The sequence below is a fragment of the Vicia villosa genome, linkage group LG2 (genome assembly GCF_029867415.1).
Source record: "Vicia villosa cultivar HV-30 ecotype Madison, WI linkage group LG2, Vvil1.0, whole genome shotgun sequence".
Classification (NCBI taxonomy): domain Eukaryota; kingdom Viridiplantae; phylum Streptophyta; class Magnoliopsida; order Fabales; family Fabaceae; genus Vicia; species Vicia villosa.
Window position 1 is genome coordinate 75,475,851 of NC_081181.1, and position 72,089 is coordinate 75,547,939.

At 30.6% G+C, this 72,089-nt stretch overlaps 9 long non-coding RNA genes across 9 annotated transcripts; all 9 read left to right on the plus strand.

Annotated features, from left to right (window-relative positions):
• Positions 1–19,388: 19,388 nt before the first annotated feature.
• Positions 19,389–19,787, plus strand: LOC131646296 (uncharacterized). The gene is made up of 2 exons (XR_009297399.1): positions 19,389–19,422; positions 19,514–19,787. It is a non-coding gene; the product is annotated as an uncharacterized LOC131646296 (long non-coding RNA).
• A 2,219-nt stretch (positions 19,788–22,006) lies between these two features.
• LOC131646297 (uncharacterized) lies at positions 22,007–22,405 on the plus strand. The gene is made up of 2 exons (XR_009297400.1): positions 22,007–22,040; positions 22,132–22,405. It is a non-coding gene; the product is annotated as an uncharacterized LOC131646297 (long non-coding RNA).
• A 2,225-nt stretch (positions 22,406–24,630) lies between these two features.
• On the plus strand, positions 24,631–25,029 carry LOC131646299 (uncharacterized). The gene is made up of 2 exons (XR_009297401.1): positions 24,631–24,664; positions 24,756–25,029. It is a non-coding gene; the product is annotated as an uncharacterized LOC131646299 (long non-coding RNA).
• Positions 25,030–27,149: 2,120 nt separating this feature from the next.
• On the plus strand, positions 27,150–27,653 carry LOC131646300 (uncharacterized). Its single transcript, XR_009297402.1, has 2 exons — positions 27,150–27,288; positions 27,380–27,653. It is a non-coding gene; the product is annotated as an uncharacterized LOC131646300 (long non-coding RNA).
• A 2,109-nt stretch (positions 27,654–29,762) lies between these two features.
• On the plus strand, positions 29,763–30,267 carry LOC131646301 (uncharacterized). The gene is made up of 2 exons (XR_009297403.1): positions 29,763–29,902; positions 29,994–30,267. It is a non-coding gene; the product is annotated as an uncharacterized LOC131646301 (long non-coding RNA).
• Positions 30,268–32,375: 2,108 nt separating this feature from the next.
• On the plus strand, positions 32,376–32,880 carry LOC131646302 (uncharacterized). Its single transcript, XR_009297404.1, has 2 exons — positions 32,376–32,515; positions 32,607–32,880. It is a non-coding gene; the product is annotated as an uncharacterized LOC131646302 (long non-coding RNA).
• A 2,260-nt stretch (positions 32,881–35,140) lies between these two features.
• Positions 35,141–35,539, plus strand: LOC131646303 (uncharacterized). Its single transcript, XR_009297405.1, has 2 exons — positions 35,141–35,174; positions 35,266–35,539. It is a non-coding gene; the product is annotated as an uncharacterized LOC131646303 (long non-coding RNA).
• Positions 35,540–50,556: 15,017 nt separating this feature from the next.
• LOC131646304 (uncharacterized) lies at positions 50,557–50,951 on the plus strand. The gene is made up of 2 exons (XR_009297406.1): positions 50,557–50,590; positions 50,682–50,951. It is a non-coding gene; the product is annotated as an uncharacterized LOC131646304 (long non-coding RNA).
• Positions 50,952–64,422: 13,471 nt separating this feature from the next.
• Positions 64,423–64,851, plus strand: LOC131646305 (uncharacterized). Its single transcript, XR_009297407.1, has 2 exons — positions 64,423–64,456; positions 64,547–64,851. It is a non-coding gene; the product is annotated as an uncharacterized LOC131646305 (long non-coding RNA).
• Positions 64,852–72,089: the final 7,238 nt, after the last annotated feature.

The following is a 72,089-nucleotide window of genomic DNA, read 5'->3' on the forward strand; positions in this document are numbered from 1 at the left end:
CCTTGTTGCCAAGTGCCTACGTATCTCCTTAGGGAAAATCAGAGTCAACGTAGTTCGGGCACAGGATTGTACGCCTTTAGAATTGATTATGAATGTATTTGAAATGGTTTGAAGGCTTTTTGAATAGCCTATCGTAGTTTTAGAAGTTGTGATTTGAAAATCGCAATTGAATGGATGAAAATCCGTAGTATCGTGGTTTAGTGTGTTTTAGATGTTTTGGGCGTACAACCCTGGTTTGATATGGCACTATTAACCGCAATGATCAATAGATTCGATCACCATAGTTAACAGATTAATAAAGGATTGCTGACAATTCTAATCGATTGATTCGATTATCACTTTTAGCAAATTGATGTATTTTAATTATTAATTTATTAATTTATCGTTACCCCTCATAATCGATAGATTCGATTACAAATAATAACGAATTGATAAGGTATGCTAATCATCATAACCAATAAGATGGTTAAAACCATTTAGCAAAATAATTATTATTTGAATTTTAATTTATAGGATTTGATTAATTAAATTAATCGATTATTAACCATCGCGACCAATAGATTTAGTCGGAACGAATAATAAATTAAATCCTAATATCTTTGATACTTTGGGCAAATGGGATGTAGCAAACCCTAATATCTTAATGTATTTATAAGGGTTTTTTTATTATAATTAAAATTAATTAAATCAACTAAGTCGAATAATCGACATAATCGGGGATAATCCTAAATAATTATAAACCCTAATCCTAAGTTAATTATATTAATCCTAATTTTACAAATCAATTAAATTAATTAAGTTAAACCATATATAATTATTATTTAAACTTAACTAATTAAATAAATAAATAAACATTAGAAGGAACCTGGCTTGGATCACATGTGAGTGAGTTGAGTGCCCATGATATGGGCCTCCATCTATGATGCGTTGGATTTTCGCTGGTGGAGATCTGAGGCTATGATGTGACGATGTATGATGCACCCTCGTAGCCCATGCGCGTGGGATCTCGCAGAAGAAACTTTTGCAAAAATATATTGCCTAGCCTGGGTATCGAACCCAGGACTTTGGCTTTGTAACCAAACGCTCCAGCCACCTCTGCCAGTTCTCCATGATGAACAATACACGCGCTGAAAGCTATACATAACAAAGAATTGTTAAAGATTCAAAATTGAACGCGCGCGTCCCTCTCTTCTTCTTCCTCGCTGCGTTTCAGAAAATGGGCAGACCTTTGGCCACGCTTTTTATGCGTGGCTGTATGCTTTCATCCCCAAAACCTGCAACTTAACATCAATAAACATACCAAAACATTCCAGAATAATTGTACACAATCCCACGAACACACTATGCCTATTTATTTGACCTAAAATCGCCCCCAATTGAAATCCCCATTTGAAGAACATGACAAACCTAACAATGGCATCTTGCCATGCCTTTGTTGAAACTCAAATCAAATAGCCCAGGAACGATCTAGACCTCAATATTAACGCATATGTGTAATCAAATTGCATTAAAAACGTGAGAATCATGTAAACCGAACTTGCAAAGAAATTAACAAACCATGAACGAAACTCCACTTTTACGAAGGCTTTGAATGATGGCGACGATTGGAGTCGTTTCAGAACACTCCCAGGGACATGTTAGAATCCTTTAAACTCCTTGAATTGCTTCAAATCTTCAACTCGAATTTCAACTTTCCTTGGTATTTTGCACTCGGTTTTCTTGGTTCTTGGCGGCCGAAAAATCCCCCTCTCCCTTCTTACCCTTCTGCATATATAGTATACCAGATTAGGTCAACAATTTTGATAGGAAATTTCATTCTTTAATGCCAAGATCTTTGATTTTGAATCAATCCTCCTTTGCCATTTTTGATCCTCTTTCTATTTCTCAACCTTCCTTTCACGTTTCTTTTTGTCAATTTTGGGCCTGGGGATGTTCACTAACAAAGCCATTTTTTTATTTTTATTTGTTTCATACTTTTTTTGCATTGTACTTAGTATTCAAAAGATGAACAAAAACTAATAATAAGAGAGTAAACCTATTAAAATTAACAATAATAGTTAGTACTAATAATATTCAAAAATAAAGATAATCCTAATAATAACTAACACGAATTAGCAATAACAATAATTAACAATAATAGAAAATAATCACACCAAATATTAAAATTAATAACCAGTCAAAGCTAATTAATAATAATAATTAAAAATGATCAAATCAAATATTGAAATAGTCCGACAAAAATCATAAGCTATATGATCAATTGTGAAACAGACTAAAAGTCTTGAAAATGGCACAGATGGGTCAGATGACTAGGCTCCAGCACTTTCTCATTTTAACCCCCATTTTGACTCAGGATATCTTATAAGAACGCAGGTTTGACAATAGGAATGTCAAACCCCATGATTCTTAATTTTGATCCTTGATGAATTAAAAGACATGAGTTGACCGGGCAAATTTTGGGGTATGACACACCTTTCCCTTCTCTTCTTCTTCTTCTTCTTCTTCTTCTTCTTCTAAATTTTGATTCTTTAAGCCAAACAAGTCCTTATTAAAGATATATTCTTTCTTGGCCCAAAATGCCCTTTAACTAGTTCATATTTACAACAATGCCATGTAGTTCTATTCCAACTATACCATTAGATTCTAACCATTCCATATGAAACTTTTCTTAATAAGTCTTCTTAGACCAATGTAGAATAATTCTATTTGTGCATTCCAATTACAAATTAACCAATTAAATTATCATGACCAGTGTCAGAGGATCGGGGTATTACATTCTCCCCCCCTTAAATAGAATTCGTCCTCGAATTCTTTCCGATCACCATGACAACAACATCCAGGCATCTCCATTCAACGAGGGAATGAAATTCCTTTACATTCCTCCTTAATATAACTTTATGACTCTGCCTCAGTTTTGTTCCATCCAAGAAACACAATCTGCTAATAATCTTGTGCTTTACCGGCCCCGATTGAAAACCTTAGATCTCACATAACATATCTCTTTCGAGGTCCTCAACCCCTACTCATCACACTGAGCATGTAGCCTTGAAACTGATGACAATCCATACCTAGTTGGATATTCATCGTACCTCATATCTACCGGACTCATCCATACTTAACATAATCCACAGACTCTCCACTCTTGCCCTTGGTTTCTGGAAACACTGCCATTCCAAGAAATCTTACCAAAACTTTCCTTCAATGATGACATCCTAGATTCACTTCCAAACAGATCCTTGATTCAGTCTTAGACTAGATTACTGCCACTGCAATCCACAAGGGAGTAGAATCCCATAACCACAACCCTAATATCCAACAATTTCCCTTAAAGCTCTACCGACAAAAGGGTGAATTCTAACAACGGTCCTACAACCATCATCCAAGTGCTCACACACGCTCATAAGTGCACCAGACATACCCACGATGAATCTTCGTCAAGTAAAATCCTTCACTTAACTTCATCATTCCAATGGTCATTATACTCATAAGTCTGATCGTCGACCAGGGAAATATCTGATCGCACATCAATCATGAAGCCTCCTCTAAGCCGATCCATCAACATTACCTCTCAAGATTGTGGCAGAACATTGACAGATAGGAACAAATAAAAACATCACTCTGGTGATTTCTCTTAGGAAGATATCTCAATTCCAACACGAAATCTTACAAGTAGTCCATCCATACCCATTACATACGTATCTGATTCTGCTTATCCGTTGCGCTACTCTGATCTCAACCAGTCACACACTTCTTGGAATCCTTGAAATTACACTTCTTTCATAGTCCACTTAGTCCCATTACTACACCACACTTAGTCATTTATTAGCAACAATTCCTTCTCAACATTCGTCCAAATACAACACGTGCCAGAACCTTAAACACACTCATCATCCACTACTCCTCGAGGTTGAATAATTCCCAAAATTAAGTCACTAACTTTTCCATTATTATGGATTACTTCCACTTGGACACAACTTGGTACACATGCTTCGGTTTAAGAACTCCTAAAGCCAAATACGTTCTCTGAGTATGAGTTTGCCTTATCTTATCGACTTTCACAATTTACAGTTGCTACGATAATTCTTCCCAACCATACGACTTCACACCGTTGGTGTGACAATACTTCTAATAACTCATGCGACTTGACTGATGTAATAATCCTTTCTCAGAAACGCTTCAATCACACAGTCACCTAATGTCTTTCGTATCTGAAGCTGACACAAAGCTGACTTCTTCGGTCGCATTATCCCAATGCAACGTTCCTAACTACAAAGGTTTAGTTACAAACAAAAGATGATATTGTGTACCTTAGACATCCCCCTTTGAAATTCCACGACACTACCAAAACCAATGTGCCTCTACTTTTCTAAGTCCGACATTGTCTACGTCACTGAGGATCTTCCAATACTCCTCTAGGTATATCCCACATCGGTCTAATCCAAGATACACTTCATCCATTCCAACACTGTTCACCAAGGTTAGAGATTACTCACACATTGTCCTGTCCAGGACATAATGCTCACACATATCTCAAATCTCAGACACTCACGCGCAACGGTTCACCAATCTAACAGATTAAGAAACATCCACGATGTATAAACCTAAAATTTCTCACGTGACCACGACCACCCAAGGTCTCCTCATAAGCGTAGCAATATAATCTAATCCATATCATGGTCATCCGCTCGCATGATCCTCAATCAACACAGGCGACATATGGATCCTTATCCCTCCTACCTTATGAGAGTTTCGGGTCCGTGTCTCATGAGTACCAAATCAGGATCCTACCTCGAGTTCCGGATCAACAAGGTCTCATATCTGTCGAAAAAGATGACTCACGCATCTCACACAGAACAACAATACTGTGGCGTCATACCTATCTGATAGTACTAATATGGTGGTCCAACTCCGAGGCCATGCATTCAAGTAACTTACCCAGCAGCGTATAACGATATCCACTCGTATCCAATTGCCACGACTGACAATAACTGGATAGGTCTCCCACTAGGGTCATTGCTCCTCAAGTCCTTTCAGTCACACTCCTTAGGATGCTGAAACCTAAGAGTGTTACACATTCAGTGTTAAATTCCTCTAAATGTAATAAGCTAGATTTGACTTGATGAGAATCCAGTTCGAGTTTTTATGCTAGGTGTGCACTCAGTCACACAGGACATACACGAGAGAGTCCCCAAGGATAAGTTCCACCATATAAGAATACCATGGCTACAACGACAATCACAAAATGCGTTCAACCTTCCAATGTTGCAGATAACCACTAGTTCAATCCACCTGAGTTCCCAACACCTAGCATAGTTCTACGACTTCACTCGGGATTAGATGAATCACAACTAGTACAGAACATGGATTACTGCACTCTGCATATCCATCCAATCAACCGCCGCCTAGCGTATTTCTAGGACTCACACATTTCAGAATGAGCATGAAGATGCGGTAGGTCCTTCCACCAGAACAGACGTCTGGGAAATTTCCCAAAGGAGGTCACCATTTCCACTTGTTCGATTAGTCCTTCACTGTGTAACTACCTACTACTTGGGGTACACCAGAACGAGTCAGAGTGTAGCTCCTTATTCATCCAAGAACTTCCCAAACCAGAGTAACTAAAACATCCCGTATCTTTGTCCAACCGTTCCTTTATCCATGTATGCTACTGACACCATGTTCGAGCAACAAATTCCCTAACTGCTTCAAGTTGAACTATATTGAAGAATTATCTTGCTTCATTCCTACCCAGGTGTGTCAGGAATTTCCTCCACTACTACGAGGATCCAGAGAAGGTTCACTCCGTCCAATCGAAATCTTAGAAATCCCAATCGTTTCAAACCTTACTACGACAGTTGGGTTGTCCACGATACCTCAACCAACACTCCTCTTATGGCGGACAATCTCAAAATCCCTTCTACTCAACTGGCTTCTACTACTTCAGCTCGAGTCGTAATGGCTCTACCACGATCTTATCTATCACATATACAGTCAGTGAGCTGGCCAGGCTCAACAAATGAATACTATGATAGTAGAAATCGGGCGAGCAACACACACATGTGAGGGAGAAGAGAATTGATATTGATGTCTCATGGCAGGGACAAGAATCGACCTGCTCTGATACCAACTGTAACACCCCATACATATATGTCTAGAATAATATGTAGTGATGCTATAAATGGTACACGAAACATACATAAGCGTTAAAGACAAGAAATTAAAATCATATATATTCAAGTTTCCAACTAAGATATATATGATCGGCTTGTCTTCAACAATACACAGCGGAAAGATAACGTCTGACGAGGTCTTCCTGCCATTTACTTGTCCACAGTCTTCAAAGCAATCCTTCAAGCAATCTGTCTACCTCTAACCTGTTCCTGAAAAAAATATTAAGAGGATTGGGGTGAGATTACTAAATCTCAGTGAGTTCCCCTATCTTATGGGTTCGCTCAGTTCTACAAGGTGCATGCAATCAAACAGATTCACCGAGAATCCAGGTTTTCCTCACGGCTAGGTACAAGTACAAACAAGGATACACCACCATTGGAAGTCCCATAACTATCCAATGAGGCAACAACAACAAGCATAAGCCAAGTACAAAAAGATATGCAGACCCGTACCCATGTACGAGGAATCCAGGAGTAAGTTTACGTCCCACTCATTAGGCTACGCAATTCACACCCTCGGTGAGTAACCAAGTACATAGCATCAAGAGACTTGCACAAGCACATCGCAAGACTAATCGGATACTATTCCTAAATGGAATCCATCCGAGATGAGTTATCACCGTGACATTGCCTAAATGGCGTCCGGCCCCATCATTGTCCTCACGCAGATGAGTTACGCCGAGTGCAAACACGCCTTCTTGACAGTACAAGCCCACCGGGAGAAAGCCTAGTGATCTTGCCTACGTGGCATCACTAGAGGTGAATCGAAAGTAATGTCGCCTACATGGCACTACTTCTCCACCATACCAAGCACGCTGATGTGTAACGCAAGTGTGGAAGTGCCCCCTACGGCCCTCACAAGCACATCGCAATGGTAGCTCAGGTGTGTAGAACATACCAAGAACGCTGATGTGTAACGCAAGTGTGGAAGTGCCCCCTACGACCCTCACAAGCACATCGCAACGGTAGAAAGTGTTCTATGCGATTTACCCCCTAATAGTATAGGCTCACTCTGATTCAAGCATATATATACACATCACCGAGATCACACAGCACGGTATAAGCCATCACACAGGAAATCACATCCGAATGTTCAACCAGAACAAACGGGAAACAAATGCATAACTATACATAACATTACATGTGATTTATAACTCATCCAACATGCATATCAACGTCATAACCATAGTGTAATCATGCATTTAATCATCATAGAAACACATATTTACTCTAACAATTCCATGATAATTCTCAATCCACACAAGAGGCTTTCGGTTCCCAATTCGGAACGAAACTCCACTCAATAGGGAAAAATATAGATTCTACATCAGACCAGTTCGCTACGCAAACTGCCAGCGAAGCCCCGATTCGCTACAGCGAGCAGTAGCGAACTCTAGTGAGTAAATCAACTCAACTCCTAGACTTATTCGCTATGTGTTCGCTACAGCGAGCCAAAGTTCACTAAGCGAAAGTTCTTAACAAAGGAAAAACCAGAACTTTCCATAGCACATCTAAACTCCTAAAATATGGTCAAGGGTTCAATAATCATTTTAGTATAACATCAAACATCCTAATAGTTAGGGTAATATTCTGGTCTAAGTTCAACACAAGGATCACATCTTATTGACATAAACTCAAGGCTAGAATTATGCTTATTCTAAAACCAAGCAACTCCTAATCATATGCCATAATTTATATCTGCATCAAAAGCATGTTATCTAAGCAATATCACATAAATAATTGAAATACCTTTCCAACGCTTCTGACGGCGCTCCATTTCGAGTTGTAGAACTCAAGTTATGGCCATTCTAGTGAAACACAATTATGCAGTCTGCAGGCATTCGCTGCAGCGAACACAGAGTTCGCTGTAGCGAACCTGACAGTGCAGAACACGGATTTTAGGGTTCTAACCTCCATTTTTGCATCTTAATCAATCCTAATTCAATCTCAAACATGTAATGACGATACAATCCATTTATTATCATAATGAGAACATATTTTCATCAATTGATCAAGCATGCAAAGCATCAAACTCAACCCAAAACCCAACATGCATACATTCCCAAACTACCTACCCAAGTTCTATCTAATGGAACTCACCTTGGTTTGAGAAGAGATTCAGAGTTTGTTGTTGAGATAAGAAGATGAAGATAGCTGCTCCTGTCCTTAATCATTGCCTCTTCATCCAAATCCTCCAAGGTTGTGTACATGCATGATGATGAAGAAGCTTGAGTCCATACTCCATCTCCTCTCCTCCTTTCACGTTTCCACCTTTCCCTTCTCTTCTTCTTCTTCTTCTTCTTCTTCTAAATTCTGATTCTTTAAGCCAAACAAGTCCTTATTAAAGATATATTCTTTCTTGGCCCAAAATGCCCTTTAACTAGTTCATATTTACAACAATGCCATGTAGTTCTATTCCAACTATACCATTAGATTCTAACCATTCCAATTACAAATTAACCAATTAAATTATCATGACAAGTGTAAGAGGATAGGGGTATTACATATGGAAAACACTTCTGGTTAGTTCTAACCTCATGCCTTTCATAAATTTTACTAATGTTAATACATCAAAATATTATAGTGCTACGTACTTTACATCATCACGTGAAAGAGGATTGCTTGTCATATCATGACTATAATACTGCAAATGGGTTGTGAGATAAAATGGTGAAAAATATTTGTAAAAATAAATTCAAATTTTATCATTAATTTAAATTAAAATTTTATGAATCATATTTGATGTGTAATAAGATTATTCATAATTGTAGTTAATGTATTATATCTTTTAAAATGATTTAAAAAAAATCAATAACATGGTCAATTTATAAGATTTAATCAAATTCAAATATATAAAACAAATATCATAAATTAAATATCTTACTTTTTATGAAATAATAAAATATTGATTAAAATAATAAAAATAAGATAATTGAAAATATAAGGTGAAAATGATAAAGCATAACATGATAAATAAAAAATTAAGTCATTATTGTTTATAATATAAAATAATAAAGTAAAAAATGATGAAAAAAACATAAGATTAAAAATTAATGAGATTGGATAATAATATTATATTTTGCAAACAAAAATGGAAGAGTTGATTAGGATTTAGGTTCGAGAAGAATTAATAAAAGAATGAAAGTAAAAAGAATGCATAAAATTGAGAAAATAAAGAGAGAGAAGTGAGAATAAGAGAGAGATAAGAGGGTTGAGAAAGATAATGAAAAAGATAAGAAGTAGTATATAGATTGAGTATATGGTTAGATAATCTTTTATTGAGAAGGTAATAAAAATAATTAATATTATATTATGACTTTGATATATCAGTTTCAAAAAATAGTGTAGAAAGCAAATAAAAAATAACGAATAAGCTTATACATTAGGTAACAAATGAAAGAAGTACAATAAGAGCATCCATGTGACAACCTAAATGAGATGTAGAGCATAATTGAAATTTTTAAAACTATCAATTTTCTTATATGATAGATATAATTTAAATTTATTTTATATATTTTTATTAATAATATAAAATATATAAATTAATTTTAGAAAATGAAAATAATAAATACATATTTTTGAAAATTCAAAGAGTAGTCTGCAGCATTAAAAAAGTAATGAATGCTGATTCAATAGTCAAAAACTTATTATTTTTTGTGACAATTTCATTTACAAAAAGTATATAAAATATATCATTAATTGTATTTTAATATATAAAATGTATCATTATGTCTATTTTAATATATAAAATGTATCATTAATTCTATTTTAATATATAAAATATATTATTTTATATATAATATATTGAATTTCTTTTTGTGTCTATTTAATTATATTTTGTTATCATTTTCCTCTATATAACTCTGCCCCCAACAAGAGGCTATGCATAAGAACAAGAGTGAAACACAAAACAAACCATAATGACTAAATTCATTTGTTCATTTCTTCTCATGATTGTTTTCATTTCTGTGATCCAAGATGCCTATGTAAGCATTTCTATCTCTCCATCTATTATGAATCTTTGAGTTTTTTGATATGAATGGCAATGGCTTCAAATAATCTCAAGAATTGTTAATTGAGTTATTTGTTTTCCCCTTAATATACTAACCCATATTTACTTTTCTATTTTTTTGTAGGCAGGTGGAGAAGGATCACTTCATTCTGAAGGTAGTAATTTAAATTAATTTTTGTTTTATTATTTTTGTAAAACTATGTTAATTTATTAATCTTATTCAAATTCAAACATTAATTTTTTCAGGATGTGAGAAGGAATGTGAGAATCGTTGCTCAACAGCTAAGGACAAGGAAGCATGTCTAACCTATTGTAACATTTCTTGTGGTGGAAAATGTTTTTGTGTTCCATCTGGAACATCTGGTCATAAGAAAGAATGTCCATGCTACAACAACTAGAAAACTAAGAGAGGAACACCCAAATGTCCCTAGTTTCTGTATTGTTCCTGCATGCATAAATCTCATTCAAAGCAATTTATGTTTCTTGATTAATAATAAAAAAACAGTACTTATATGTTGAAGTCAATTATTGATATTATACAATTTGTGTTGGCCATGAATGATATGCAATCATGAAGTTGTCGCATTAAACCTAATTTCTCTAAATCAATAGGATTCTCAATTAAAAGCCTTTTTTAATCTTGTAGGCATCAACTACTAATATAACTCACATAAGTAAAAGAAACCGAAAATGTTGCGATATAATTTCTGTTCTATTGCTTGTGTTCATATTCTTTATGAGATTTAGTTGTGATATTCTCCAAAGGTAGAGTCATCCTTTGTTTTTCTCTAATGGTTTATGTTATTTAGGGTAGTGTTGTTGTCTTGGGTGTTTTTTTTTTCTTCTTGGAAACTTTATTTTTTGCTTTGGATGTAGTTGTTGTTTGCACTTTGTCGGGCAATTTTTTTTTCTGTCGGAAAAATTTTTTTATTAAAATATTCATGAGACAATTAATATTTCTCTTTTGATTAATTCAATTATTGATATTTGTTCCTCTCACCTCTTATTATAAATTCCTCCTACTTAATATATATATATATATATATATATATATATATATATATATATATATATATATATATATATATGGAAAACACTTCTGGTTAGTTCTAACCTCATGTCTTTCATAAATTTTACTAATGATAATACATCAAAATATTATAGTGCTACGTACTTTACATCATCACGTGAAAGAGGATTGCTTGTCATATCATGACTATAATAATGCAAATGGGTTGTGAGATAAAATGGTGAAAAATATTTGTAAAACAACTTCAAATTTTATCATTAATTTAAATTAAAATTTTATGAATCATATTTGATGTGTAATAAGATTATTCATAATTGTAGTTAATGTATTATATCTTTTAAAATCATTTAAAAAAAATCAATAACATGGTCAATTTATAAGATTTAATCAGATTCAAATATATAAAACAAATATCATAAATTAAATATCTTACTTTTTTATGAAATAATAAAATATTGATTAAAATAGTAAAAATAAGATAATTGAAAATATAAGGTGAAAAATGATAAAGCATAACATGATAAATAAAAAATTTAGTCATTATTGTTTATAATATAAAATAATAAAGTAAAAAATGATGAAAAAAACATAAGATTAAAAATTAATGAGATTGGATAATAATATTATATTTTGCAAACAAAAATGGAAGAGTTGATTAGGATTTAGGTTCGAGAAGAATTAATAAAAGAATGAAAGTAAAAGAAATGCATAAAATTGAGAAAATAAAGAGAGAGAAGTGAGAATAAGAGAGAGATAAGAGGGTTGAGAAAGATAATGAAAAAGATAAGAAGTAGTATATAGATTGAGTATATGGTTAGATAATCTTTTATTGAGAAGGTAATAAAAATAATTAATATTATATTATGACTTTGATATATCAGTTTCAAAAAATAGTGTAGAAAGCAAATAAAAAATAACAAATAAGCTTATACATTAGGTAACAAATGAAAGAAGTACAATAAGAGCATCCATGTGACAACCTAAATGAGATGTAGAGCATAATTGAAATTTTTAAAACTATCAATTTTCTTATATGATAGATATAATTTAAATTTATTTTATATATTTTTATTAATAATATAAAATATATAAATTAATTTTAGAAAATGAAAATAATAAATACATATTTTTGAAAATTCAAAGAGTAGTCTGCAGCATTAAAAAAGTAATGAATGCTGATTCAATAGTCAAAAACTTATTATTTTTTGTGACAATTTCATTTACAAAAAGTATATAAAATATATCATTAATTGTATTTTAATATATAAAATGTATCATTATGTCTATTTTAATATATAAAATGTATCATTAATTCTATTTTAATATATAAAATATATTATTTTATATATAATATATTGAATTTCTTTTTGTGTCTATTTAATTATATTTTGTTATCATTTTCCTCTATATAACTCTGCCCCCAACAAGAGGCTATGCATAAGAACAAGAGTGAAACACAAAACAAACCATAATGACTAAATTCATTTGTTCATTTCTTCTCATGATTGTTTTCATTTCTGTGATCCAAGATGCCTATGTAAGCAATTCTATCTCTCCATCTATTATGAATCTTTGAGTTTTTTGATATGAATGTCAATGGCTTCAAATAATCTCAAGAATTGTTTATTGAGTTATTTGTTTTCCCCTTAATATACTAACCCATATTTACTTTTCTATTTTTTTATAGGCAAGTGGAGAAGGATCACTTCATTCAGAAGGTAGTAATTTAAATTAATTTTTGTTTTATTATTTTTTTAAAACTATGTTAATTTATTAATCTTATTCAAATTCAAACATTAATTTTTTCAGGATGTGAGAAGGAATGTGAGAATCGTTGCTCAACAGCTAAGGACAAGGAAGCATGTCTAACCTATTGTAACATTTCTTGTGGTGGAAAATGTTTTTGTGTTCCATCTGGAACATCTGGTCATAAGAAAGAATGTCCATGCTACAACAACTAGAAAACTAAGAGAGGAACACCCAAATGTCCCTAGTTTCTGTATTGTTCCTGCATGCATAAATCTCAATCAAAGAAATTTATGTTTCTTGATTAATAATAAAAAAACAGTACTTATATGTTGAAGTCAATTATTGATATTATACAATTTGTGTTGGCCATTAATGATATGCAATCATGAAGTTGTCGCATTAAACCTAATTTCTCTAAATCAATAGGATTCTCAATTAAAAGCCTTTTTTAAACTTGTAGGCATCACCTACTAATATAACTCACATAAGTAAAAGAAACCGAAAATGTTGCGATATAATTTCTGTTCTAATTGCTTGTGTTCATATTCTTTATGAGATTTAGTTGTGATATTCTCCAAAGGTAGAGTCATCCTTTGTTTTTCTCTAATGGTTTATGTTATTTAGGGTAGTGTTGTTGTCTTGGGTGTTTTTTTTTCTTCTTGGAAACTTTATTTTTTGCTTTGGATGTAGTTGTTGTTTGCACTTTGTCGGGCAATTTTTTTTCTGTCGGAAAAAATTATTTATTAAAATATTCATGAGACAATTAATATTTCTCTTTTGATTAATTCAATTATTGATATTTGTTCCTCTCACCTCTTATTATAAATTCCTCCTACTTAATATATATATATATATATATATATATATATATATATATATATATATATATATATATATATATATATATATATATATATATATATATATATATATATATATATATATATATATATGGAAAACACTTCTGGTTAGTTCTAACCTCATGCCTTTCATAAATTTTACTAATGTTAATACATCAAAATATTATAGTGCTACGTACTTTACATCATCACGTGAAAGAGGATTGCTTGTCATATTATGACTATAATAATGCCAATGGGTTGTGAGATAAAATGGTGAAAAATATTTGTAAAAATAAATTCAAATTTTATCATTAATTTAAATTAAAATATTATGAATCATATTTGATGTGTAATAAGATTATTCATAATTGTAGTTAATGTATTATATCTTTTAAAATCATTTAAAAAAAATCAATAACATGGTCAATTTATAAGATTTAATTAGATTCAAATATATAAAACAAATATCATAAATTAAATATCTTACTTTTTTATGAAATAATAAAATATTGATTAAAATAGTAAAAATAAGATAATTGAAAATATAAGGTGAAAAATGATAAAGCATAACATGATAAATAAAAAATTTAGTCATTATTGTTTATAATATAAAATAATAAAGTAAAAAATGATGAAAAAAACATAAGATTAAAAATTAATGAGATTGGATAATAATATTATATTTTGCAAACAAAAATGGAAGAGTTGATTAGGATTTAGGTTCGAGAAGAATTAATAAAAGAATGAAAGTAAAAGAAATGCATAAAATTGAGAAAATAAAGAGAGAGAAGTGAGAATAAGAGAGAGATAAGAGGGTTGAGAAAGATAATGAAAAAGATAAGAAGTAGTATATAGATTGAGTATATGGTTAGATAATCTTTTATTGAGAAGGTAATAAAAATAATTAATATTATATTATGACTTTGATATATCAGTTTCAAAAAATAGTGTAGAAAGCAAATAAAAAATAACGAATAAGCTTATACATTAGGTAACAAATGAAAGAAGTACAATAAGAGCATCCATGTGACAACCTAAATGAGATGTAGAGCATAATTGAAATTTTTAAAACTATCAATTTTCTTATATGATAGATATAATTTAAATTTATTTTATATATTTTTATTAATAATATAAAATATATAAATTAATTTTAGAAAATGAAAATAATAAATACATATTTTTAAAAATTCAAAGAGTAGTCTGCAGCATTAAAAAAGTAATGAATGCTGATTCAATAGTCAAAAACTTATTATTTTTTGTGACAATTTCATTTACAAAAAGTATATAAAATATATCATTAATTGTATTTTAATATATAAAATGTATCATTAAGTCTATTTTAATATATAAAATGTATCATTAATTCTATTTTAATATATAAAATATATTATTTTATATATAATATATTTAATTTCTTTTTGTGTCTATTTAATTATATTTTGTTATCATTTTCCACTATATAACTCTGCCCCCAACAAGAGGCTATGCATAAGAACAAGAGTGAAACACAAAACAAACCATAATGACTAAATTCATTTGTTCATTTCTTCTCATGATTGTTTTCATTTCTGTGATCCAAGATGCCTATGTAAGCAATTCTATCTCTCCATCTATTATGAATCTTTGAGTTTTTTGATATGAATGGCAATGGCTTCAAATAATCTCAAGAATTGTTTATTGAGTTATTTGTTTTCCCCTTAATATACTAACCCATATTTACTTTTCTATTTTTTTATAGGCAGGTGGAGAAGGATCACTTCATTCTGAAGGTAGTAATTTAAATTAATTTTTGTTTTATTATTTTTTTAAAAATATGTTAATTTATTAATCTTATTCAAATTCAAACATTAATTTTTTCAGGATGTGAGAAGGAATGTGAGAATCGTTGCTCAACAGCTAAGGACAAGGAAGCATGTCTAAACTATTGGAACATTTCTTGTGGTGGAAAATGTTTTTGTGTTCCATCTGGCATTAAAATGGTACTCGAAAATCATAAACATAAGCAGCGGAATAGATAATGTATAAGTACAAGTACAAAAGCCCAAACTGTCATGGCCAAAATACATAAGTTCCAACCGGTACAAATACATATCCATAGTACAAAAGATAGAGATACAAAAGATCATGAACTACAAAAGAACGTAACGCCAAGAAACATCCATCCGAAGCTAAGCCATCTTACCCTTTCCACGATCCTGCCTCGAACCACCTGTAAAAATAATAATTGGAATGGGGTGAGATTACTAAATCTCAGTGAGTCTCCCTATCTTACGGGTTCGCTCAGTTCAACAGGGAACATGCAAACAGCAGATTCACCGAGAATCCGGGTTACCTCACGGCTAGGTACAAGTACAAACAAGGTGCACCATCATTGGAAGTCCCATAACTATCCAATGAGGTTAGAACAACAAACAGCTCAACGCCATCACAACCAAGTATGCAGACCCGTACCCATGTACGAGGAATCCAGGAGTAAGTTCACGTCCCACTCATTAGGCCACGCCATCCACACCCTCGGTGAGTAACCAAGTACATAGCATCAAGAGACTTGCACAAGCACATCGCAAGACCAATCGGATACTCTTCCTAAATGGAATCCATCCGAGATGAGTTGTCACCATGACATTGCCTAAATGGCGTCCGGCCCCATCAATGTCCACACGCAGATGAGTTACGCCGAGTGCAAACACGCCTTCTTGACAATACAAGCCCACCGCGCGAAAGCCTAGTGATCTTGCCTACGTGGCATCACTAGAGGTGAATCGGAAGTAATGTCGCCTACATGGCATTACTTCTCCACCATACCAAGCACACTGATGTGTAACGCAAGTGTGGAAGTGCCCCCTACGGCCCTCACAAGCACATCGCAATGGTAGCTCAGGTGTGTAGAACATACCGAGAACGCTGATGTGTAACGCAAGTGTGGAAGTGCCCCCTACGGCCCTCACAAGCACATCGCAACGGTAATAAATGTTCTATGCGATTTACCCCCTAATAGTATAGGCCTACTCCGATTCAAGCATAATCACACATCACCAAGATCACACAGCACGGTATAAGCCATCACACAGGCAATCACATTCGAATGTTCAACCGGAACAGACGAAATCAAAATAATAATGCCATAATATAATCCACACAATTTGTATTTCGAAACATACAAGCATATCCAATGGATTTCAGTCATATCATGGTCTTATACAATTAAAACATATATTAGTATGCCATACAAGTCATAAGAGGCTCTCGATTCCGATACGAAACGAAAGTGCACTCGAATAGGGGAAATATCAATTCTGCATCAGACTAGTTCGCTACAGCGAACTTCTGTTCGCTACAGCGAACTCAAACAGAAGCAAACTTATTCAATTCCAGGTTAGTTCGCTACAGCGAACTCCCAGCGAAGCCCCGATTCGCTACAGCGAAGCCCCGATTCGCTACAGCGAAGGAAAGTTCGCTACAGCGAATAAATCATTTTAACTCCCAGGTTTATTTGCTACACAGTTCGCTACAGCGAACCATTCGCTACAGCGAATGAAAGTTCGCTGCAGCGAACTCTGCAAAATCAGCAAAAATGCATAACGCGTTTGGGGTCCCCAAACCCCAAAATTTCACATGCAGCCATTGTTAACCAAGTAATAAGCTATAGTAAACATGTATATACTCATTATTACCAGAAAGGAGGGTTAAACATGCAATTTGTAAGATCATTGATCATTTACTCACAAAACCCCTTTTTCCCCAAACATGGCATAAACCCCATAGAATACCCCAAGGTCTCTATCTATGAGACTCACCTGAAATTGAAGAAGAGGACTGCGAAAATCAGAAGCAAGAGTGATGAGAATGGTTGGATCAAGGTGCATGCAAGCTGTATGTTGAATGGTCTTCTTCTTCCTCCCTCTCCTTTCACGTTTCTTTCTCCCTTCCTCTCTACAAATACTGTTTTTGTTCCAAGGACAAGAAAGTGAACTCAACCAAACAACTCCTTAAGTCTTAGTGTTAGGTGAAATGACCACAATACCCCCTAACTAGACTTTATTTCCCGTGATGCCATTTAGTTACATTCTAACTAAATAGAAAATAAATAGGATATTACATGGGTTGTGAGATAAAATGGTGAAAAATATTGGTAAAAATAAATTCAAATTTTATCATTAATTTAAATTAAAATTTTATGAATCATATTTGATGTGTAATTAGATTATTCATAATTGTAGTTAATGTATTATATCTTTTAAAATCATTTAAAAAAATCAATAACATGGTCAATTTATAAGATTTAATTAGATTCAAATATATAAAACAAATATCATAAATTAAATATCTTACTTTTTTGTGAAATAATAAAATATTGATTAAAATAGTAAAAATAAGATAATTGAAAATATAAGGTGAAAAATGATAAAGCATAACATGATAAATAAAAAATTTAGTCATTATTGTTTATAATATAAAATAATAAAGTAAAAAATGATGAAAAAAACATAAGATTAAAAATTAATGAGATTGGATAATAATATTATATTTTTCAAACAAAAATAGAAGAGTTGATTAGGATTTAGGTTCGAGAAGAATTAATAAAAGAATGAAAGTAAAAGAAATGCATAAAATTGAGAAAATAAAGAGAGAGAAGTGAGAATAAGAGAGAGATAAGAGGGTTGAGAAAGATAATGAAAAAGATAAGAAGTAGTATATAGATTGAGTATATGGTTAGGTAATCTTTTATTGAGAAGGTAATAAAAATAATTAATATTATATTATGACTTTGATATATCAGTTTCAAAAAATAGTGTAGAAAGCAAATAAAAAATAACGAATAAGCTTATACATTAGGTAACAAATGAAAGAAGTACAATAAGAGCATCCATGTGACAACCTAAATGAGATGTAGAGCATAATTGAAATTTTTAAAACTATCAATTTTCTTATATGATAGATATAATTTAAATTTATTTTATATATTTTTTTTAATAATATAAAATATATAAATTAATTTTAGAAAATGAAAATAATAAATACATATTTTTGAAAATTCAAAGAGTAGTCTGCAGCATTAAAAAAGTAATGAATGCTGATTCAATAGTCAAAAACTTATTATTTTTTGTGACAATTTCATTTACAAAAAGTATATAAAATATATCATTAATTGTATTTTAATATATAAAATGTATCATTAAGTCTATTTTAATATATAAAATGTATCATTAATTTTATTTTAATATATAAAATATATTATTTTATATATAATATATTGAATTTCTTTTTGTGTCTATTTAATTATATTTTGTTATCATTTTCCTCTATATAGCTCTGCCCCCAACAAGAGGCTATGCATAAGAACAATAGTGAAACACAAAACAAACCATAATGACTAAATTCATTTGTTCATTTCTTCTCATGATTGTTTTCATTTCTGTGATCCAAGATGCCTATGTAAGCAATTCTATCTCTCCATCTATTATGAATCTTTGAGTTTTTTGATATGAATGGCAATGGCTTCAAATAATCTCAAGAATTGTTTATTGAGTTATTTGTTTTCCCCTTAATATACTAACCCATATTTACTTCTTTTTTTTTTATAGGCAGGTGGAGAAGGATCACTTCATTCTGAAGGTAGTAATTTAAATTAATTTTTGTTTTATTATTTTTTTAAAACTATGTTAATTTATTAATCTTATTCAAATTCAAACATTAATTTTTTCAGGATGTGAGAAGGAATGTGAGAATCGTTGCTCAACAGCTAAGGACAAGGAAGCATGTCTAAACTATTGTAAAATTTCTTGTGGTGGAAAATGTTTTTGTGTTCCATCTGGAACATCTGGTCATAAGGAAGAATGTCCATGCTACAACAACTAGAAAACTAAGAGAGGAACACCCAAATGTCCCTAGTTTCTGTATTGTTCCTGCATGCATAAATCTCAATCAAAGCAATTTATGTTTCTTGATTAATAATAAAAAAACAGTACTTATATGTTGAAGTCAATTATTGATATTATACAATTTGTGTTGGCCATGAATGATATGCAATCATGAAGTTGTCGCATTAAACCTAATTTCTCTAAATCAATAGGATTCTCAATTAAAAGCCTTTTTTAAACTTGTAGGCGTGACCTACTAATATAACTCACATAAGTAAAAGAAACCGAAAATGTTGCGATATAATTTCTGTTCTAATTGCTTGTGTTCATATTCTTTATGAGATTTAGTTGTGATATTCTCCAAAGGTAGAGTCATCCTTTGTTTTTCTCTAATGGTTTATGTTATTTAGGGTAGTGTTGTTGTCTTGGGTGTTTTTTTTTTCTTCTTGGAAACTTTATTTTTTGCTTTTGATGTAGTTGTTGTTTGCACTTTGTCGGGCAATTTTTTTTTCTGTTGGAAAAAATTATTTATTAAAATATTCATGAGACAATTAATATTTCTCTTTTGATTAATTCAATTATTGATATTTGTTCCTCTCACCTCTTATTGTAAATTCCTCCTACTTAATATATATATATATATATATATATATATATATATATATATATATATATATATATATATATATATATATATATATATATATATATATGGAAAACACTTCTGGTTAGTTCTAACCTCATGCCTTTCATAAATTTTACTAATGTTAATACATCAAAATATTATAGTGCTACGTACTTTACATCATCACGTGAAAGAGGATTGCTTGTCATATCATGACTATAATAATGCAAATGGGTTGTGAGATAAAATGGTGAAAAATATTTGTAAAAATAAATTCAAATTTTATCATTAATTTAAATTAAAAGTTTATGAATCATATTTGATGTGTAATAAGATTATTCATAATTGTAGTTAATGTATTATATCTTTTAAAATCATTTAAAAAAAATCAATAACATGGTCAATTTATAAGATTTAATCAGATTCAAATATATAAAACAAATATCATAAATTAAATATCTTACTTTTTTATGAAATAATAAAATATTGATTAAAATAGTAAAAATAAGATAATTGAAAATATAAGGTGAAAAATGATAAAGCATAACATGATAAATAAAAATTTAGTCATTATTGTTTATAATATAAAATAATAAAGTAAAAAATGATGAAAAAAACATAAGATTAAAAATTAATGAGATTGGATAATAATATTATATTTTGCAAACAAAAATGGAAGAGTTGATTAGGATTTAGGTTCGAGAAGAATTAATAAAAGAATGAAAGTAAAAGAAATGCATAAAATTGAGAAAATAAAGAGAGAGAAGTGAGAATAAGAGAGAGATAAGAGGGTTGAGAAAGATAATGAAAAAGATAAGAAGTAGTATATAGATTGAGTATATGGTTAGATAATCTTTTATTGAGAAGGTAATAAAAATAATTAATATTATATTATGACTTTGATATATCAGTTTCAAAAAATAGTGTAGAAAGCAAATAAAAAATAACGAATAAGCTTATACATTAGGTAACAAATGAAAGAAGTACAATAAGAGCATCCATGTGACAACCTAAATGAGATGTAGAGCATAATTGAAATTTTTAAAACTATCAATTTTCTTATATGATAGATATAATTTAAATTTATTTTATATATTTTTTTCAATAATATAAAATATATAAATTAATTTTAGAAAATGAAAATAATAAATACATATTTTTGAAAATTCAAAGAGTAGTCTGCAGCATTAAAAAAGTAATGAATGTTGATTCAATAGTCAAAAACTTATTATTTTTTGTGACAATTTCATTTACAAAAAGTATATAAAATATATCATTAATTGTATTTTAATATATAAAATGTATCATTAAGTCTATTTTAATCTATAAAATGTATCATTAATTTTATTTTAATATATAAAATATATTATTTTATATATAATATATTGAATTTCTTTTTGTGTCTATTTAATTATATTTTGTTATCATTTTCCTCTATATAACTCTGCCCCCAACAAGAGGCTATGCATAAGAACAATAGTGAAACACAAAACAAACCATAATGACTAAATTCATTTGTTCATTTCTTCTCATGATTGTTTTCATTTCTGTGATCCAAGATGCCTATGTAAGCAATTCTATCTCTCCATCTATTATGAATCTTTGAGTTTTTTGATATGAATGGCAATGGCTTCAAATAATCTCAAGAATTGTTTATTGAGTTATTTGTTTTCCCCTTAATATACTAACCCATATTTACTTTTCTATTTTTTTATAGGCAGGTGGAGAAGGATCACTTCATTCTGAAGGTAGTAATTTAAATTAATTTTTGTTTTATTATTTTTTTAAAACTATGTTAATTTATTAATCTTATTCAAATTCAAACATTAATTTTTTCAGGATGTGAGAAGGAATGTGAGAATCGTTGCTCAACAGCTAAGGACAAGGAAGCATGTCTAAACTATTGTAAAATTTCTTGTGGTGGAAAATGTTTTTGTGTTCCATCTGGAACATCTGGTCATAAGGAAGAATGTCCATGCTACAACAACTAGAAAACTAAGAGAGGAACACCCAAATGTCCCTAGTTTCTGTATTGTTCCTGCATGCATAAATCTCAATCAAAGCAATTTATGTTTCTTGATTAATAATAAAAAAACAGTACTTATATGTTGAAGTCAATTATTGATATTATACAATTTGTGTTGGCCATGAATGATATGCAATCATGAAGTTGTCGCATTAAACCTAATTTCTCTAAATCAATAGGATTCTCAATTAAAAGCCTTTTTTAAACTTGTAGGCGTGACCTACTAATATAACTCACATAAGTAAAAGAAACCGAAAATGTTGCGATATAATTTCTGTTCTAATTGCTTGTGTTCATATTCTTTATGAGATTTAGTTGTGATATTCTCCAAAGGTAGAGTCATCCTTTGTTTTTCTCTAATGGTTTATGTTATTTAGGGTAGTGTTGTTGTCTTGGGTGTTTTTTTTTTCTTCTTGGAAACTTTATTTTTTGCTTTTGATGTAGTTGTTGTTTGCACTTTGTCGGGCAATTTTTTTTTCTGTTGGAAAAAATTATTTATTAAAATATTCATGAGACAATTAATATTTCTCTTTTGATTAATTCAATTATTGATATTTGTTCCTCTCACCTCTTATTGTAAATTCCTCCTACTTAATATATATATATATATATATATATATATATATATATATATATATATATATATATATATATATATATATATATATATATATATATATATATATGGAAAACACTTCTGGTTAGTTCTAACCTCATGCCTTTCATAAATTTTACTAATGTTAATACATCAAAATATTATAGTGCTACGTACTTTACATCATCACGTGAAAGAGGATTGCTTGTCATATCATGACTATAATAATGCAAATGGGTTGTGAGATAAAATGCTGAAAAATATTTGTAAAAATAAATTCAAATTTTATCATTAATTTAAATTAAAATTTTATGAATCATATTTGATGTGTAATAAGATTATTCATAATTGTAGTTAATGTATTATATCTTTTAAAATCATTTAAAAAAAATCAATAACATGGTCAATTTATAAGATTTAATCAGATTCAAATATATAAAACAAATATCATAAATTAAATATCTTACTTTTTTATGAAATAATAAAATATTGATTAAAATAGTAAAAATAAGATAATTGAAAATATAAGGTGAAAAATGATAAAGCATAACATGATAAATAAAAATTTAGTCATTATTGTTTATAATATAAAATAATAAAGTAAAAAATGATGAAAAAAACATAAGATTAAAAATTAATGAGATTGGATAATAATATTATATTTTGCAAACAAAAATGGAAGAGTTGATTAGGATTTAGGTTCGAGAAGAATTAATAAAAGAATGAAAGTAAAAGAAATGCATAAAATTGAGAAAATAAAGAGAGAGAAGTGAGAATAAGAGAGAGATAAGAGGGTTGAGAAAGATAATGAAAAAGATAAGAAGTAGTATATAGATTGAGTATATGGTTAGGTAATCTTTTATTGAGAAGGTAATAAAAATAATTAATATTATATTATGACTTTGATATATCAGTTTCAAAAAATAGTGTAGAAAGCAAATAAAAAATAACGAATAAGCTTATACATTAGGTAACAAATGAAAGAAGTACAATAAGAGCATCCATGTGACAACCTAAATGAGATGTAGAGCATAATTGAAATTTTTAAAACTATCAATTTTCTTATATGATAGATATAATTTAAATTTATTTTATATATTTTTTTTAATAATATAAAATATATAAATTAATTTTAGAAAATGAAAATAATAAATACATATTTTTGAAAATTCAAAGAGTAGTCTGCAGCATTAAAAAAGTAATGAATGCTGATTCAATAGTCAAAAACTTATTATTTTTTGTGACAATTTCATTTACAAAAAGTATATAAAATATATCATTAATTGTATTTTAATATATAAAATGTATCATTAAGTCTATTTTAATATATAAAATGTATCATTAATTTTATTTTAATATATAAAATATATTATTTTATATATAATATATTGAATTTCTTTTTGTGTCTATTTAATTATATTTTGTTATCATTTTCCTCTATATACCTCTGCCCCCAACAAGAGGCTATGCATAAGAACAATAGTGAAACACAAAACAAACCATAATGACTAAATTCATTTGTTCATTTCTTCTCATGATTGTTTTCATTTCTGTGATCCAAGATGCCTATGTAAGCAATTCTATCTCTCCATCTATTATGAATCTTTGAGTTTTTTTATATGAATGGCAATGGCTTCAAATAATCTCAAGAATTGTTTATTGAGTTATTTGTTTTCCCCTTAATATACTAACCCATATTTACTTTTCTATTTTTTTATAGGCAGGTGGAGAAGGATCACTTCATTCTGAAGGTAGTAATTTAAATTAATTTTTGTTTTATTATTTTTTTAAAACTATGTTAATTTATTAATCTTATTCAAATTCAAACATTAATTTTTTCAGGATGTGAGAAGGAATGTGAGAATCGTTGCTCAACAGCTAAGGACAAGGAAGCATGTCTAAACTATTGTAAAATTTCTTGTGGTGGAAAATGTTTTTGTGTTCCATCTGGAACATCTGGTCATAAGGAAGAATGTCCATGCTACAACAACTAGAAAACTAAGAGAGGAACACCCAAATGTCCCTAGTTTCTGTATTGTTCCTGCATGCATAAATCTCAATCAAAGCAATTTATGTTTCTTGATTAATAATAAAAAAACAGTACTTATATGTTGAAGTCAATTATTGATATTATACAATTTGTGTTGGCCATGAATGATATGCAATCATGAAGTTGTCGCATTAAACCTAATTTCTCTAAATCAATAGGATTCTCAATTAAAAGCCTTTTTTAAACTTGTAGGCGTGACCTACTAATATAACTCACATAAGTAAAAGAAACCGAAAATGTTGCGATATAATTTCTGTTCTAATTGCTTGTGTTCATATTCTTTATGAGATTTAGTTGTGATATTCTCCAAAGGTAGAGTCATCCTTTGTTTTTCTCTAATGGTTTATGTTATTTAGGGTAGTGTTGTTGTCTTGGGTGTTTTTTTTTTCTTCTTGGAAACTTTATTTTTTGCTTTTGATGTAGTTGTTGTTTGCACTTTGTCGGGCAATTTTTTTTTCTGTTGGAAAGAATTATTTATTAAAATATTCATGAGACAATTAATATTTCTCTTTTGATTAATTCAATTATTGATATTTGTTCCTCTCACCTCTTATTGTAAATTCCTCCTACTTAATATATATATATATATATATATATATATATATATATATATATATATATATATATATATATATATATATATATATATATATATATATATATATGGAAAACACTTCTGGTTAGTTCTAACCTCATGCCTTTCATAAATTTTACTAATGTTAATACATCAAAATATTATAGTGCTACGTACTTTACATCATCACGTGAAAGAGGATTGCTTGTCATATCATGACTATAATAATGCAAATGGGTTGTGAGATAAAATGCTGAAAAATATTTGTAAAAATAAATTCAAATTTTATCATTAATTTAAATTAAAATTTTATGAATCATATTTGATGTGTAATAAGATTATTCATAATTGTAGTTAATGTATTATATCTTTTAAAATCATTTAAAAAAAATCAATAACATGGTCAATTTATAAGATTTAATCAGATTCAAATATATAAAACAAATATCATAAATTAAATATCTTACTTTTTTATGAAATAATAAAATATTGATTAAAATAGTAAAAATAAGATAATTGAAAATATAAGGTGAAAAATGATAAAGCATAACATGATAAATAAAAATTTAGTCATTATTGTTTATAATATAAAATAATAAAGTAAAAAATGATGAAAAAAACATAAGATTAAAAATTAATGAGATTGGATAATAATATTATATTTTGCAAACAAAAATGGAAGAGTTGATTAGGATTTAGGTTCGAGAAGAATTAATAAAAGAATGAAAGTAAAAGAAATGCATAAAATTGAGAAAATAAAGAGAGAGAAGTGAGAATAAGAGAGAGATAAGAGGGTTGAGAAAGATAATGAAAAAGATAAGAAGTAGTATATAGATTGAGTATATGGTTAGATAATCTTTTATTGAGAAGGTAATAAAAATAATTAATATTATATTATGACTTTGATATATCAGTTTCAAAAAATAGTGTAGAAAGCAAATAAAAAATAACGAATAAGCTTATACATTAGGTAACAAATGAAAGAAGTACAATAAGAGCATCCATGTGACAACCTAAATGAGATGTAGAGCATAATTGAAATTTTTAAAACTATCAATTTTCTTATATGATAGATATAATTTAAATTTATTTTATATATTTTTTTTAATAATATAAAATATATAAATTAATTTTAGAAAATGAAAATAATAAATACATATTTTTGAAAATTCAAAGAGTAGTCTGCAGCATTAAAAAAGTAATGAATGCTGATTCAATAGTCAAAAACTTATTATTTTTTGTGACAATTTCATTTACAAAAAGTATATAAAATATATCATTAATTGTATTTTAATATATAAAATGTATCATTAAGTCTATTTTAATATATAAAATGTATCATTAATTTTATTTTAATATATAAAATATATTATTTTATATATAATATATTGAATTTCTTTTTGTGTCTATTTAATTATATTTTGTTATCATTTTCCTCTATATACCTCTGCCCCCAACAAGAGGCTATGCATAAGAACAATAGTGAAACACAAAACAAACCATAATGACTAAATTCATTTGTTCATTTCTTCTCATGATTGTTTTCATTTCTGTGATCCAAGATGCCTATGTAAGCAATTCTATCTCTCCATCTATTATGAATCTTTGAGTTTTTTGATATGAATGGCAATGGCTTCAAATAATCTCAAGAATTGTTTATTGAGTTATTTGTTTTCCCCTTAATATACTAACCCATATTTACTTTTCTATTTTTTTATAGGCAGGTGGAGAAGGATCACTTCATTCTGAAGGTAGTAATTTAAATTAATTTTTGTTTTATTATTTTTTTAAAACTATGTTAATTTATTAATCTTATTCAAATTCAAACATTAATTTTTTCAGGATGTGAGAAGGAATGTGAGAATCGTTGCTCAACAGCTAAGGACAAGGAAGCATGTCTAAACTATTGTAAAATTTCTTGTGGTGGAAAATGTTTTTGTGTTCCATCTGGAACATCTGGTCATAAGGAAGAATGTCCATGCTACAACAACTAGAAAACTAAGAGAGGAACACCCAAATGTCCCTAGTTTCTGTATTGTTCCTGCATGCATAAATCTCAATCAAAGCAATTTATGTTTCTTGATTAATAATAAAAAAACAGTACTTATATGTTGAAGTCAATTATTGATATTATACAATTTGTGTTGGCCATGAATGATATGCAATCATGAAGTTGTCGCATTAAACCTAATTTCTCTAAATCAATAGGATTCTCAATTAAAAGCCTTTTTTAAACTTGTAGGCGTGACCTACTAATATAACTCACATAAGTAAAAGAAACCGAAAATGTTGCGATATAATTTCTGTTCTAATTGCTTGTGTTCATATTCTTTATGAGATTTAGTTGTGATATTCTCCAAAGGTAGAGTCATCCTTTGTTTTTCTCTAATGGTTTATGTTATTTAGGGTAGTGTTGTTGTCTTGGGTGTTTTTTTTTTCTTCTTGGAAACTTTATTTTTTGCTTTTGATGTAGTTGTTGTTTGCACTTTGTCGGGCAATTTTTTTTTCTGTTGGAAAAAATTATTTATTAAAATATTCATGAGACAATTAATATTTCTCTTTTGATTAATTCAATTATTGATATTTGTTCCTCTCACCTCTTATTGTAAATTCCTCCTACTTAATATATATATATATATATATATATATATATATATATATATATATATATATATATATATATATATATATATATATATATATATGGAAAACACTTCTGGTTAGTTCTAACCTCATGCCTTTCATAAATTTTACTAATGTTAATACATCAAAATATTATAGTGCTACGTACTTTACATCATCACGTGAAAGAGGATTGCTTGTCATATCATGACTATAATAATGCAAATGGGTTGTGAGATAAAATGCTGAAAAATATTTGTAAAAATAAATTCAAATTTTATCATTAATTTAAATTAAAATTTTATGAATCATATTTGATGTGTAATAAGATTATTCATAATTGTAGTTAATGTATTATATCTTTTAAAATCATTTAAAAAAAATCAATAACATGGTCAATTTATAAGATTTAATCAGATTCAAATATATAAAACAAATATCATAAATTAAATATCTTACTTTTTTATGAAATAATAAAATATTGATTAAAATAGTAAAAATAAGATAATTGAAAATATAAGGTGAAAAATGATAAAGCATAACATGATAAATAAAAATTTAGTCATTATTGTTTATAATATAAAATAATAAAGTAAAAAATGATGAAAAAAACATAAGATTAAAAATTAATGAGATTGGATAATAATATTATATTTTGCAAACAAAAATGGAAGAGTTGATTAGGATTTAGGTTCGAGAAGAATTAATAAAAGAATGAAAGTAAAAGAAATGCATAAAATTGAGAAAATAAAGAGAGAGAAGTGAGAATAAGAGAGAGATAAGAGGGTTGAGAAAGATAATGAAAAAGATAAGAAGTAGTATATAGATTGAGTATATGGTTAGATAATCTTTTATTGAGAAGGTAATAAAAATAATTAATATTATATTATGACTTTGATATATCAGTTTCAAAAAATAGTGTAGAAAGCAAATAAAAAATAACGAATAAGCTTATACATTAGGTAACAAATGAAAGAAGTACAATAAGAGCATCCATGTGACAACCTAAATGAGATGTAGAGCATAATTGAAATTTTTAAAACTATCAATTTTCTTATATGATAGATATAATTTAAATTTATTTTATATATTTTTTTTAATAATATAAAATATATAAATTAATTTTAGAAAATGAAAATAATAAATACATATTTTTGAAAATTCAAAGAGTAGTCTGCAGCATTAAAAAAGTAATGAATGCTGATTCAATAGTCAAAAACTTATTATTTTTTGTGACAATTTCATTTACAAAAAGTATATAAAATATATCATTAATTGTATTTTAATATATAAAATGTATCATTAAGTCTATTTTAATATATAAAATGTATCATTAATTTTATTTTAATATATAAAATATATTATTTTATATATAATATATTGAATTTCTTTTTGTGTCTATTTAATTATATTTTGTTATCATTTTCCTCTATATAACTCTGCCCCCAACAAGAGGCTATGCATAAGAACAATAGTGAAACACAAAACAAACCATAATGACTAAATTCATTTGTTCATTTCTTCTCATGATTGTTTTCATTTCTGTGATCCAAGATGCCTATGTAAGCAATTCTATCTCTCCATCTATTATGAATCTTTGAGTTTTTTGATATGAATGGCAATGGCTTCAAATAATCTCAAGAATTGTTTATTGAGTTATTTGTTTTCCCCTTAATATACTAACCCATATTTACTTTTCTATTTTTTTATAGGCAGGTGGAGAAGGATCACTTCATTCTGAAGGTAGTAATTTAAATTAATTTTTGTTTTATTATTTTTTTAAAACTATGTTAATTTATTAATCTTATTCAAATTCAAACATTAATTTTTTCAGGATGTGAGAAGGAATGTGAGAATCGTTGCTCAACAGCTAAGGACAAGGAAGCATGTCTAAACTATTGTAAAATTTCTTGTGGTGGAAAATGTTTTTGTGTTCCATCTGGAACATCTGGTCATAAGGAAGAATGTCCATGCTACAACAACTAGAAAACTAAGAGAGGAACACCCAAATGTCCCTAGTTTCTGTATTGTTCCTGCATGCATAAATCTCAATCAAAGCAATTTATGTTTCTTGATTAATAATAAAAAAACAGTACTTATATGTTGAAGTCAATTATTGATATTATACAATTTGTGTTGGCCATGAATGATATGCAATCATGAAGTTGTCGCATTAAACCTAATTTCTCTAAATCAATAGGATTCTCAATTAAAAGCCTTTTTTAAACTTGTAGGCGTGACCTACTAATATAACTCACATAAGTAAAAGAAACCGAAAATGTTGCGATATAATTTCTGTTCTAATTGCTTGTGTTCATATTCTTTATGAGATTTAGTTGTGATATTCTCCAAAGGTAGAGTCATCCTTTGTTTTTCTCTAATGGTTTATGTTATTTAGGGTAGTGTTGTTGTCTTGGGTGTTTTTTTTTTTCTTCTTGGAAACTTTATTTTTTGCTTTTGATGTAGTTGTTGTTTGCACTTTGTCGGGCAATTTTTTTTTCTGTTGGAAAAAATTATTTATTAAAATATTCATGAGACAATTAATATTTCTCTTTTGATTAATTCAATTATTGATATTTGTTCCTCTCACCTCTTATTGTAAATTCCTCCTACTTAATATATATATATATATATATATATATATATATATATATATATATATATATATATATATATATATATATATATATATATATGGAAAACACTTCTGGTTAGTTCTAACCTCATGCCTTTCATAAATTTTACTAATGTTAATACATCAAAATATTATAGTGCTACGTACTTTACATCATCACGTGAAAGAGGATTGCTTGTCATATCATGACTATAATAATGCAAATGGGTTGTGAGATAAAATGGTGAAAAATATTTGTAAAAATAAATTCAAATTTTATCATTAATTTAAATTAAAATTTTATGAATCATATTTGATGTGTAATAAGATTATTCATAATTGTAGTTAATGTATTATATCTTTTAAAATCATTTAAAAAAAATCAATAACATGGTCAATTTATAAGATTTAATCAGATTCAAATATATAAAACAAATATCATAAATTAAATATCTTACTTTTTTATGAAATAATAAAATATTGATTAAAATAGTAAAAATAAGATAATTGAAAATATAAGGTGAAAAATGATAAAGCATAACATGATAAATAAAAATTTAGTCATTATTGTTTATAATATAAAATAATAAAGTAAAAAATGATGAAAAAAACATAAGATTAAAAATTAATGAGATTGGATAATAATATTATATTTTGCAAACAAAAATGGAAGAGTTGATTAGGATTTAGGTTCGAGAAGAATTAATAAAAGAATGAAAGTAAAAGAAATGCATAAAATTGAGAAAATAAAGAGAGAGAAGTGAGAATAAGAGAGAGATAAGAGGGTTGAGAAAGATAATGAAAAAGATAAGAAGTAGTATATAGATTGAGTATATGGTTAGATAATCTTTTATTGAGAAGGTAATAAAAATAATTAATATTATATTATGACTTTGATATATCAGTTTCAAAAAATAGTGTAGAAAGCAAATAAAAAATAACGAATAAGCTTATACATTAGGTAACAAATGAAAGAAGTACAATAAGAGCATCCATGTGACAACCTAAATGAGATGTAGAGCATAATTGAAATTTTTAAAACTATCAATTTTCTTATATGATAGATATAATTTAAATTTATTTTATATATTTTTTTTAATAATATAAAATATATAAATTAATTTTAGAAAATGAAAATAATAAATACATATTTTTGAAAATTCAAAGAGTAGTCTGCAGCATTAAAAAAGTAATGAATGCTGATTCAATAGTCAAAAACTTATTATTTTTTGTGACAATTTCATTTACAAAAAGTATATAAAATATATCATTAATTGTATTTTAATATATAAAATGTATCATTAAGTCTATTTTAATATATAAAATGTATCATTAATTTTATTTTAATATATAAAATATATTATTTTATATATAATATATTGAATTTCTTTTTGTGTCTATTTAATTATATTTTGTTATCATTTTCCTCTATATAACTCTGCCCCCAACAAGAGGCTATGCATAAGAACAATAGTGAAACACAAAACAAACCATAATGACTAAATTCATTTGTTCATTTCTTCTCATGATTGTTTTCATTTCTGTGATCCAAGATGCCTATGTAAGCAATTCTATCTCTCCATCTATTATGAATCTTTGAGTTTTTTGATATGAATGGCAATGGCTTCAAATAATCTCAAGAATTGTTTATTGAGTTATTTGTTTTCCCCTTAATATACTAACCCATATTTACTTTTCTATTTTTTTATAGGCAGGTGGAGAAGGATCACTTCATTCTGAAGGTAGTAATTTAAATTAATTTTTGTTTTATTATTTTTTTAAAACTATGTTAATTTATTAATCTTATTCAAATTCAAACATTAATTTTTTCAGGATGTGAGAAGGAATGTGAGAATCGTTGCTCAACAGCTAAGGACAAGGAAGCATGTCTAAACTATTGTAAAATTTCTTGTGGTGGAAAATGTTTTTGTGTTCCATCTGGAACATCTGGTCATAAGGAAGAATGTCCATGCTACAACAACTAGAAAACTAAGAGAGGAACACCCAAATGTCCCTAGTTTCTGTATTGTTCCTGCATGCATAAATCTCAATCAAAGCAATTTATGTTTCTTGATTAATAATAAAAAAACAGTACTTATATGTTGAAGTCAATTATTGATATTATACAATTTGTGTTGGCCATGAATGATATGCAATCATGAAGTTGTCGCATTAAACCTAATTTCTCTAAATCAATAGGATTCTCAATTAAAAGCCTTTTTTAAACTTGTAGGCGTGACCTACTAATATAACTCACATAAGTAAAAGAAACCGAAAATGTTGCGATATAATTTCTGTTCTAATTGCTTGTGTTCATATTCTTTATGAGATTTAGTTGTGATATTCTCCAAAGGTAGAGTCATCCTTTGTTTTTCTCTAATGGTTTATGTTATTTAGGGTAGTGTTGTTGTCTTGGGTGTTTTTTTTTTCTTCTTGGAAACTTTATTTTTTGCTTTTGATGTAGTTGTTGTTTGCACTTTGTCGGGCAATTTTTTTTTCTGTTGGAAAGAATTATTTATTAAAATATTCATGAGACAATTAATATTTCTCTTTTGATTAATTCAATTATTGATATTTGTTCCTCTCACCTCTTATTGTAAATTCCTCCTACTTAATATATATATATATATATATATATATATATATATATATATATATATATATATATATATATATATATATATATATATATATATATATATATATATATATATATATATATATATATATATATATATATATGGAAAACACTTCTGGTTAGTTCTAACCTCATGCCTTTCATAAATTTTACTAATGTTAATACATCAAAATATTATAGTGCTACGTACTTTACATCATCACGTGAAAGAGGATTGCTTGTCATATCATGACTATAATAATGCAAATGGGTTGTGAGATAAAATGGTGAAAAATATTTGTAAAAATAAATTCAAATTTTATCATTAATTTAAATTAAAATTTTATGAATCATATTTGATGTGTAATAAGATTATTCATAATTGTAGTTAATGTATTATATCTTTTAAAATCATTTAAAAAAAATCAATAACATGGTCAATTTATAAGATTTAATCAGATTCAAATATATAAAACAAATATCATAAATTAAATATCTTACTTTTTATGAAATAATAAAATATTGATTAAAATAGTAAAAATAAGATAATTGAAAATATAAGGTGAAAAATGATAAAGCATAACATGATAAATAAAAATTTAGTCATTATTGTTTATAATATAAAATAATAAAGTAAAAAATGATGAAAAAAACATAAGATTAAAAATTAATGAGATTGGATAATAATATTATATTTTGCAAACAAAAATGGAAGAGTTGATTAGGATTTAGGTTCGAGAAGAATTAATAAAAGAATGAAAGTAAAAGAAATGCATAAAATTGAGAAAATAAAGAGAGAGAAGTGAGAATAAGAGAGAGATAAGAGGGTTGAGAAAGATAATGAAAAAGATAAGAAGTAGTATATAGATTGAGTATATGGTTAGATAATCTTTTATTGAGAAGGTAATAAAAATAATTAATATTATATTATGACTTTGATATATCAGTTTCAAAAAATAGTGTAGAAAGCAAATAAAAAATAACGAATAAGCTTATACATTAGGTAACAAATGAAAGAAGTACAATAAGAGCATCCATGTGACAACCTAAATGAGATGTAGAGCATAATTGAAATTTTTAAAACTATCAATTTTCTTATATGATAGATATAATTTAAATTTATTTTATATATTTTTTTTAATAATATAAAATATATAAATTAATTTTAGAAAATGAAAATAATAAATACATATTTTTGAAAATTCAAAGAGTAGTCTGCAGCATTAAAAAAGTAATGAATGCTGATTCAATAGTCAAAAACTTATTATTTTTTGTGACAATTTCATTTACAAAAAGTACATAAAATATATTATTAATTGTATTTTAAGATATAAAATGTATCATTAAGTCTATTTTAATATATAAAATGTATCATTAATTCTATTTTAATATATAAAATATATTATTTTATATATAATATATTGAATTTCTTTTTGTGTCTATTTAATTATATTTTGTTATCATTTTCCTCTATATAACTCTGCCCCCAACAAGAGGCTATGCATAAGAACAATAGTGAAACACAAAACAAACCATAATGACTAAATTCATTTGTTCATTTCTTCTCATGATTGTTTTCATTTCTGTGATCCAAGATGCCTATGTAAGCAATTCTATCTCTCCATCTATTATGAATCTTTGAGTTTTTTTATATGAATGGCAATGGCTTCAAATAATCTCAAGAATTGTTTATTGAGTTATTTCTTTTCCCCTTAATATACTAACCCATATTTACTTTTCTATTTTTTTATAGGCAGGTGGAGAAGGATCACTTCATTCTGAAGGTAGTAATTTAAATTAATTTTTGTTTTATTATTTTTTTAAAACTATGTTAATTTATTAATCTTATTCAAATTCAAACATTAATTTTTTCAGGATGTGAGAAGGAATGTGAGAATCGTTGCTCAACAGCTAAGGACAAGGAAGCATGTCTAAACTATTGTAAAATTTCTTGTGGTGGAAAATGTTTTTGTGTTCCATCTGGAACATCTGGTCATAAGGAAGAATGTCCATGCTACAACAACTAGAAAACTAAGAGAGGAACACCCAAATGTCCCTAGTTTCTGTATTGTTCCTGCATGCATAAATCTCAATCAAAGCAATTTATGTTTCTTGATTAATAATAAAAAAACAGTACTTATATGTTGAAGTCAATTATTGATATTATACAATTTTTGTTGGCCATGAATGATATGCAATCATGAAGTTGTCGCATTAAACCTAATTTCTCTAAATCAATAGGATTCTCAATTAAAAGCCTTTTTTAAACTTGTAGGCATCACCTACTAATATAACTCACATAAGTAAAAGAAACCGAAAATGTTGCGATATAATTTCTGTTCTAATTGCATGTGTTCATATTCTTTATGAGATTTAGTTGTGATATTCTCCAAAGGTAGAGTCATCCTTTGTTTTTCTCTAATGGTTTATGTTATTTAGGGTAGTGTTGTTGTCTTGGGTGTTTTTTTTTTCTTCTTGGAAACTTTATTTTTTGCTTTGGATGTAGTTGTTGTTTGCACTTTGTCGGGCAATTTTTTTTTCTTTCGGAAAAAATTATTTATTAAAATATTCATTTGACAATTAATATTTCTCTTTTGATTAACTCAATTATTGATATTTGTTCCTCTCATCTCTTATTATAACTTCCTCCTACTTAATATATATATATATATATATATATATATATATATATATATATATAAACGGGGCATATCAAGTGAGAATGATAGGAATAATTATTACTCCTTTGATAAATGATTGAGATTAAGTATTTCATATGTTATTCTCTTTCATCAATTATGAAAAAGTCAAGTGTAAAATAAATGATATTTTGTAAAATGTGAATGAGTATAAGTTATATAAGAATGAGAGAATTTAATAATAACCATTGGATTTATATTTAATGATTGAGATTAAAATATTTTTTAAACTTTTATTAATAATTTCTCTTTCCTCTTAACAACAATTTAATCTTAACATTTCCTTTTAAAATCTGATGGTTCTTATTCGTTCTCCAAAGGCCTAGAGGTAGAAACGACATTCTTAGCCCTAAACGAGGTTATAGAAAATCTGTATTTCTAACATGCTTCACAAAGAGCCTCTGAAGAAAACTTTAGATTAGGAAGGCTTCTGACTAAATTAAGTTTTTTCAATTGAGAGATCCTTCTCATAATGATATGGCATATATATATATATATATATATATATATATATATATATATATATATATATATATATATATATATATATATATATATATATATATATATATATATGGAAAACACTTCTTGTTAGTTCTAACCTCATGCCTTTCATAAATTTTACTAATGTTAATACATCAAAATATTATAGTGCTACGTACTTTACATCATCACGTGAAAGAGGATTGCTTGTCATATCATGACTATAATAATGCAAATGGGTTGTGAGATAAAATGGTGAAAAATATTTGTAAAAATAAATTCAAATTTTATCATTAATTTAAATTAAAATTTTATGAATCATATTTGATGTGTAATAAGATTATTCATAATTGTAGTTAATGTATTATATCTTTTAAAATCATTTAAAAAAAATCAATAACATGGTCAATTTATAAGATTTAATCAGATTCAAATATATAAAACAAATATCATAAATTAAATATCTTACTTTTTTATGAAATAATAAAATATTGATTAAAATAGTAAAAATAAGATAATTGAAAATATAAGGTGAAAAATGATAAAGCATAACATGATAAATAAAAAATTAAGTCATTATTGTTTATAATATAAAATAATAAAGTAAAAAATGATGAAAAAAACATAAGATTAAAAATTAATGAGATTGGATAATAATATTATATTTTGCAAACAAAAATGGAAGAGTTGATTATGATTTACGTTCGAGAAGAATTAATAAAAGAATGAAAGTAAAAGAAATGCATAAAATTGAGAAAATAAAGAGAGAGAAGTGAGAATAAGAGAGAGATAAGAGGGTTGAGAAAGATAATGAAAAAGATAAGAAGTAGTATATAGATTGAGTATATGGTTAGATAATCTTTTATTGAGAAGGTAATAAAAATAATTAATATTATATTATGACTTTGATATATCAGTTTCAAAAAATAGTGTAGAAAGCAAATAAAAAATAACGAATAAGCTTATACATTAGGTAACAAATGAAAGAAGTACAATAAGAGCATCCATGTGACAACCTAAATGAGATGTAGAGCATAATTGAAATTTTTAAAATTATCAATTTTCTTATATGATAGATATGATTTAAATTTATTTTATATAATTTTATTAATAATATAAAATATATAAATTAATTTTAGAAAATGAGAATAATAAATACATATTTTTGAAAATTCAAAGAGTAGTCTGCAGCACTAAAAAAGTAATGAATGTTGATTCAATAGTCAAAAATTTATTATTTTTTGTGACAATTTCATTTACAAAAAGTATATAAAATATATCATTAATTGTATTTTAATATATAAAATGTATCATTATGTAACATCCCTATTTACCTGAGTACATTATGAAGTACTAAGAGAGAATTATGGATTAATTATGCATTAGGAAGGGAAGTTGTTAGAATGGAAAGAGTTAAGTTAGAATTCAACTAATGGCATGATGGTAATTATCACTTAGTTTGAGGGCATAATGGACCTTGAGTAATGTTGCATGATATAAGGCCTTGTTTGGGTGCATGCTATTCATATTTGTTTCACAATTCAGAATTTGGAGCAAGAGAAAAACGAGTTTGAAGTTGGGACATGCATGCTGAATGTGATGAAGAGTGGATACGAGTTTGATGAATTTGGAGTTGAGTTTTGGTCAAGTGAGGAGCTCAATTGCAGCATGTTCATCATCCAAAGCTCCATTGATGCAAGGTGAGTCCTTTAGATAGAACTTGGGTAGGATTTGGGGAAAATTGAATGTCAAGGGTTTAGATTGAGCTAATGTGATGCATGCTTGATTCAATGACACGATTATGTTTTATGAGTATGATATGTACCTTGGATCATTGTTGCATGTTTGATTTTCGTTGGGATTATAAGAATGATGCTGGGATTCAATTAGAAGGGTTTGAGTATGGTTTAGAACTCTTAAAATGTAGATTTTTGGTTCTGTCAGCAATGTAACCGGTTACATGGTTGATGTAACCGGTTACATGTGTGAAAAAGGGTGAAAAACGCAGTTTCACAGTGATGTAACCGGTTACATGATTCATGTAACCCGTTAAATTGCTGTTGGGCAGATTTTCCAAAACTTCGGAAATTCATAACTTTTGCGTCGTAAGTCCGTTTCGCGCAAACTTTATATCGTTGGAAAGCTAACGAATTTCTCTTCGATTTGCACCTATGTTTCGCGTTCATAGATTCTGTTTTGAAGGAGAAAAGTGAGCTTGAAGTTGTGTCAGTTATGCTGAATGTGTGAATGGAGGGATACGGGTTTGATGAATTTGGATTTGGAATTTTGGTCAAGTTAGAAGCTCAATTGCAGCATGTTCTTCATCCAAAGCTCCATTGATGCAAGGTGAGTCCTTAGTTAGAGACTTGGGGAAAATTTGTGGGAAATTGTATGTTGGGGTTTGGGTGTGAGTGATAACTCCATGAATCCATAATGATAAATGTGATTAATTGCTAATTGGTGATTTTATATAATGCATGCTTGATTTAATGCTTAGATTGTGTTTTATGTATGTAATGTGTACATTAGATCACCATTGCATGTGGGAAATTCGTTTAGAATTGAATCATGATGATTGGAATTGATATAGGGCAATTGGGACTGGTTTAGAACCCTTAAAAATGCAGAAAATTGATTCTGCTTCAGGGTAATCGGTTACTGGCATTTGGGTAACCGGTTACTCTGTAGAAAATTGCGTTACTGGGCATTTTGTATGCCAGTAACCGGTTACTGGACTCTGGGTAACCGGTTACCCTAGGCAAAAGTGCAAAAATCAGCAAACTTCAGGAATTCGTAACTTTCGGCTCGGGTATCGGATTTGCGCAAACTTTATATCATTGGAAAGCTAGCGACGTGTACTTTCTAATAAAATCGGTCCCCAAACCAGAATGTTTGACTTAATAATATTAGAACCCCACTTAGTGAACCACTGAATTAGTATAAGAACTTATGTCTTTACTAACTAATTAATAATTCTTACGTTATGCGTGGTATAAATTATCTATTACTTATTATGAATGTGATATCCATATTTGGAATTATTACGCCATTATGTATGATGCATGGAATCTGTGGACACCGTCGTTTTGGTTAAACGATCGGAATTGATTGTATTGTATTGATTATCGCTTGTTATGCGTGTGTATGCTTGAATCGAAGCGGGTCGGGGGCTAGGTTGGGAACGTGACTCCGACCTTGTGGTCAATGGAGTGTCCCGGACTTTGTGGTCCATGTTATAGCTCGATCATATGATCATTGGGGCTCACACCTGAGCTACCGTTGCAGTGTGCTTGTGAGTTTCCGTACGGGGTTTTTACTCACTTGGCGTTAACACACTTGCGTGCTCGGTATGGTGGGGTTATGTGGCCATGTAGGCTAATACATAATCGGTAACTCACCTATAGTGAAGTCAAGTAGACTAAGCACTAGGCTTTCGCCCGGTGGGCTCATGTGTCAAGACGACGGTTCAGTACTCGGAGTGAACACACGTGCGTAAAGGTGGTTACCGGGACAATGACGCCATTTCGGCTAATGTCATCTCGCGGCCAAATAGGCTTGTGCGAACCCGCTTAACTATTCTTGCAGTGTGCTTGTACGAGTCTCTTGGCAATAGGCATGGGTGTAACTCACCGAGGGTGTGTATTTTATAACCTAGTCGAGGCATTAACGCGCTTCTGGATTCCCCGTACATGGGTATGGGTCTGCATACTTGTTTGCTATACAAATGTGTATTTGTGATATGATGACTCCTATGGTGGACGATTCATGTGTTTGCTCCGTACTTATACCGGATGTGAGGATAACCCCGAACCAATGGTGGATTCGGTTTGTGATGCATGTACCCTGTAGGACCGAGTGGACCCATAGGATAGGAGGACTCACTGAGATTTAGTAATCTCACCCCAATCAACTTATATTTTTTTAGGTGCAGTTTAGTGGTGTTTGGTCAGTAGCAGGTTTGGACTGAAGACTTGGAAGTGGTGTTGGCTCGAAGACCTCGTTGGTTTTGACATTCCGCTGTGCAAGATCCATTGAAGACTCATGTATTATGCTTCTTAGAATATAATGTTGTATTTTATATGGATCTTTCTATAACTATAGCTTTTGTATGTACTCAATATCAATTTTAACGTTTCATGCATAATATACTAGTCAGTTATGTATGGGGTGTTATAGTTGGTATCAGAGCAGGTCGATTCTCGGCCGAGCCATGAGACATCACTAGCAATTCCTTTTCCTCCTCTCAAGTGTGCGTTGCTAGCCTGATTTTACTGAAATCTCATTCAGTTATTGAACTTGATCAACTCATCGACTGAGTGTGAGACAGTGGAATTACGGCAGAGCCGCCACGAGGACACGTAAAACCTGCAAGGTTGTGAACCTAAGTTGTTAGAGTGAGATGAGTAATGAATTGTTGGACGTTTTAAGTGGATGATATTGGAGTCGTCAAGCTTAAGGAGAGCGTTCGACACAAAGTAGTAATACCCAAACTGTCAAGGTGTGGATGGCGACAGCTAGAACCCCCAGGATTTTGATTGAACGAAGTGAAACCTTCTCTAAGTCTTGGTGATAGCAAGGGAAAATCCAAATAGGATTGAGTAGGAGCCTTGTAGGTGAGATTCTCCGAAGGTGTTGAGCTGGGAATTAGTAGGTTTCAGTATTGATAATGTCGCTGGTGTTAGGCGTGACTGGTGAGCTGATAGGACAGAATAACCTTTGGAAATGCGGACAGAGGAGTCAGACCTTTCTGTTTGTGCTAGTACGGACAGTAATTGGATGGATGAAGTATTAGATCCTGATCCAACTTGAAGTACCCTAAGCGAGAGTGGATACCTAGTAGATGTTGGTGGGATGTACGAGTGTGGTAACTTAAGATTGGCGAAGCTTGAATACCTTGTCGGTGGAAGAGGGCATGCATTTCCGTTCTTATCATTTTGTATTTAAGTTTTAGAACTACGCTAGATGGAATATGAAATGATGCAGAAGCGTGAAATGCAGTGACCTAAGTTCTTGTTAGTTGTTGTTTGTCTGACCCCGAGTGAAGCCATAGAACTACGCTTGGCGTTGGGCGTTCAGGCGAGTAAGAACTAAGATCTATCTGGAACGTCAGTAGGATAATCGCAGTTGAGTTGGTTGTTAGGAACCATAGTATTCCTATCTGGACTGAATTATCCTTGGAATATCATGCATGCGTGGGACGAGTGGGTACACGCACTGCATGGTAGTCCAAAGTTGAACTTCAAATCTTCGTGCTTGGAGTTTTGGCTTTCCAAGTAAGTGAACCTTGAAGTGTAGCACTCTCAGGTTTTAGCATCCTGAGTAGTGTGATTCGAAGGATTTGAGGAACGATGAACCTATTGGAGGCCTGTTCAGACACTTGTCGGTTGTGACTTTAGGATACGCGTGGAGATCATTATACGCCACTGAGGTAGGTTACCTAGATACATGGCCTCGGAGTTGGACCACCATGTTGGTACTACCAGACGGGTATAATGCCACAGTATCGCTATCGTGCACAAGATGCGTGAGTAATCCTTTTTATGACATGTGTGGGACAAAGGTGATCTGAAGCTCAAGGTAGAATTCTGATTTGGCACTCGTGAGACACAGATCCACACTCTCATAAGGTATGTGGGATGAGGATCCATATGTCACGCTCGATAGTAGAGGAATAACTAGACAGCCGATGGTGAAATGGATCTGTAGATGTTGTTGATTAGCTGTAATTTTTGGTAAAACTAATTGTGGTTCTATCATGTCAAAAACAGTGTCATGACATGCTTTCTGTTGTTGTGAAGTCCTTCATTATGCAGGCCTTTACCTGATGTCAGGGCCGATGTCATGACATTCGCAGCTGTTCGTTATTTTCTATTACTACTTATGATTGTATGATCTGATAAGACCTTATGCGCTATATTTGGTAATAATGGATTCTGATCTGTTTCAAGGACGTCTTGGATGATTACTATTATGAGTTCCTTGTGTAATGGATATTTGTTTAATTAGGGCAAAAACTATTTTGTGGATCCAAGGCCCAGTTGCTGTATTGTCTGAAGGCTATTTAATCCGTGCAGGTGCTGCTGTTGCCGTCAGGGGTTTTTGGTTGAGAAACTGTTAGAGCTCTTTTTGATTTAGTTTTCTCGTTGTAGTTTTCTTGTAAGCCAAACAATCATCATGATGATTGTCTTGGTCTAGGCGTTTTTGTTTTGAGTTGTAAGAAGTACTCAAAGCTTTTAAGCAAGAGTACTATTGTACTTGATCAAAGCTTTTAAGCAAGATCAAGTTGTGTTTTTGAAGAGTGTCTTCTTTTGTTATTCGTCTGTTAGTTTTTCATCACTGCTGTGATTGAGGGGGAGTGAGTAGGATCTCTGGTCTAAGTTGTTTAGATTGAAGTTGCATTGGGTAGATATTAAGTGAAAGGCGTAATATTGAGTTGTATTACCTTGAATTGATATTACTTATAGTGGACTTCCTCCCTGGCTTGGTAGCCCCCAGATGTAGGTGTGTTTGCACCGAACTGGGTTAACAATTTTCCTGTGTTGTTTTCTGTTTACACTTTGTTCATTTGTTTAAAAACATTCAGATAGTGATGTCGTGACATCCTGTAAGACATCGCGTGTCTGAGTCCAGAATTTCAGGATCAAGATCCAATACTATACTTATGGAGACCCTAAGTGATCGTGATCGCGTGAGTTAGTATCAGATTGTACCTTGGGAACGTTCTCGTTTTGTGAAGTGTTAAGTTGGAAATCTTGCATGAGTGTCTAGAGTGAGACTCATGTGCGGTCATGATATCTTGGTCAGCTTAGTGAGTGGATATCATGTACCATTGGCAACCGGTGATGGAAAATGCAAGTTGTATCTTGGATCGGCTCGATGTGTGATGTGTCCAGTAAGGTATTGCTAGATACTCTGAATGGAGAAGTGTTAATCTTGGTAAGGCATGGACATTTTGGTTTGAGAACTGCTAAGGAGTTTATAAGAGAGATGTTCGAAGTGCAATTTCTTGCATTGTAGCTACACTTTGACTGTTATAAGCACCGCAATGAAGGATGCAGCCGCCGAGGAAATCAGTTTAGTTCAGAGGTAGAACAAACATTAGATGACTGTGTGAATGGAGTGTGGCTATGGGAGTATTGTTATATCGGTAAGTCGCACGAGTTATCAGAGGTGATACTACGCTAAGAGAATGAGGGTGTATGGTTGGGTAGAAGTTGTGTAAAACTGCTAGAGTTATCATGAACTGCAGTATGTCGTGAAGGATTCGATATACCGGTTGAGCAACAAAGATTTGTTGGAATGAAAAACATAGCAGATGTACACTGTGGAAATCAGTGACAAGGACGAACCTCTAAGTCAGTGAGTGTTTGGGTTTCAATGTCCTGAGGATGAAACGTGTACCTAAGTTGTGGTATATGAACTATATGGAATGGTAGAGTAAGTAGAAGCTTGATTCTGGAAAGTACGCAACTTCAAAGAGTAGTAGTCGATGATGGATGTATATAGAGTTCTGGCACGTGTTGTAATTGGACGACAGTAGATAAGGAATTATTGTGTATTAATGGGAACTAAGCGAATTATGGATATAATATGACTCAGAGGATTTCAAGGTGTGTGACTTGTTGGAATCAGAGTAGCGCAACGGATCAAGGGAGAATCAGATAAGTCTAAGATAGGAATGAACTGACTATTTGTAGGATTTTATGTTGGGATGAAAGTATCTTCCTAAGGGAAATTGTCAAAGCAGCGTTTTGTCCATTCCAGTCTCTTGAGGATCCACCATAAACTCGAGAGGTGTTGTCAATGGACCAGCTTGCGAATACATTTTTGGTGGATGGCATGCGGTCCGATGTTCGTTGGTCATCAGTTTAGCTTGCAAGTCACAAGGGTTGGACTGAGTATCACACCGTCGAAATGCTGAAGGCTAGAGAGGACATTCAGTTGGCGCAAGTTCTTTGTGGTTATGCCTTGTGTAATATGATTGTACAGGAAGACTGGTACAATGGTTACAGGTCAGTTGTTGAATTTCGCGTCTTATCAGTAGAATCTTGTTCGAAGTTGTCGAATGTCAAGGCGATAGTTGCAAGACGATCACACTTTCGCGGTTTACGGTGACAGTTGTATAAGTAATGATAAATTTGGAACAATCATCCTAAGACTTTGGGAACCAGAGGTTAAGACCGAGGAATTTGGAGATCACCTAATGACATTGTATGGACTCGAATGGAGAATAATTTGAAGTGTTATCGCAGAAGTGACGTGGTTGCAGTAATTCTCAAACGGGAAGTAATTCAAGGAGCTGAGTGGATCAGTAATGTTTGTTGAACGAGGGTGAACACATCAGAGAATGAAATGAAGGATATCCGACATGAGTGGATTATTGGAGTTTTTGAAGTTTTGGAGATTCAGTTCAGAGCAGTAAAGGTCAAGGACCCTGGAAGGACTCTTTCCCCAGGTGTGTCAAGACGAAGTATCAGATTAGACGTGTTGCTTGAGAGTTAAGGTTTCTAATCATGTGTAGTGGGATGCAAGCGTTTTGGCAGATTATGTTTCTTCGTATGGAATGACCATCAGACAGAGTAGAGAGATTATCTGAAGAGAAATGTAAGGAACATTTCATCCCCTGGTTGGTATAGTTTTGGACACGTTGTTTCCGTGGTGATCAAAAAGAATTCGAGGACGAATTCAATTTAAGGGGGGGAGAATGTAACATCCCTATTTACCTGAGTACGATTATGAAGTACTAAGAGAGAATTATGGATTAATTATGCATTAGGAAGGGAAGTTGTTAGAATGGAAAGAGTTAAGTTAGAATTCAACTAATGGCATGATGGTAATTATCACTTAGTTTGAGGGCTTAATGGACCTTGAGTAATGTTGCATGATATAAGGCCTTGTTTGGGTGCATGCTATTCATTTTTGTTTCACAATTCAGAATTTGGAGCAAGAGAAAAACGAGTTTGAAGTTGGGACATGCATACTGAATGTGATGAAGAGTGGATACGAGTTTGATGAATTTGGAGTTGGAGTTTTGGTCAAGTGAGGAGCTCAATTGCAGCATGTTCATCATCCAAAGCTTCATTGATGCAAGGTGAGTCCTTTAGATAGAACTTGGGTAGGATTTGGGGAAAATTGCTTGTCAAGGGTTTAGATTGAGCTAATGTGATGCATGCTTGATTCAATGACACGATTATGTTTTATGAGTATGATATGTACCTTGGATCATTGTTGCATGTTTGATTTTCGTTGGGATTATAAGAATGATGCTGGGAATCAATTAGAAGGGTTTGAGTCTGGTTTAGAACTCTTAAAATGCAGATTTTTGGTTCTGTCAGCGATGTAACCGGTTACATGGTTGATGTAACCGGTTACATGTGTGAAAAAGGGTGAAAAACGCAGTTTCACAGTGATGTAACCGGTTACATGATTCATGTAACCCGTTACATTGCTGTTGGGCAGATTTTCCAAAACTTCGGAAATTCATAACTTTTGCGGGGTTTTTACTCACTTGGCGTTAACACACTTGTGTGCTCGGTATGGTGGGGTTATGTGGCCATGTAGGCAAATACATAATCGGTAACTCACCTATAGTGAAGTCAAGTAGACTAAGCACTAGGCTTTCGCCCGGTGGGCTCATGTGTCAAGACGACGGTTCAGTACTCGGAGTGAACACACGTGCGTAAAGGTGGTTACCGGGACAATGACGCCATTTCAGCTAATGTCATCTCGCGGCCAAATAGGCTTGTGAGAACCCGCTTAACTATTCTTGCAGTGTGCTTGTACGAGTCTCTTGGCAATAGGCATGGGTGTAACTCACCGAGGGTGTGTATTTTATAACCTAGTCGAGGCATTAACGCGCTTCTGGATTCCCCGTACATGGGTATGGGTCTGCATACTTGTTTGTTATACAAATGTGTATTAGTGATATGATGACTCCTATGGTGGACGATTCATGTGTTTGCTCCGTAATTGTACCGGATGTGAGGATAACCCCGAATCATTGGTGGATTCGGTTTGTGATGCATGTACCCTGTAGAACCGAGTGGACCCATAGGATAGGAGGACTCACTGAGATTTAGTAATCTCACCCCAATCAACTTATATTTTTTTTCAGGTGCAGTTTAGTGGTGTTTGGTTAGTAGCAGGTTTGGACTGAAGACTTGGAAGTGGTGTTGGCTCGAAGACCTCGTTGGTTTTGACATTCCGCTGTGCAAGATCCATTGAAGACTCATGTATTATGCTTCTTAGTAGAATATAATGTTGTATTTTATATGGATCTTTCTATAACTATAGCTTTTGTATGTACTCAATATTAATTTTAACGTTTCATGCATAATATACTAGTCAGTTATGTATGGGGTGTTATACATTAAGTCTATTTTAATATATAAAATGTATCATTAATTCTATTTTAATATATAAAATATATTATTTTATATATAATATATTGAATTTCTTTTTGTGTCTATTTAATTATATTTTGTTATCATTTTCCTCTATATAACTCTGCCCCCAACAAGAGGCTATGCATAAGAACAAGAGTGAAACACAAAACAAACCATAATGACTAAATTCATTTGTTCATTTCTTCTCATGATTGTTTTCATTTCTGTGATCCAAGATGCCTATGTAAGCAATTCTATCTCTCCATCTATTATGAATCTTTGAGTTTTTTGATATGAATGGCAATGGCTTCAAATAATCTCAAAATTTGTTTATTGAGTTATTTGTTTTCCCCTTAATATACTAACCCATATTTATTTTCTATTTTTTTATAGGCAGGTGGAGAAGGATCACTTCATTCTGAAGGTAGTAATTTAAATTAATTTTTGTTTTATTATTTTTTTAAAACTATGTTAATTTATTAATCTTATTCAAATTCAAACATTAATTTTTTCAGGATGTGAGAAGGAATGTGAGAATCGTTGCTCAACAGCTAAGGACAAGGAAGCATGTCTAAACTATTGTAACATTTCTTGTGGTGGAAAATGTTTTTGTGTTCCATCTGGAACATCTGGTCATAAGGAAGAATGTCCATGCTACAACAACTAGAAAACTAAGAGAGGAACACCCAAATGTCCCTAGTTTCTGTATTGTTCGTGCATGCATAAATCTCAATCAAAGCAATTTATGTTTCTTGATTAATAATAAAAAAACAGTACTTATATGTTGAAGTCAATTATTGATATTATACAATTTGTGTTGGCCATGAATGATATGCAATCATGAAGTTGTCGCATTAAACCTAATTTCTCTAAATCAATAGGATTCTCAATTAAAAGCCTTTTTTAAACTTGTAGGCATCACCTACTAATATAACTCACATAAGTAAAAGAAACCGAAAATGTTGCGATATAATTTCTGTTCTAATTGCTTGTGTTCATATTCTTTATGAGATTTAGTTGTGATATTCTCCAAAGGTAGAGTCATCCTTTGTTTTTCTCTAATGGTTTATGTTATTTAGGGTAGTGTTGTTGTCTTGGGTGTTTTTTTTTCTTCTTGGAAACTTTATTTTTTGCTTTGGATGTAGTTGTTGTTTGCACTTTGTCGAGCAATATTTTTTTCTGTCGGAAAAAATTATTTATTAAAATATTCATGAGACAATTAATATTTCTCTTTTGATTAATTCAATTATTGATATTTGTTCCTCTCACCTCTTATTATAAATTCCTCCTACTTAATATATATATATATATATATATAAACGGGGCATATCAAGTGCGAATGATAGGAATAATTATTACTCCTTTGATAAATGATTGAGATTAAGTATTTCATATGTTATTCTCTTTCATCAATTATGAAAAAGTCAAGTGTAAAATAAATGATATTTTGTAAAATGTGAATGAGTGTAAGTTATATAAGAATGAGAGAATTTAATAATAACCATTGGATTTATATTTAATGATTGAGATTAAAATATTTTTTAAACTTTTATTAATAATTTCTCTTTCCTCTTAACAACAATTTAATCTTAACATTTCCTTTTAAAATCTGATGGTTCTTATTCGTTCTCCAAAGGCCTAGAGGTAGAAACGACATTCTTAGCCCTAACGAGGTTATAGAAAATCTGTATTTCTAACATGCTTCACAAAGAGCCTCTGAAGAAAACTTTAGATTAGGAAGGCCTCTGACTAAATTAAGTTTTTTCAATTGAGAGATCCTTCTCATAATGATATGGCATATATATATATATATATATATATATATATATATATATATATATATATATATATATATATATATATATATATATATATATATATATATATATATATATATATATATATATATATATATATATATATATATATATATATATATATATATATATATATATATATATATATATATATATGGAAAACACTTCTGGTTAGTTCTAACCTCATGCCTTTCATAAATTTTACTAATGTTAATACATCAAAATATTATAGTGCTACGTACTTTACATCATCACGTGAAAGAGGATTGCTTGTCATATCGTGACTATAATAATGCAAATGGGTTGTGAGATAAAATGGTGAAAAATATTTGTAAAAATAAATTCAAATTTTATCATTAATTTAAATTAAAATTTTATGAATCATATTTGATGTGTAATAAGATTATTCATAATTGTAGTTAATGTATTATATCTTTTAAAATCATTTAAAAAAAATCAATAACATGGTCAATTTATAAAATTTAATCAGATTCAAATATATAAAACAAATATCATAAATTAAATATCTTACTTTTTATGAAATAATAAAATATTGATTAAAATAGTAAAAATAAGATAATTTAAAATATAAGGTGAAAAATGATAAAGCATAACATGATAAATAAAAAATTAAGTCTTTATTGTTTATAATATAAAATAATAAAGTAAAAAATGATGAAAAAAACATAAGATTAAAAATTAATGAGATTGGATAATAATATTATATTTTGCAAACAAAAATGGAAGAGTTGATTATGATTTACGTTCGAGAAGAATTAATAAAAGAATGAAAGTAAAAGAAATGCATAAAATTTAGAAAATAAAGAGAGAGAAGTGAGAATAAGAGAGAGATAAGAGGGTTGAGAAAGATAATGAAAAAGATAAGAAGTAGTATATAGATTGAGTATATGGTAAGATAATCTTTTATTGAGAAGGTAATAAAAATAATTAATATTATATTATGACTTTGATATATCAGTTTCAAAAAATAGTGTAGAAAGCAAATAAAAAATAACGAATAAGCTTATACATTAGGTAACAAATGAAAGAAGTACAATAAGAGCATCCACGTGACAACCTAAATGAGATGTAGAGCATAATTGAAATTTCTAGAACTATCAATTTTCTTATATGATAGATATAATTTAAATTTATTTTATATAATTTTATTAATAATATAAAATATATAAATTAATTTTAGAAAATGAAAATAATAAATACATATTTTTGAAAATTCAAAGAGTAGTCTGCAGCATTAAAAAAGTAATGAATGTTGATTCAATAGTCAAAAATTTATTATTTTTTGTGATAATTTCATTTACAAAAAGTATGTAAAATATATCATTAATTGTATTTTAATATATAAAATGTATCATTAAGTCTATTTTAATATGTAAAATGTATCATTAATTCTATTTTAATATATAAAATATATTATTTTATATATAATATATTGAATTTCTTTTTGTGTCTATTTAATTATATTTTGTTATCATTTTCCTCTATATAACTCTTTCCCCCACAAGAGGCTATGCATAAGAACAAGAGTGAAACACAAAACAAACCATAATGACTAAATTCATTTGTTCATTTCTTCTCATGATTGTTTTCATTTCTGTGATCCAAGATGCTTATGTAAGCAATTCTATCTCTCCATCTATTATGAATCTTTGAGTTTTCTGATATGAATGGCAATGGCTTCAAATAATCTCAAAAATTGTTTATTGAGTTATTTGCTTTCCCCTTAATATACTAACCCATATTTACTTTTCTATTTTTTTATAGGCAGGTGGAGAAGGATCACTTCATTCTGAAGGTAGTAATTTAAATTAATTTTTGTTTTATTATTTTTTTAAAACTATGTTAATTTATTAATCTTATTCAAATTCAAACATTAATTTTTTTAGAATGTGAGAAGGAATGTGAGAATCGTTGCTCAACAGCTAAGGACAAGAAAGCATGTCTAACCTATTGTAACATTTCTTGTGGAAAATGTTTTTGTGTTCCATCTGGAACTCCTGGTCATAAGGAAGAATGTCCATGCTACAACAACTAGAAAACTAAGAGAGGAACACCCAAATGTCCCTAGTTTCTGTATTGTTCCTGCATGCATAAATCTCAGTCAAAGCAATTTATGTTTCTTGATTAATAATAAAAAACAGTACTTATATGTTGAAGTCAATTATTGAGATTATACAATTTGTGTTGGCCATGAATGATATGCAATCATGAAGTTGTCGCATTAAACCTAATTTCTCTAAATCAATAGAATTCTCAATTAAAAGCCTTTTTTAAACTTGTAGGCATCACCTACTAATATAACTCACATAAGTAAAAGAAACCGAAAATGTTGCTATATAATTTATGTTCTAATTGCATGTGCTCATATTCTTTATGAGATTTAGTGTTGATATTCTCCAAAGGTAGAGTCATCCTTTGTTTTTCTCTATTGGTTGATGTTATTTAGGGTAGTGTTGTTGTCTTGGGTGTTTTTTTTCTTCTTGGCAACTTTATTTTTTGCTTTGGATGTAGTTGTTGTTTGCATTTTGTCGGGCAATTTTTTTTCTGTCAGAAAAAATTATTTATTAAAATATTCATGAGACAATTAATATTTCTCTTTTGATTAAATCAATTATTGATATTTGTACCTCTCATCTTTTATTATAAATTCCTTCTACTTATATATATATATATATATATATATATATATATATATATATATATATATATATATATATAAACGGGGCATATCATGTAACACCCCATACATAACTGACTAGTATATTATGCATGAAACGTTAAAATTGATATTGAGTACATACAAAAGCTATAGTTATAGAAAGATCCAAATAAAATACAACATGAAATCCTAATAAGAATTACAGAACATGTGTCTTCAATGGATCTGCACAGCGGAAGATGAGATCTGAATAGGTCTCCGAGCCATCACCACTTCCAAGTCTTCAGTCCAAACCTGCTACTGACCAAACTCTACTAAACTGCACCTAAAAAAAATATAAGTTGATTGGGGTGAGATTACTAAATCTCAGTGAGTCCTCCTATCCTATGGGTCCACTCGGATCTACAGGGTACATGCATCAAAACCGAATCCACCATTGATCCGGGGTTTATCCTCACATCCGGTACAAGTACGGAGGAAACAAGTGACTCGTCCACCATTGGACTTGCCTAAAACAAATACACATTGTATGGCAAACAAGTATGCAAACCCGCATCCATATACGGGGAATCCAGAAGTGTAACAACCTCGGCTAGATTATGGAATAAATGCATCCTCGATGAGTAACCTCCTGCCTAGTTGTCAAGGGACTTGTACAAGCACACTGCAGGATGGTTAAACGGGTTCACACAAGCCTAAATGGCCATGAGATGACATAAGCCTAATTGGCGTCATTGTCCCGTTAACCTCCTTCACGCTAGTGAGTTACGCCGAGTACAAACCGCCACCTTGACGCCTGAGCCCATCGGGCGAAAGCCTAGTGTTAGTCTACGTGACTTTACTAGAGGTGAGTTACCTTATTATGCATTAGCCTACTTGGCCGCATAACCCCACCATACCGAGCACGCAAGTGTGTTAACGCCAAGTGAGTAGAACTCTGTACTGAAACTCACGAGCACACTGCAACGGTAGCTCAGATGCACACCATATCGAACAATACACATGAACGGGTTATTCCATTGGACTACACGGTCCGGGAGGGCTCATAGACTACATAGTCGGAGCAGCGTCCCAATCTAGCCTTCCGACCACTTCGATTCAAGCATACAGAAATATGACGTAATGTCAAGGTCACAAACAATACAATCAAACCAATCGTTTAACCAAAACGACGGTGTCCTCATATTTTCATGTATAAAACATAATGGCATATCATTCTCAATTATGGATGTCACATTCATAGTAAGCAATAGAAAATATAGGTCACGCATAACATGAGAATTATTAATCGAATGATAGAGACATAAGTTCTCATACTAATTCTTTGATTCACTAAGTGGGGTTCCACTATTGTTAAATCAAACATTCTGGTTTGGGGACCAATTTTATTAGAAAGTACACGTCGCTAGCTTTCCAACGATATAAAGTTTGCGCAATTCCGATACCCGAGCCGAAAGTTACGAATTTCCGAAGTTTGCTGATTTTTCCCTTTTAACCAAGCGTAACGGGTTACGCCAAATCCGTAACCGGTTACGGGCACGAAAAATAGCCCAGAATTGCGTTTTTCAGCAACGTAACCGGTTACACAAAACCCCGTAACCGATTACACTGTATCAGAAATGAATTTTCTGCATTCTAAATGTTCTAAAACAGTCCCAAACCTAAACCGATCCCAATCCAATTACCTATAACATTCCAATTACGAGTCTCATCATATTTTAGCAATCTATAGCATGCAAATGATCAGAAGAACACATATTTGATCAATTAATTCACATACTAACAACAATTATCACATAAACATGTTTTATCATCATAGATTCATGGATCATTCTCACAATTCCCTCACCCGAATTCTAACCCTTGCATGCTAATTCCCCAAGTCACTATCTAAGGACTCACCTTGGATTAATAGAGGTTGAGATGGTGCCCTTGCTCCTATTGTATCTCCCTCTTGCTAAAACTTCCATCTCCATTAGCAAGAAATTCGTAGCTCACCTTCATACACATTCAGCATTGACCACCTAACTTCAAACTCGTTTTTCTCCTTCAAAACAGAAGCTATAAATGCGAACCATAGGTGCAAATCGGATAGAAATTCGTTAGCTTTCCAATGGGACCAGAATCGTTACGATCGGAGTTACGAGTTGAGAGTTATACCTGATTTAGTGGGAGCTGTCCATGGTGTACGAAAATGAGACTTGAAGATGACATCCATGAGTTTCTCTTCTAAACTCTCTCCACTTTAGTTATAAAAATCTGAATTAGAAACACCATAAAACCATGCTTATTTACTCTTATGCCATAAGTTCATGCAAGATGTGTTCAAAGTCCAATTTTTCCCCCAACTAAGCTATAACTACAATCTTGCCATTGGTTGATTTCTAACCAACATCTTTCTATTCCGACTAACCTTCTCTTAATTATTATTAATCCATTGTTTCCCTCTTAGTACTTCACAATTATATGAATAATCATGCTTAGACTAATACGGGGTATTACATTCTCCCCTCCTTAAATAGAATTCATCCTCGAATTCCTTCCGTTCACCACGAAAACCAACCCCTCATATCTATCCAATCAAGGGATGAAATGTTCCTTACATTTCTCTTCAGATAACCTCACTACTCCGTCTGGGGATCATTCCATACGAAGAAACATAATCTACCAAAACACCTGCGTCCCACTATGCATGGTTAGAACCTTGACTCTCAAGCAACACGTCTATCCAGATACTTCGTCTTGACATATCTAGGGAAAGATCCTTCCAGGGGTCCTTGACTTTCACTACTCTGCACTGAATCTCCAAAACTTCAAAAACTCTAATAATCCACTCATGTCGGATATCCTTCGTTTCATTCTCTAGTGTGTTCACCCTCATTCAACAAACGTCACTGGTTCACTCAGCTCCTTGAAATACTTCCCATTTGAGAATTACCGCCACAATGTCACTTCCGCGATAACACTTCAAGTTATTCTCCACTCGAGTCCATACAATGTCATTAGGTGATCTCCAAATTCCTTGGTCTTTACCTCTGGTTCCCAAAGTCTTAGGATGATTGTCCCAAATTTACCTTTACTTATACAACTGAATCTCCTTACTTTAACCCTTACTCCAGTTTAGACATAACAACTATCACCGTAAACTGCGAAGGTGTAATCATCTTGCAACTATAGCCTTGACATTCGACAACTTCGAACATGATTTTACTGATAAGAGGCGAAATTCAACAACTGACTTGTAACCATTGTCCTAATCTTCCTGTACAATCTTAGTACACAAGGCATAACCACAAAGAACTTGCGCCAACTGAATGTCCTCACTAGCCTTCAGCGTTCCGGCGGTCTGATACTCAGTCCAACCCTTGTGACTGACAAGCTAAGCTGATAACCTACGAACATCGGACCGCATGCCATCCATAAAATGTATTCCCAAGCTGGTCCATTGACAACACCTCTCGAGTTATGGTGATCCTTGAGAGACTAGAAAGAACGAAACGCTGCTTCGACAATTTCCCTTAGGAAGATACTTTCATCCCAACATAAATCCTACGAATAGTCCGTCCGTTCCTACCTCGGACTTATCTGATTCTTCCTTGATCCGTTGCGCTACTCTGATTCCAACAAGTCACATTATATCCATAATTCGCTTAGCTTCCATTAATACACAATAATTCCTTATCCACAGTTGTCCAATTACAACACGTGCCAGGACTCCATATACACCCATCATCGACTACTACTCTTCAAAGTTGCATACTCTCCAGAACCAAGCTTCTACTTACTCTGCCATTCCATATAGTTCATCTACCACAACTTAGGCACACGTTTCGATCCCAGGGCATTGAAACCCAAAAATTCACTGACTTAGAGGTTCGTCCTATCACTGATTTCCACAATGTACAACTGCTATGTTTTTCATTCCAACAAATCTTTGTTGCTGAACTGGTATATCGAACCCTTCACGATGTACTGCAGCTCATGATAACTCTAGCAGTTTTACACAACTTCTACCCAACCATACACCTTCATTCTCTTAGTGTGGTATCACCTCTGATAACTCGTGCCACTTACTGATATAACAATCCTGTTGAAACATATTTTGTTAATGTTTTGAATATTACAAACTATTTTATCTAAAGAAACTCCAAAGTGATTTCATAAATAAATCATCTAAATAATTTATGGTCCCTATCAAACAAAGAGTTAAAATGATGATTCAAGATCAAGCTGACAAAGAACAAAACTTTAAGAACATATGGATTCTCAGAAGTTCAATAAGTCACTCTTCAGATTTATGGTCCCAGAGTTACTCTTCAGAATAACAGTCCCAGAGTTACTCTCCAGAATTATGGCCCCAGAGTTACTCTCCAGAATTATGACTCCAGAGTTACTCTCCAGAATTATGACTCCAGAGTTACTCTTCAGAATTATGGCCCCAGAGTTACTCTCCAAATTCATTTGTCCCAGAGTTACTCGTCCCAGAGTTACTCGTCCCAGAGTTACTAGTCCCAGAGTTACTCGTCCCAGAGTTACTTGTCCCAGAGTTACTCCTCCAGATTTACTCTGCCAAGAATAAGTCTTTGTTGAAATAGTTAAAAGTCAGAATTTGCAGCAGGTCAGAAGTACTCTGAACTAAGACCAAGTCAAGCCAAGGACAAGTCTCAAAAAGAGCAAAGATGCCAGCACTTCTCCAAGAAACTCTCGGCACTTCCTTGATACTTTTCTTTGCTCTATAAATACAAGACTAATGCTTCATTCTCCACAACGAATTAATACACAAGCATACAAAGAGAAACAAAGCTCTCAAACACAAAGTAATCATACTCTCTACACATATTACCTTTAGCTCTCACTACCAAATTGTGATCAAAATATATATTAGAGTTATCATACATATTCTATAAGTAAAATACTCACTGCCATATGGAGAGTATTTAGGAACTTATTGTAAACCTACTAAGATCACAAAGTATATCATAGATATACAAACCAATCATTTTGTAAGCTATCTGTAAGCTATACCATTCAGAAGTGTAAGCCTGGTGAGGCTAAGAATACATAGAAGAAAAAGCTATTGTAAGAAGTATTTGATAAAGGATAATCTCACAGGGTGTGGGGACTGGACTAGCCAAGTTGGTGAACCAGGATAAGTTTTCTTGTGTTCTTTAGTTATTGTCTTGTTCTTATATTATTCATACACTATATTTTATCACACACATTAACACTAATTATTTAAATCTCTAAAGACATTACTAATCACTTTCTTTTTAATAAAAGACAACCTTTTTAAATACTAAGATAAATTTTAAAAGGGACACAATCCAACCCCACTTGTTGTGTCGCACCTTATTCCATCAAATCCTCCCATAACCACACTCCATTCACACAGTCATCTAGTGTATGTTCCACCTCTGAATCAGACACTGAACTGACTTCCTCGGCGGCTGCATCCTTCATTGTAGTGCTTCTAACAGTCAGAGTGTAGCCACAATGCAAGAAATTGCACTTTGCACTTCGAACATCTCTCTTATAAACTCCTTAGCAGTTCTCAAACCAAAATGTCCATGCTTTACCAAGATTAACACTTCTCCACTCAGAGTATCTAGCAATACCTTACCAGACACATCACACATCGAGCCGATCCAAGATACAACCTGTATATTCTATCATCGGTCGCCAATGGTACATGATACCCACTCACTATGCTGACCAGGATATCATGACCACACATGAGTCTCACTCTAGACACTCATGCAAGATTTCCAACTTAACACTTCACGAAACGAGAACACCCCCAAGGTACAATCGGATACTAACTCACGCGATCACGATCACTCAGAGTCTCCATAAGTATAGTATTGGATCTTGATCCATCACATCATCGCCTGTCTAGTTATTCTTCTACTATCGAGCGCGACGTATGGATCCTCATCCAACATACTTTATGAGAGTCTGGATCTGTGTCTCACGAGTGCCAAATCAGAATTCTACCTTGAGCTTCAGATCACCTTTGTCCCACACATGTCGGAAAAAGGATTACTCACGCATCTTGTGCACGATAGCGATACTGTGGCATTATACTCGTCTGGTAGTACCAACATGGTGGTCCAACTCCGAGGCCATGTATCTAGGTAACCTACCTCAGTGGCGTATAATGATCTCCACGCGTATCCTAAAGTCACAACCGACAAGCGTCTCAACAGGCTTTCAACAGGCTCACCGTTCCTCAAGTCCTTCAAATCACACTCCTCAAGATGCTAAAACCTGAGAGTGCTACACACCAAGGTTTACTTACTCGGAAAGCCAAAACGCCAAGCACGAAGATTTGAAGTTCAACTTCGGATTACCATGCAGTGCGCGTACCCACTCGTCCCACGCATGCATGAGATTCCTAGGATAATTCAGTCCAGATAGGAATACTATGGTTCCTAACAACCAACTCAACCGCGATCATCCTACTGACGTTCCAGATAGATCTTAGTTCTTACTCGCCTGAACGCCCAACGCCAAGCGTAGTTCTATGGCTTCACTCGGGGTTAGACGAACAACAATTAACAAGAACTTAGGTCACTGCATTTCACGCTTTTACATCATTTCATATTCCATCTAGCGTAGTTCTAGAACTTAAATATAAAATGATAAGAACAGAAATACATATCCCCTTCTATCGATCGGGTATTCAAGCCTCACCCAATCGTAAGCTACCACACTCGTACATTCCACCAACCTTTACTAGGAAACTACTCTCGCTTAGGGTACACCAAGCTGATTTAGAATCTAATACTTCACCCATTCAATTACTGTCCGTACCAGCGCAATCAGAAAGGTCTAACTCTTCTATCCGCATTTCCAAAGGTTATTCTGTCCTATCAGCTCACCAGTCATACTTAACACCGGCAGCATTATCAGCACTGAATCCTACTAATTCTCAGCTCAACACCTTCGGAGAATCCCACTTACAAGGCTCCTACTCAATCCTATTTGGATTTCCCTTGCTATTACCAAGACTTACAGAAAGCTTCTTCGTCCAGTTAAAATCCTGGGAATTCTAGTTGTCTCAATCCACATCTTTGCGTCAAACGCTCCTCTTAAGTCTGACAACTCCAATATCCTTTCTACTTACGTCATCCAATAAATCTAGCTCCCATATAAAATTCACCACCCAACTAATCCTTGCTACTTGGGTTCACGACACTTACAGGTTTACGAGTCCTCGTGGCGGCTCTGCCGTAATTCTACTGTCTCACACTCAGTCGATGAGTTGATCAAGTTCAACAACTGAATGAGATTTCAGTAAAATCAGGCTAGCAACGCACACTTGAGAGGAGGAAAAAGAATTGCTAGTGATGTCTCATGGCTCGGCCGAGAATCGACCTGCTCTGATACCAACTGTAACACCCCATACATAACTGACTAGTATATTATGCATGAAACGTTAAAATTGATATTGAGTACATACAAAAGCTATAGTTATAGAAAGATCCAAATAAAATACAACATGAAATCCTAATAAGAATTACAGAACATGTGTCTTCAATGGATCTGCACAGCGGAAGATGAGATCTGAATAGGTCTCCGAGCCATCACCACTTCCAAGTCTTCAGTCCAAACCTGCTACTGACCAAACTCTACTAAACTGCACCTGAAAAAAATATAAGTTGATTGGGGTGAGATTACTAAATCTCAGTGAGTCCTCCTATCCTATGGGTCCACTCGGATATACAGGGTACATGCATCAAAACCGAATCCACCATTGATCCGGGGTTTATCCTCACATCCGGTAAAAGTACGGAGGAAACAAGTGACTCGTCCACCATTGGACTTGCCTAAAACAAATACACATTGTATGGCAAACAAGTATGCAAACCCGCATCCATATACGGGGAATCCAGAAGTGTAACAACCTCGGCTAGATTATGGAATAAATGCATCCTCGATGAGTAACCTCCTTCCTAGTTGTCAAGGGACTTGTACAAGCACACTGCAGGATGGTTAAATGGGTTCACACAAGCCTAAATGGCCATGAGATGACATAAGCCTAATTGGCATCATTGTCCCGTTAACCTCCTTCACGCTAGTGAGTTACGCCGAGTACAAACCGCCACCTTGACGCCTGAGCCCATCGGGCGAAAGCCTAGTGTTAGTCTACGTGACTTTACTAGAGGTGAGTTACCTCATTATGCATTAGCCTACTTGGCCGCATAACCCCACCATACCGAGCACGCAAGTGTGTTAACGCCAAGTGAGTAGAACCCCGTATGGAAACTCACGAGCACACTGCAACGGTAGCTCAGATGCACACCATATCGAACAATACACATGAACGGGTTATTCCATTGGACTACACGGTCCGGGAGGGCTCATAGACTACATAGTCGGAGCAGCGTCCCAATCTAGCCTTCCAGCCACTTCGATTCAAGCATACAGAAATATGACGTAATGTCAAGGTCACAAACAATACAATCAAACCAATCGTTTAACCAAAACGACGGTGTCCTCATATTTTCATGTATAAAACATAATGTCATATCATTCTCAAATATGGATGTCACATTCATAGTAAGCAATAGAAAATATAGGTCACGCATAACATGAGAATTATTAATCGAATGATAGAGACATAAGTTCTCATACTAATTCTTTGATTCACTAAGTGGGGTTCCACTATTGTTAAATCAAACATTCTGGTTTGGGGACCAATTTTATTAGAAAGTATACGTCGCTAGCTTTCCAACGATATAAAGTTTGCGCAATTCCGATACCCGAGCCGAAAGTTACGAATTTCCGAAGTTTGCTGATTTTTCCCTTTTAACCCAGCGTAACGGGTTACGCCAAATCCGTAACCGGTTACGGGCACGAAAAATAGCCCAGAATTGCGTTTTTCAGCAACGTAACCGGTTATGCAAAACCCCGTAACAGATTACACTGTATCAGAAATGAATTTTCTGCATTCTAAAGGTTCTAAAACAGTCCCAAACCTAAACCGATCCCAATCCAATTACCTATAACATTCCAATTACGAGTCTCATCATATTTTAGCAATCTATAGCATGCAAGTGATTAGAAGAACACATATTTGATCAATAAATTCACATACTAACAACAATTATCACATAAACATGTTTTATCATCATAGATTCATGGATCATTCTCACAATTCCCTCACCCCAATTCTAACCCTTGCATGCAAATTCCCCAAGTCACTATTTAAGGACTCACCTTGGATTAATAGAGGTTGAGATGGTGCCCTTGCTCCTATTGTATCTCCCTCTTGCTCAAACTTCCATCTCCATTAGCAAGAAATTCGTAGCTCACCTTCATACACATTCAGCATTGACCACCCAACTTCAAACTCGTTTTTCTCCTTCAAAGCAGAAGCTATAAATGCGAACGATAGGTGCAAATCGAGGAGAAATTCGTTAGCTTTCCAATGGGACCAGAATCGTTACGATCGGAGTTACGAGTTGAGAGTTATACCTGATTTAGTGGGAGCTGTCCATGGTGTACGAAAATGAGACTTGAAGATGACATCCATGAGCTTCTCTTCTAAACTCTCTCCACTTTAGTTATAAAAATCTGACTAAGAAACACCATAAAACCATGCTTATTTACTCTTATGCCATAAGTTCATGCAAGATGTGTTCAAAGTCCAATTTGTCCCCCAACTAAGATATAACTACAATCTTGCCATTGGTTGATTTCTAACCAACATCTTTCTATTCCGACTAACCTTCTCTTAATTATAATTAGTTCATTGTTTCCCTCTTAGTACCTCATAATTATATGAATAATCATGCTTAGACTAATACGGGGTATTACATATCAAGTGAGAATGATAGGAATGATTATTACTCCTTTGATAAATGATTGAGATTAAGTATTTTATATGAGATTCTCTTTCATCAATTATGAAAAAGTCAAGTGTAAAATAAATGATATTTTGTAAAATGTGAATGAGTATAAGTTATATAAGAATGTGAGAATTTAATAATAACCATTGGATTTATATTTAATGATTTATATTTTTATTAATAATTTCTCTTTCCTCTTAACAACAATTTAATCTTAACATTTCCTTTTAAAATCTGATGGTTCTTATTCGTTCTCCAAAGGCCTAGAGGTAGAAACGACATTCTTAGCCCTAAACGAGGTTATAGAAAATTTGCCTTTCTAACATGCTTCACAAAGAGCCTCTGAAGAAAACTTTAGATTAGGAAGGCCTCTGACTAAATTAAGTTTGTTCAATTGAGAGATCCTTCTCATAATGATATGGCACACACACACACACACACACACACACACACACATATATATATATATATATATATATATATATATATATATATATATATATATATATATATATATATATATATATATATATATATATATATATATAGGGAGCATATCAAATGAGAGCATTTTTAAATGAGAGATGAGAGGAAAAAATATCAACCATTGGATTCATCAAGAGAGAGAAATTAATAGCCTCATTAATGTGTTAACATTCTCTCTCTTGATGAATCCAATGGTTGATATATCTTCCTCTCATCTCTCATTTAAAAATGTTCTCACTTGATATGCTCCCTATATATATATATATATATATATATATATATATATATATATATATATATATATATATATATATATATATATATATAGGGAGCATATTCAATGAGAGCATTTTAAAATAAGAGATGAGAGGAATAAATATCAATCATTGAAGTCAATTATTGATATTATACAATTTGTGTTGGCCATGAATGATATGCAATCATGAAGTTGTCGCATTAAACCTAATTTCTCTAAATCAATAGGATTCTCAATTAAAAGCCTTTTTTAATCTTGTAGGCATCAACTACTAATATAACTCACATAAGTAAAAGAAACCGAAAATGTTGCGATATAATTTCTGTTCTATTGCTTGTGTTCATATTCTTTATGAGATTTAGTTGTGATATTCTCCAAAGGTAGAGTCATCCTTTGTTTTTCTCTAATGGTTTATGTTATTTAGGGTAGTGTTGTTGTCTTGGGTGTTTTTTTTTTCTTCTTGGAAACTTTATTTTTTGCTTTGGATGTAGTTGTTGTTTGCACTTTGTCGGGCAATTTTTTTTTCTGTCGGAAAAATTTTTTTATTAAAATATTCATGAGACAATTAATATTTCTCTTTTGATTAATTCAATTATTGATATTTGTTCCTCTCACCTCTTATTATAAATTCCTCCTACTTAATATATATATATATATATATATATATATATATATATATATATATATATATATATATATATATATATATATATATATATATATATATATATATATATATATATATGGAAAACACTTCTGGTTAGTTTTAACCTCATGCATTTCATAAATTTTACTAATGTTAATACATCAAAATATTATAGTGCTACCTACTTTACATCATCACGTGAAAGAGGATTTCTTGTCATATCATGACTATAATACTGCAAATGGGTTGTGAGATAAAATGGTTAAAAATATTTGTAAAAATAAATTCAAATTTTATCATTAATTTAAATTAAAATTTTATGAATCATATTTGATGTGTAATAAGATTATTCATAATTGTAGTTAATGTATTATATCTTTTAAAATCATTTAAAAAAAAATCAATAACATGGTCAATTTATAAGATTTAATCAGATTCAAATATATAAAACAAATATTATAAATTAAATATCTTACTTTTTATGTAATAATAAAATATTGATTAAAATAGTAAAAATAAGATAATTGAAAATATAAGGTGATAAATGATAAAGCATAACATGATAAATAAAAAATTAAGTCATTATTGTTTATAATATAAAATAATAAAGTAAAAAATGATGAAAAAAACATAAGATTAAAAATTAATGAGATTGGATAATAAGATTATATTTTGCAAACAAAAATGGAAGAGTTGATTAGGATTTAGGTTCGAGAAGAATTAATAAAAGAATGAAAGTAAAAGAAATGCATAAAATTGAGAAAATAAAGAGAGAGAAATGAGAATAAGAGAGAGATAAGAGGGTTGAGAAAGATAATGAAAAAGGTAAGAAGTAGTATATAGATTGAGTATATGGTTAGATAATCTTTTATTGAGAAGGTAATAAAAATAATTAATATTATATTATGACTTTGATATATCAGATTCAAAAAATAGTGTAGAAAGCAAATAAAAAATAATGAATAAGCTTATACATTAGGTAACAAATGCAAGAAGTACAATAAGAGCATCCATGTGACAGCCTAAATGATTAGTAGGGCATAATTGAAATTTCTAGAACTATCAATTTTCTTATATGATAGATATAATTTAAATTTATTTTATATATTTTTATTAATAATATAAAATATATAAATTAATTTTAGAAAATGAGAATAATAAATACATATTTTTGAAAATTCAAAGAGTAGTCTGCAACATTAGAAAAGTAATGAATGTTGATTCAATAGTCAAAAATTTATTATTTTTTGTGATAATTTCATTTACAAAAAGTATATAAAATATATCATTAATTGTATTTTAATATATAAAATGTATCATTAAGTCTATTTTAATATATAAAATGTTTCATTAATTTTATTTTAATATATAAAATATATTATTTTATATATAATATATTGAATTTCTTTTTGTGTCTATTTAATTATATTTTGTTATCATTTTCCTCTATATAACTCTGCACCCAACAAGAGGCTATGCATAAGAACAAGAGTGAAACACAAAACAAACCATAATGACTAAATTCATTTGTTCATTTCTTCTCATGATTGTTTTCATTTCTGTGATCCAAGATGCCTATGTAAGCAATTTTATCTCTCCATCTATTATGAATCTTTGAGTTTTCTGATATGAATGGCAATGGCTTCAAATAATCTCAAAAAAAATTTTTTGAGTTATTTGTTTTCCCCTTAATATACTAACCCATATTTACTTTTCTATTTTTTTATAGGCAGGTGGAGAAGGATCACTTCATTCTGAAGGTAGTAATTTAAATTAATTTTTGTTTTATTATTTTTTTAAAACTATGTTAATTTATTAATCTTATTCAAATTCAAACATTAATTTTTTAGAATGTGAGAAGGAATGTGAGAATCGTTGCTCAACAGCTAAGGACAAGAAAGCATGTCTAACCTATTGTAACATTTCTTGTGGAAAATGTTTTTGTGTTCCATCTGGAACATCTGGTCATAAGGAAGAATGTCCATGCTACAACAACTAGAAAACTAAGAGAGGAACACCCAAATGTCCCTAGTTTATGTATTGTTCCCGCATGCATAAATCTCAGTCAAAGCAATTTATGTTTCTTGATTAATAATGAAAAACAATACTTATATGTTGAAGTCAAGTATTGATATTATACAATTTGTGTTGGCCATGAATGATATGCAATCATGAAGTTGTCGCATTAAACCTAATTTCTCTAAATCAATAGGATTCTCAATTAAAAGTCTTTTTTAAACTTGTAGGCATCACCTACTAATATAACTCACATAAGTAAAAGAAATCGAAAATGTTGCGATATAATTTTTGTTCTAATTGCATGTGTTCATATTCTTTATGAGATTTAGTTGTGATATTCTCCAAAGGTAGAGTCATCCTTTGTTTTTCTCTATTGGTTGATGTTATTTAGGGTAGTGTTGTTGTCTTGGGTGTTTTTTTTCTTCTTGGTAACTTTATTTTTTGCTTTGGATGTAGTTGTTGTTTGCACTTTGTCGGGCAATTTTTTTTCTGTCGAAAAAAATTATTTATTAAAATATTCATGAGACAATTAATATTTCTCTTTTGATTAATTCAATTATTGATATTTGTTCCTCTCACCTCTTATTATAAATTCCTCCTACTTAATATATATATATATATATATATATATATATATATATATATATATATATATATATATATAAACGGGGCCTATCAAGTGAGAATGATAGTGTAACACGGTGAACTGACTTTTTTATAATCGAAATGTCGCGGTTAAGCAAGAGTCGCCACCGACTTTTATTTTATCCAAATTAAATCAGAAAGGCTAAAAGAACAGGAAAATACCTTTTAAAAAGATTTGAGTTCGGGGGGTAATTTATGCAAAGGGAAGGTTTAAAAGCACCCTTTGCATCCATGGTTTTCTATGGGCTCTTAATTGCTTTGCTCGTTTTTGAAACCAAAAGTTTTAGAAATGTAGAAGAAGAAGAAACAAGGACTTTAGCTCGTAAATAAGCGTAGCCTTGAAAGTGTTTAGAAAATAGTAGAAAGAGATTTTTAAACCAGAGCATGCAATTAAGGGCAAATTACCTGTTTAGATGAAAAATGTTCTTTTTTGCCTTTCAGGTTGAAAGGGTCTATCCATGCCATAAGAGGGCAGGAAGCCTTTCATTTGGAGGTTGAAGGGTCGTCGCATTATCGTTCGCCATAAGACTGACCCATGCCATAAAGAGGAAGGTAGTCTAAGGGAAGGATCAGAATAGCCTTTTTGTAGGCAGCCAGAAGATACCTCAGCCTTTTTCGTAGGCAACTTTCGAGGGTCGAAGTCATATTCGTGTACTGACAGCAACATCATTAGGGACTTATGACTTTTATTTATATCGAGACAGCATGGCTGAGGTATCCTCGTATTCGAGGGACATGGCTATTCTGCAAAAAACACAAGGCAACAAGCAACAGAGAGGTTACCCCAAAAGAGTGCGTGGGTGCAACAATCACGTGGTTAACTTCGATGACATTTATCTTGTAAAATTAGTGATTCTAGATTCAATTCAAGAGGGAAATTGAAACCAGCGGAGGGAGAGGGGAAGTGAAACCAGCGGGATAATAAGCTATAGGTCTAACACAAATAATAATTAAGATCAGGGTTTAGGGTTACCGACTATTCGAAGTTTTGGTAATTGGCAAACCCTGAAAAGGTGGGAAAAAATAAGAAAATATATGTGAGTGGATTATAGTTCAGACATCGAATGTGGTTAACCTTAATCAATAAAAGTAAAAATATGAGAAAAGGGTAAAAATACTTAGCTTCGATTAATGAAGGTTGATGGATAAAGATTTGCCTTTGAACATTAAGCATTGACCCTGACCATTAAAGAATTGGCAAAAGAATAGAAAGAAAAAAATAAGTGTAGGAGGAGTTCATTGACAGCGGGAATTAAACCCTAGTTAAATAAAATAATAGGCAAAAATATTTAAATAAAAAAGGTTAGAACTTAGCTTTGAATTTGATATGATATGGTTGACAGTCGGAGGAAGCCTCGGGGTTGACCCTGAAAAATTGGCAAAGCAAAGGAAGACAGAAAAAGAAGTGTATGCGCAGTTCAAAAAAAGTACAGATGGTAAGTCCTAAAATCAAAAGGAAACAAAATAGACTTTTTTTTAAAAATAAAAGAATCGAATACTTAGCTTCGTGAAGGGCGTGGCGCGTAGTCGGAAGGCATTTGAAAAGCAACCCTGAAAAAAGCCACGGAAAACAAATATCTCAGTGTATGGAATGGTCGTCGTAAACCCTGATTAGGGTACGAATTAAATAAAAATTAAAAGAATAAAGGATCGATTTAATTAATTATTGGTTTCTCAACCTAATTAATTAAATCGATGGCAAAAAAAAATCGATTAAAATGTATGACATTCTCATAATTTTTATTAATTAAAACAATTATTCATGGTTTTCTAAAAAATATTCAACTAGATAAAACCAATTAAATAAAAGAATTAAATAAATAAGATAAAGGTTTTATTATAAATAAATAACTAAAAATAAAAAGTTTTTTTTTAAAAAATAAAAGTTTTATTTTATATATAAACAAACTTATTAAAGAAAATTATAGAGAAAAAGAAGAAAAAAAAAAATATATATATATATATATATATATATGTATATATATAAATAAAAACAGTTTATATAATAATAAATAAATAAAATTAAAAAAAGCTTAGCTTAGGATCTTGTGTGGTGGACTCCTCGAAGGTGTATGGTGGACTTCATTCTTGTGGCCTTCAGATCTAGCTCTGATGAAGATCTGGTCATCCTATGGTGAAACAATGAGGTCATACGGTAAGGGTGCGCATCCCATACACACTGGATCTGCAAGAAACAAGAGTTTGAAAATTTAACAAAACAAGATGCAAGAGGCAGGGTTGGAACTCGTGCCCTTGAGAGGTAAGACCTTAAGACGCTACTCTTTGCCATTACGCCATTTTTCGTTCGTTGCAAGTTATCCTTCACTAAATGATATATACAAATAATAATAATAAAAAAAATAAAAAAAAATTAAAACAACACGTTTCGCGGCCAGCACTGTTTCTCTTCAACCTTCGTGTTTTCTACAAACACACAGACTTTTTAGCCACGATTTTTAGGTGTGGCTATTTGCTCTCCTCCTCAAAACCTGCAATTCAATGCAAATAAACACGAAAAAATGGTACAGACGGAATGCACAGAGCCTCACGAATCCAATGAGCTCCTTAATTTGGCATGAAATTGCTTCTAAATACTTTTCCCCAAAATCAAGAATACGAACCCTAACTATGGTGGATCGTAATACCTGCAACTAAATACAAAATTAACGGCACAGAAAGCTTCTAATCATTCTCATGATCAATAATATATATCAATATGTTATTTATGATGACCGTATGATCGTAATCGAATTCAAGAAATTTGATACAAACCGCGGCTTTTGTAGAGAAGGTTCTGGACGCTGATGCCGATCCAATCTCCCTCAGAGAGTGTCGAGCTAGCTTCTACGATCCTCAGAATGGCTTGAATTGATCGAATTCTCAGTCTGTAGAAATCTGGAATGCCAAGGTTTTTATGATTCTGTTAGCGTCCTTTGGTGCCAAGTCCTCCTCTTTACTGGTTCTCTTTTCTGCAACAATCAATAAAATAAAACTGGTACAAGTGTTAATTTTTTGTGTTATAGTTAGTGTGATGGAAATTCATTATAGAAATTCTATATGGAAATTCTATATTGTTATGTTAATTCATGGCCTCTTGGGGTAACTTTTAGAATTGGTTCCTGAAAAAGATAGAAAAAAAATGTATATACGTGAGTGGAGACCGGAGAGAATGAAGAAATAAGGGTTTAAAAAAAGGTTTTTTTGTCTAGGTTAGAATGTGATAAATGGTTAGTTTATATAGGAAAAATATTAGGTAAATAAAAAAGGGAAGTAAATTAATTTGATAAATCTCAATAATCAAAAATTCAAAATTCAATTAAATTTATTTTGATTTTGTGACTATTTTAATCATATAAGAAAAGTCTACCATTTCCTCCTCTCTTAGCTATGCCACATCAGCCTCTCTTCTCACAAAATTCCACATCATTCCTTTCTCATTGTAGGATTGAACTTTAAACCTCCAACCTCTCATGATCTCGCAGTTACAAATTATTTATTTTCTCTGGCCATTCACATTCACAGCTTACAGCACTAATGACCTCATATAATGCTTCTGCCTTCCACGCCCTTCTGCCTTCCAAGCCCTCCACCTTCCACGTTCCAAAACACTTTTATCATTACTATATATATATAACCATCATACTTTACAGTATCTATCATATTGATCAAACCTAATCGTGGAAAATTTTGGTTTATACTATTTTTGCAATTAGAGTCATTCCTACGACTATTCATGTGGAAAATTTTGGTTTATACTATTTTTGCAATTACAGACATTCCCACGACTATTCATGGACAAACCGGAATTTAACATTTTCTTTCTTTCTTTTCTTGATAGAAAATATCTTTCATGTTATTTGCAGGTTGAATTTGTAGTGTATCTTTCTGAAGTACTAATTGGCGTTTCATGTTATTTGCAGGTTGAATTTGTAATGTATCATTCTCAAGTACCAATTGGCAGTATATGGTTCGTTTTTTACATGGGTTGTTTCCAATCCCTATTTTCTATTTTTTTTAGTAACAATTTAAATATTGTCCTAATATGTGTTTTGGATTTTTTCTGGTGCAGACAGTAGAAAACATCGTCTATACGATTCGTTTGAAATAAATATTCTTCTTTGACTGTCCCGAAAGTTTGAGTTGTAGAAGTAGAAATCAAGTTGGCTGGTGTCAATATACAATGGAGAATATGCTTGAAATTACTGGGTTATGCTTGCGCAAGTTTTGTCAAAATAGTAGATATTATACTATGTAAATAACATGATATTTTATATTAGTTCATAGAATGAACTTTAATTTTTTATATTTTAAGTGAAAATATTAATAAATAAATCTTAATTGATTGATTTTATGTTTGAGTGATATTTATATTATAGTAATTATAGAAATTGTAGATATTATAATATGTAAATAAGATAATATTTTATATTAATTCATAGAACTAAAGAATATTTTAGTTAGGTCAAATTAAGAAATTAAGGTTATCAATATATACAAAGTTAGTTTTATAAAATATTGCTGATATTTATTTATTATAAGGTCGAACAAAACAAAAAAATTAAGATAAAATATTACAAATTAAAAATGTATACATAATTTTGAAATTTATAAGAAAATAGAATTATAGAGTAAAGAAAAAAACATTATATTTGTTTAGGTAAATAAAGAGTTTTGAAATGAAAAGACATAAATCATTTACCTATAAAAAAATTAAATATCATAATCATTTTAATTGATTGCAACTTTAATTTTTGATTTAATCTGATTGCAACTTTTGATTTATTATTTTTAATTTTTTGATTTAATGTGATTACAATTTTTAACTTCTTATCCATAATAATCCAAGCATTATGGTCGATTTGAACGTGATTTTAAAGAATGTTTTGTTGAAATAATGAAGAAGCACACCTATTTTCTTGATATGGAAATAATTGGTATATTATTGCAAATTTTAATAAATAAATTTCATTGATTAATTGATTTTATCTTTGAGTGATATTTATATTAAATCTTAGTAGCTATAAAAATTATAGATATTATAATATATAAATAACATAATATTGTATATTAATTCATATAACTAAAGAATATTTTAGTTAGGTCAAATTAAAAAAAATTAAGTTTATCAATATATATATATAATTTATAAAGTTAGTTTTATAAAATATTATTGATATTTATTTATTCTAAGGTCGAACAAAAAAAATATGTATAGAATATAATAAAATATTACAAATTCAAAACATATACATAATTTTGAAATGTATAAGAAAATAAAATCAAAGAATAAAGAAAAAAACAGTATATTTTTTTAGGTAAATAAAGAGTTTAGAATGAAAAGACATAAATCATTTACTTATAAAAAAAGAGTAAAATATCATAATTATCTTTAGTAATCATTGATCGATTGATTGCAACTTTTAATTTATGATTTAATGCATGTGATTGTAACTTTTGATTTCTTATTCTTTTAGTACTTACCATATGTATATTTAAATTATTAGATTTGAGAAAATATTGTACTTTTATATCTTACAAAATTATATTGTTTTTACAATATTGTATGATTTACCTAAAAATAATATAATTTTGAGTAAATATTGTACTTTTGTATGATTTAACTAAAATTATCTAACTTTGTAAGATATAAAAGCCTTTTTAACTACCCATACCTTAAAATCAGTATGTTGGGAATAATTTAATTGATATAAAATCAATACATTAAAATCATATCAATTACTTACCAATATCTTAATTGGTATAAAATAAATACGTTACAAATATATTTAGTACTTCAATTATATTGATGTTGTATCACCAAAAATTGAGTGAATCATATTATCATTAAAAATTAATAAATATAATTTATCTCACTTGATTTCCTTCAAAATTATTTAATAGAAACTTTCCAAAATAATGAATTTATCAACATAATTTTGAAACCAAATTTGATATGGTTAGAAGATTTTTAACCTCTCATTTAACAAAAGGATAAATATTATTAGATACATATTTTAATAAAATGTTTTAGGCATATCATTGCTTTTATATATTGTATGGAGTTTTTTGATAAAAAATTCATAGATATTATTATAAAAATAAAGTATTTTTTCAAAATATTTAAAATACAACATGTGTCATCGTCATTCTCTGTATAGAAAAACTAACTACTATTTTCTATTTTCACTTTAATAAGATTTCTTACTAATACTACTAAATTATTTAAAATATAAAATATGAAAGTTATATATATATATATATATATATATATATATATATATATATATATATATATATATATATATATATATATATATATATATATATATATATATATATATATATATATATATATATGAAATTTTTTAGAGACTATTAAATAAAATAAATATATTAGATCTATTGACTTTTTTTAAAAAAAAAATATTTAAAAATAACTATGGGTGTTAATAAGCATAAGTAATCGAATGAAACATAAGTATTGTATGAATAAATAGTAATAGAATGAAACATAAGTAATGTATGAATAAGTAGTAATAGAATGAAACATAAGTAATATATGAATAAATAATATCAAAATTGTATGATATTTTTTATTAATCATACAATTTGTTTGTCATTTATAAAATTTAAAATTTAATTGAACAAGTTCATCAATAATCAATATATATATTTATCTATATATAATATAATTGAAATATTACCATTAAAACTTTAATGGGTCAATTA